The sequence below is a fragment of the Amphiura filiformis genome, chromosome 14, assembly GCF_039555335.1.
Source record: "Amphiura filiformis chromosome 14, Afil_fr2py, whole genome shotgun sequence".
NCBI lineage: Eukaryota > Metazoa > Echinodermata > Ophiuroidea > Amphilepidida > Amphiuridae > Amphiura > Amphiura filiformis.
The window spans coordinates 24,562,594-24,634,682 of record NC_092641.1 but is presented as its reverse complement, the minus strand read 5'-3'; the positions used below and the strand labels follow the sequence as shown (position 1 = coordinate 24,634,682).

Sequence of the window (72,089 nt, the reverse complement as noted above, 5' to 3'; positions counted from 1 at the left end):
AATCACAAAAGCAGGCGGTTGCGAAAGCAGGCGAGACTCGTGGTTCGAGAACCGCCTTGTTTCACAGACAAAATAGTTCAGTGGTTTTCAATAGTTGTAGGCCTACTTAATATTACGAGTCCTGCTGCACGCTGTTTTCATAAAATAAAAAAAGTTGTGCATTGGCCTATATCGCGATAAATATTAGGTCTATCAATTCAACTGTATTTCTTTAATCATTGAATGGCAGAAAGTCGGGGGAAAAATAAAATATATGTGATTTGCAACAACTTCATGTCAGAATTTCGACACGGACGACTCTTGAAAAATTTTATTTTTCCAAAAGTGGCATAAATTTTTTTTTTTTGCGGCACCAAAAAAGAGGGACGGGCGGGTTACCGGAAACCGAATTTTATTTTAGTAGGCCTAACACTTGGCCATAATAATACTTTTAGTTTTGACAGTCTTTAGTCTTGATTCTTGAATCATCACTCATCATTCAGCCATTTTTCTTCAGCCGTGTTGTGTTGGCCAAATTTGGCTGCTGTCTGTTACTGAAATCTGTTTATTAGTCAAGCTAACTGGCAGTCAAGAAGTGAAAAGTCTGAATGTTTGCACTTTTGCAATGACAAATTGAAATGTTTATTAAAACTTGTTTTTAACAAATAACAATATTTTAATCAGTATCTTTAATAAGTGATTATAAGTCACAACAATCATTTAACATAATAATACATAACATTATAAAAGTAAATTTGCTACACAAAACATATTTTGCATAGCAGTTTTTGCAATTTAAAAAATGCTATGTAAAACATCTTTTGCATAGCAGTTTAAACTGCTATACAAAATTTTGGAACTGCTATGCAAGATAAAACTTGCATAGCAGTTTTTGCTATGCAAAAAAACCCCACGAATTCGAACCCTGATTATAGGCCTACATATAATGTGATGTTGTTTTCTTAAAATGCCTCACTAATTGGCCTGAAGAGAATAAGTTTTGCTAAGAGCAGAATGGATTTAGAAAGAACTGAGCTTGTCTCAAATATTTGCCAACAAATTATACATATGTAAAAAAGATGATTTGCTTATTTTGTAGATGCTAAAAGTTTTTTTGCCTCACTTGTAGTTTTTAAGTGAATCTATGTTTGCTTTTGACACAGCTCAGTATGTGAATACTAAAATGTAACAGAAAGACTTTAACCCTATCAGGTCTGGTTGTCAACACACTTGTTAATAAACAAGAAGTGTCTTTAAAAAAGACAAAGTTCACGGATGGATAGGATTCATAAACATGTTTCATCTACTTTATGATATCTAAGCTAATCCAAGTTATTGTTACCTTTAAAATTGTGATGTTGCAAAGTCAGAGCTAACAATGCATACGGGGTAAAGTACACTCATAAATTTCCACTCAGCAACAGCAAATCGCCTCAGCAGCCAATCATAGACAGTGCCTTTCAATCAGTACAATTAATATGCAATGCACACTTATCGCTTAAAATACGCTCATGTCAAAAGTTAACAGGAAAAGATGTTAGGACCCAATAGTTTTTGTGATGTGAAATTCTGTGCTGCACTGGAAATTGGCCTCTAAGCAATGTGGATTTTACCCCTAATGTACTTATGTCATGCCACATTTCAACAAAATTTGTTATTTTACTGCTTTTTATTTTTGCTTTTTTTAAATTTAACTGAAGTGAATCTTTTTTGGTTCCTGTATTCCCATGATGATTTTAATCAGAATTATTCAGTGGCGTACCGTGGTCGCCCCAACCCTGGGGGCTGAAGAAAATTCAATTTTGCCGCCCTTCCTCAAAAAAAAAAAAAAAAAGAAAGAAGGGTTTCAGGCGCTAGCGCCCTAAAAGCAGCACATTTTGATGTATAGTACCATTTTTTCAAAATTTTTTATGCTTTATCAAATTTTTCCACCCTTTTTTATCTACTAATTCTTTTTACCGCCCCTTCGTTTTTGCCGCCCCTTCTTCTTCCGCCGCCCCTTCATTTTGGCCGCCCCCTGCTTCTACTCCAGGGGGATGGTGCCTACAAAGCCCCCCAAAAAATACGCATATGTTATTTGATTTAAAAATTGAACTGACAGATGTAACAATTTCTACCATTGGGCTGTTCCAGTTGAAACCCATACTCCGTAAGGAAGACATGATTTTAATCTTCCACACAGGGAGTGTGAATATCAAATGGGCTTACCTGATGAGTGACTCCATTTGAAATCTATAACCCCTGCATGGGAGATTACAGTCATATCTTCCATAGGGGGTGTATGGATTTCAACTGGAATAGCCCAATTCATCCCCTGAATCTGCCATTTATTCTTAACCAATGTGCCTAATTTTCTTTCTTGTTTTGCCCAAATCTTTGGAACCTGATAGTATGTAACAATTTTTATTCATTCATTGCCATTTCTCTCCCCCTCCACAAAAAAAACGGCTTTCACTGTTCACACAAATTATTGGACCCTGACGATATGTCCTGCTTATAACATGATACAAAGCTCAAAATAAACCAAAATCTCAAGAATCAAGCCCTTGGTTTTAAAATCTCAGGCCCTCAACAATTTAGGAAACTTTGTTACACTGGTCCACATTTTGTGACACTTTGTAAGACTCAAATCAACAACAGGTAATGCCATGGATGAATTTCTACTGATTCATTCCCATTTTCCCCACCGATGTACTAATTTTCAAAACATTTTCTTTCTTTTTTTCACCAAATCATTGGACTATAAGCCAAAATCTACAGGAACTAGGCCCTTGGTTTCGAAATCTCAGGCCCTCATTAATTTTCAAAAATTTGTTACACTGGTCCACATTTTGTGACACTTTATAAGACTCTACTAATCCACACCAGGCAATGCCATGGATGCTGCTGAAGTGAGCACTTTTGTCTTGCATTCAATTTACATTATTATGTTTTCATACACTCCTATATCAAAGCAGCAAATCAGAAAAGCGGTTAGAAAAATACGAAACATGCATTGATTGTGTATATTGTGCACTCTGCTTATTACGCGCAGTGTTTCGCGGGGGTTCGTGTCGCGTAGGATCAATTAATTTTTCGGGCGGGTTGATACATTTATATTTGCTTCTATTTTCCAACATTATAAGAACAGAAAAAATAACATTTTTTTCTTCTTCTCATGTATGAGTAAGTTAATGAAGGTGTATTTACTTGTTGCTGGGAAAATTTGACAAAATAATGCACTTGCCCTGATGTTGTTCTGTCTAATGCACTCCCCCCCTTTGGGGGCTCTTGCATTAGACGCATCAACATCAGTGCGCGTGCATTATTTTGTCCAATTTCTCTCCCAACAAGTAATATGCGTTCATTAACCATTCTCCAAGTTCTCCATTCTCCATAAACCAAGTTTTGTTTTTCAGCTATGATTTTATGCTCACATGATTAACTTATTTTAAAATTTTTAGGGCTTTGTACAAGCGCAGAGCTCTTTTAAAGTTTTCATACATAATTTTTTTATTATTACTACTATTGTATCTTTAGTATAGGCCTATGTGTATATTTTCAATTTTGATGTAATCACTGTAATATGCATTGTTTTCTAATACTGTACATTTGTTATGTGACTATTAAAAAGATTACACTATATCTAAGAATTCAACAATTCGAACATCCTAAAAAAGAAAAGGAAAAAATAAGCCCAGAACAATAATAAAATAAGCCCAACAAGGTTGAATTTTGTTTTTAAAAAGACTGTTTTTGGAGGTGAATTTGGCATAGGATTGCTGTAAGGATCAGCCAAAGAGTGGTTCTGCCCTTCCTGTGAGATATCTTGCCCCTCCCCAATATTCCCTTTAAGATGAGTACATTGCAGACTATATTAAAATGATTGTTACCCAACAGTTTCCATATTATATTTTACAATTCATCAAATTGCAACACAAGCTATAAGATCCAAATAATTTACAATTTCTGAACCATTTTTCATACAATAAGTATGTCTCTGCATAAGATGTGGTTATTACTTTAAATAATCCTTTCTATTACAATACGCTGGCGAAGTTACGTAATAATTGGATTAACTACCATAGCAATAAGTGAAAACAATTTTTGAATATTCCGCGCTGCACTGATACGTTTACGCGGTATATCTGCATTGAACCATCACTTGCACCTGTAAGATTAGTATCTTTGAAAAGACCAGTATTGTATTCAATCTATGATTGCAGACATACACAGGTGATGAGTGTAACCTGTTTGTAGGGAGGGCGAGTTAGCGCAGCGGTAGTTCCCTCGCTTTGCACCACTGAGGTCCCGGGTTCAAGCCCGGCGCGCCCAAGGACTCATGTGCACTTGGTTTATCCCGATTCCATGCTCGCTCTCGCAGGTTTTCTCCGGGATCTCCGTTTTCCTCCTGTATCACAAAAATCGGTGATTAGTTGTTTGGTTATCAAAAACTTCCTTCACCCAATGGAATTTGGGGAGCTGCACAGATAATTGGTGTATGTTACAATCTAAATGCAGATAAGTGTGCGCCGTTCGGCAGCAACCTAGTTGATGCGATCTGATTGTGATGATTCACCATTGCAGCGAAATTACAGCGCAGCCTTTGAGTCCTCTAAGATCTGGAGAAAGGCGCTTTATAAATCCAAAATTTATTATATTATTTATAGTGCAGCGCGATATGTTCAAAATTGTTTTCACCTATTGCTATGGTAATTAATCCGATTAATTACGTAACTTCGCCAGCGTATAATCAATGGTAAAAATTGTATAATTAATATTAGCAAAACAAGGGTGCGCGCGTGTGTGTGTGTATATTGTAACATACATGTAAGCAAACCTACAATGCAGGACTGAAATATAATTGTGTTCAAATCATTATCATAAAATGTGTATAAATTGTATCATACAACCAAGACTTCCTTTTCACTTTGAGTCAATTTGTTCCTATATCAGTTAGAGTATGAATAATTGTATCATACAACGAAGACTGTGTTTTCACTTTGTGTTGACCTGTGGGTGCCTATATATCAGTAAATGTGTATGAATTGTATCATACAACCAAGACTCAGATCCACTTTGGGTCACGGTGTGCCTACATATCAATAAATGTGTATGAATTGTATCATACAATTAAGACTGTTTCCACTTTGAGTCAGTGGGTGCCCATATATCAGTAAATGTGTACGAATGCATCATAGAACCAAAACTCTGCTTTCACTTGAGTCAGTGGGTGCCTATAATATATCAGTAAATGTGTATGAATTGTATCATACAATTCGTCGGCTGTATTCCATAGTGGCGTATAGTGATTTTTTGTCATTTTTTTGAAAATTGGCACATATGTCTTTAATGATGTTCTCTTTCATTTTTTCTAAGTCTCATCAGTCATAATTAGCTAATTAATTAGTAATTGATTAATTAAATGTGGCGTATAGTTACAAAGTGACATTTTCCGTATTCCATAGTGGCGTATCGACCATACGCCACTTTTTATATACATTTTATAATTATGAAATATCGGCAAAAATGAAAAACATCGTATGTCATAGTGGCGTACGCGTATCGGACCTATACGCCACTATGGAATACGATGTTTTTCATTTTGCCGATATTTCATAATTATAAAATGTATAAAAAGTGGCGTATGGTCGATACGCCTACTATGGAATACTGAAAAAAAGGTTAGGTATTGCGTTTTGTTCGCTTTTCCATAGTGACGTATAGTTTTATTGTCAGTTTGCCAGCAAAAGTATGTATTTATTTCTTTTGAAAATATATAACAATAAAATCTATTTAGTTTACTACAGAAATTTCACATCATTTACAAAATATAATGAATGTCTGATTTACACAACTCGATTTTAAATTGGCATTTCTTCAAACCCGATTTTCTCGAAAAGTTGTTTATTCGCTGGCGCCCACTATACGCCACTATGGAATACGGACTGACAATTAAGACTGTTTTCCCTTTGAATCAGTGGATGCCTACATATCAGTAAATGTGTATGAATTGTACAAGACTCTGTTTTCACTTTGAGTCAGTGGTGCCTATATAGGCCTACCAGTAAATGTGTATGAATTGTATCATACAACCAAGACTCTAGTTCACTTTGGGTCATGGGTGTGCCTACACTGATATCAGTAAATGTGTATGAATTGTATCATACAACCAAGACTCGGGTCCACTTTGGGTCCCGGTGTGCCTACATATCAATAAATGTGTATGAATTGTATCATACAATTAAGACTGTTTCCACTTTGAGTCAGTGGGTGCCCATATATCAGTAAATGTGTATGAATGTATCATAGAGCCAAAACTCTGCTTTCACTTGAGTCAGTGGGTGCCTATAATATATCAGTAAATGTGTATGAATTGTATCATACAACCAAGACTGTTTTTCCTTTGAACCAGTGGATGCCTTCATATCAGTAAATGTGTATGAATTGTACAAGACTCTGTTTTCACTTTGAGTCAGTGGTGCCTATATAGGCCTACCAGTAAATGTGTATGAATTGTATCATACAACCAAGACTCTAGTTCACTTTGGGTCATGGGTGTGCCTACACTGATATCAGTAAATGTGTATGAATTGTATCATACAACCAAGACTCGGGTCCACTTTGGGTCACGGTGTGCCTACATATCAGTAAATGTGTATGAATTGTATCATACAATTAAGACTGTTTCCACTTTGAGTCAGTGGGTGCCCATATATCAGTAAATGTGTATGAATTGTATCATACAACCAAGACTCAGGTCCACTTAGGGTCCCGGTGTGCCTACATATCAGTAAATGTGTATGAATTGTATCATACAATTAAGACTGTTTCCACTTTGAGTCAGTGGGTGCCCATATATCAGTAAATGTGTACGAATGTATCATAGAACCAAAACTCTGCTTTCATTTGAGTCAGTGGGTGCCTATAATATATCAGTAAATGTGTATGAATTGTATCATACAACCAAGACTGTTTTTCCTTTGAACCAGTGGATGCCTACATATCAGTAAATGTGTATGAATTGTACAAGACACCGTTTTCACTTTGAGTCAGTGGTGCCTATATAGGCCTACCAGTAAATGTGTATGAATTGTATCATATAACCAAGACTCTGGTTCACTTTGGGTCAGGTGTGTGCCTACATATCAGTAAATGTGTATGAATTGTATCATACAATGAAGACTGTGGTTTCACTTTGAGTTGACCAGTGGGTGCCTATATATCAGTAAATGTGTATGAATTGTATCATACAACCAAGACTCACTTTGGGTCAGGGTGTGCCTACATATCAGTAAATGTGTACGAATTCATGAATTGTATCATACAACCAAGACTCACTTTGGGTCAGTGTGTGCCTACATATCAGTAAATGTGTACGAATTCATGAATTGTATCATACAATGAAGACTCTGTTTTACTTTGAGTAAAAGTGCACTGAAACTATAAATTGGTCAGTATGACTAACTTTACGTTAGTCCAGATGGTCCCCATTTGGTTCACTTTGGGTCGGAGTGTGCCTACATAGCAGTAAATGTGTATGAATTGTATCATAACCTAAGGCTAGTCAAGCCGGCTTGACTAATCTAAAGCTACATAAGCTGGCTTGACTAACCTAAAGCTACATGTAGTCAAGCCTGCATGATTAGTTTGTCCGTTAGATATTGTAAACTAGTCGGGCACAACATATATCGGTGGTCAAACAGGCTTGACTAGCTTTAGGTTAGTCAAGCCAAATTTTAAAGTTCGAATTGCAGGTTTGACTAATCTATATAAAAGCTAGTCAAGCCAGCTTGACTAGCCAGTCTGACTAGTTTAAAGCTAGTCAAGCAGCTGCCTGACTAGTTTATGTTTTCAGTGTGGGTGCTTTATATCAGTTAATATTAGTAGTATCCATTTGTAGCAAATAGTTATGTAAATCAAAGAAGCAATTCAATTGAATCATACAATTGGCTATTCTATTTGAAATACATGCACCCCCTATGGAAGTCATGACTTAATTTAATCCTTCACACAGGGAGGGAGTGTGGATTTCAAATAGTGTTACCTGACTGGGTGAATCCATTTGAAATTCACACTCCCTGTGTGAAAGATTAAAGCCATGTCTTCCATATAGGGTGTATGGATTTCAACTGGAATAGCCTAATATGAGCCAAATTGGTCTCATAACCAGTAGCGCAGTTCATTAACCACCATGTAACAGCTCAAAATTTGACCTCAAGTTGTGGATTATGAGTTTTTGTACCCAACACTTTCAAAGTCCATGTTATCAATGTAAAAACATATTGGGGTTAAAGAACTGTGTCCTGACTATGATCATGTATGAGATCCTGGTGTTATCAGCAAACAAGGGACTGGTCAAATAAACCCCTGACATATGAACATGTATGAGATCCTGGTGTTACCACTAGCAAACAAGGGACTGCAGAACAAATAAAACTTTGACTTTGTAATTTCCTCATTTTTGATTCGCTTGTTTATTTAGTCTGCCGACTTGGTATATTAATTAAATAAACAATATTTGCATACAATAATATTGTGCAAAATACTATTTTCCAAATATCATGGTGTCAATATTTTGGGTATATGATTAAAGGGAACTTCCCATTTTAAAATTCAAAGAATACTCTCAAACAAATCGTTCCTTCAGGTCAGTGTCTTAGCTAGCCAACCTGCCCATCATTATGGAAGGGCAGTTTCTAATTACAACAGTTGAGAAAGATGTGCTTTTCAGTACATCAGGTTTAGAAAACAAGGTCATAGCAACACTCCATTTGAATTCTTTGAATCTCCAATAAGCTGTAGAAGTCTGGATAAAGCTTTAAAGGTAAAAATTGGGACAGGCAATTGTATTGAAATGATTGAAATGATGGGCAAACCTCCATTTCTAGCTAAGACACTGCTTCAGGTGACACCAAATGGTGAACTAACTACATACCTCAAAGACCGCATTAAGGCATCATCCAAGGACTCAAAGTCTCCTTCAAATATCCTGAAGTTGTAGATTCATATGAGGCTGATTACGAGATCTCTGGTATCAATGAATCCCATAAGACGCCATAACTGAAACGAGATAAAGGAACAATTTTAAACTGTTAAAGCTACCATTTTCAAGGTAATCGTCGCACTTGTTAGATATCATATGCCCAATTAAGGGTGTAGCCAAAGGGTCCATCCATACACAAACAAATGACCCATATTGTGGACATGTCATCAAAATTTTACCCCAAATAGCCAGTATCGGGGGTAATAGATTTTCTTTCCCTGATCTTATTTTCAATCTTAAAAAAAAACTATCTTTTCCCTTTAAGGCCTATTTGTTAATTCGGAAAATCATAAAAATCATCAAAATGCAGCTTTTTGCACCTTTGCTATTAACAGAGAATGTGCTAAATTAACATACAGTAAGCCAAATAATTAAGGTATGAGTTACGTTCACCCCCTGTATATCCTAAACAAAGGCAGATATGTCATAATTGGAACCAACAGCCAATAGCTGCATCGTTTAATTCGAATTTAAGACCTTATTCGTTGAAATGGTACAAGAAATAAAGACACAACAATCAAAAAACCCAAGAAAGATTCAAATTTACAAGTTGCAGTCTGTCACATTGCATGATTTGTACACAACACGTTCGCGAAAAAGAGAACTAGCACTGCGCTTTCATTGATTAGCAAGAAAAACTAGCGTCGTGCTTTCATTGATTTGAACACAAAAGCGCAACTTTTTGTTTGATATCTTCATTAGGTTTTGGATTACCGTTTCTTTAATTTTCAACAAAATGCAACAAATAAGGTCTTAAATCAGAGCTTAAGAGTACAGGCATTGGCTGCTTGTTTTAATTTTGACACATTTGGCTTTATTTAGGATATACAGGGGTGAACATAACTGCCACCTTAATTCTTTTATCTCTACTAAAACAGGGAAATCAGCTACACATAATGGGGCTTCAACTTTTTCAATACTGTAGTGTATATTCCTTGTTTTTACCAAATTTGTCATTGCAAAAATACCTAATGACAATTTTAATGACTTATCCTTCCCTTTTAAACATTTTATACACGATAGCAACTTTTTAAACATTCGCTGGGATCACTGAATAGACCTTTAATTTGCCATACATGTTTACAAACATTTAAAAGCAAGCAATGAGGGCAGTAGACACAAATGCAACAGTCCCAAGCAAACAAACAAGCAAACAAACAAACAAGGTAAACAAACTTGTCAAAGATTTAACTCATGTATACAGGCACTTCAACGATGAGGGCAGTAGACAGACACAAATTCAACAGTGCTCAGAAAAACAGTGGCGTAACCAGGGGGACGGGGGAAAGCTGAGGAAAGGGGAAAGAAGAAGAGAAAAGGAAAAAAAAGAGGGACGAAGAAAAAGGGAAATTTGTGCTCTGAAAAAATTATTTTTTAGCTTCTAATAATTATGCAAAAAACCAGGAGCTTCCAGGAGCTCCGCCCATGGGCCCCCGCCGGGGCTTTGACCCTGGACCCCACCAGGGGCCCTAAGGCAGGCCCCTGGACCAGACAAATTTTTAAAACGCTTCGCGGCAAGCCACTCGCACATAAATACTACAACTTTTTCACAGAAATTGGGAAATTTTAAATCTTTCCCCCGGTACACCTTTGTTTCATAACCACTAAGGTATAGGACATTTTTTGTTTTAGCTATAGCCCCCTCTCCAGAAGTATTTAATTATATTTGTACTTGCTCAAGTAGCATTTGATGCGAATTTGGTTACACAATTTGATGCGGTTCTGTTTTATGAGCATTTAAGTGTCTAAAACGGCCTAAAATGAGGCTATAGCGCCCTTTCCAGCCTTCTCCAATATTAATCTCCATAGACTTTACATGTAAAATGAAAAGGCCCATAAAAAAACGCATCTAATTATATAATATTTACACAAAATGCTAATTGAGCAAGTACGTATGTAATGCACTAGTTTTCGAGAGGGGGCTATACGAAATATTTTTTTATGTATTGTATGTATGGTCTTTTCAAAAATAAAATGTCCATCTGAAACATAGGTGGGTAGGACAGGTCTGGTTACGCCCCTGCAGAAGAATCTTACTGATAGGTGTTTTATCTGACACCAATGCAACAGTCCAAACAAGCAAGCAAGCAAGCAAGCAAGCAAGCAAGCAAGCAAGCAAGCAAGCAAGCAAGCAAACAAACAAACAAACAAGGTAAACATATCCTGTAAACAAACCTGCAACTTGTTAAAGATTTACTTGGGTGAGTTGATAAAACAGCTTCTGTACACAGGTACAACAACGAGGGCAGTAAACACAAATTCAACAGTCCTCAGGTGATGCTGGCTGCGTTTTATCTGAAAAAGAAAATCAAAATACAATGATTTAGACCATTGATTATCTCAGCAATTACACATAATTATGGTCGTTAAAAGTTATATCATGCCATGAAAATAAATACAGGGGGTGTAGATTTCAAATGGAGTCACCCATTCAGGTAACCCCATTTAAAATTCACACTCCTTGTGTAGGAGACTAAAGTCAGTCCATTGTGGGTGTATGGATATCAACTGGACTAGCCCAAATTGTCAAATACTGTAAAAGTGTACATTTTTGTGATTAATTATTTGCACTTTGCCACTTTTGAATGGTTTAACTGTTTTCTTACATTGATCTATTTACACTATATATTTGTGTGTTGTTATTTTCACAGTAACCAGGCCCGTAACTAGGGGTGCTAGGAGCGGATTGAGTTTTTGACTCAAAAAGTGCCATTTGGGAGCGCAACGAGCAAAAAAAATAGGGGTTTTTATGATTTTTTTGTCAAAAAAGGTCCAAATTTTGACAAAAAATTTCACTTTTTCAACATCCGCCCCCTCATTAATCCAACAATGTCCAAACTTTGAAAAAAGGTCCACTTTTTCAAAATCAGCCTCCAAATAAATCCTGGTTATGGGCCTGACAGTAACTGACTTGAATGCAAAAATAAATGTAGCACAAACATCTATATGGAGGGTTCTTAGTTGGTTGTATGATACAAATATGCAAAGTTGTGTGATCTGATCAAGAAAAGTGAGGACTGTGTCACAAATTTATTACTTATTAATGACATAACAAGCAGATATATAACAAATTGTTATAACAAAGTCACAAAATGCAATATTTAAGTTTTAAACTATGTCCTCAGTTTGCTTCTTGGGTCACAAATACAAAACAAAATATATAAACAAGAGCAAATTTGAATCATTCTCTTTAACTTCTATGATGTCAGTATGTCACTTCTTATCAATTCCAAATATGGAATAGAAAAACAAGTTTTCTATTTTGAAGAATTCTAATTGTTTTCAATCCATCAACTGCCCTGGAAGATTGCCTTAAAGGAGGATGGTCTGATTATACCATGCTGTTTACACTTTTTCTTGGTAGAATGACATTGTCCCCCATTCCCTACCTATGCAGCAATTGCAGACTATGCAAAGCAATAGAACAATATAGATTGAAAGGAACTTAACAAATAACATGAATAAAGATATGCTTAATCAAGTTCAGTACCCTGTCATGTTTATGCATTGTTCATTGGTTTGATTTTGGCAACCCGTTATTAGTACATGTAGTAATACATAATAATATTTTACATGTAATTTACAGTGTACTGAGCTGTAGCCCTACTTCCTCATTTAGCTTCATTTAGAGCCCTGGTTATATCCATGTTTTCCCTTGGCTCAAGCGTACCCCAGGAGCATATACACACCCCTATACTGTGCATATTAAAGATCTACGACAGCCTTCATGTTTGAGCAACTTTTTCTTGGGGTAAGTTATATTATCATAAAATACATATAGTTCCTAATTCTTTTTACTATACTTTAAAATCCATGCATGTTTAAATACTGATCATTGCTGATAGTGTCCGCAAGTTTGTAATGTCAAACAATTTAGTTCATGCACATTTATATATTAGTTTAATATGACATGTGAGTTCAGGGAATAAAAAGAATAAAAGTAATTACAAGTGCCATTACTATTACACCAAGGACCTATTGTACCCCCGGTATTGTACCCAATGAAAGTTAAGCAGTATACAGACTTTTTATTGTACGTACAATATTGTATGAAGCTACAATTCAAGATGCTCAGTGTTTATTTTCACTCCTAAATATGATTTCCACACTTTTGGTCGCAAAACCTTAGTCAAACGTCAAATCATATCATATTTCATTTAATGCAACATGATGCGTAAAAACAATTATGAAAAAAGTATGCGTTTTGACAATTTTTTTTACTATATTCATGGAAAGAATTGCTGTGGGCATAATCGATTCAAGTATGTGGGATTCTCCATTTTCTTTGTGTGGCTGTTGGAAGTGGCCGATTTGGTCGAAAATTTAGAACTGGGAACCGTAAAAAATATTTCAAAAAAATACCTAGTTTACCAAAAGTTAATCCCATACTGATTCAATTTTCAGGTCTGTAGCTCTTTTTGTTCTCCTGTTCACTCATTTTTTGTAAATTCAGGGATTTTTTACACACGCCAGAAAATTAAGGGGGTACTACACCCCTGTGGTAAATTTGTGACTATTTTTGCATTTTTCTCAAAAAATAATAACACACTGGTAATAAAAGTTATGTATATTATTTGGGCAAGGAAACCAATTACTACACTGAAATTGCAGCGACTCAAGACAAGCGGTTCAGTATGATAGGAAATGCGGTACATCCTAGCGGTACCTTATTTCTTATCATAAATAACTAACCGCTTGCCTTGGGTCACTGAAATTCCAGTGTAGTAATTAGATTCCTTGCCCCTATGATATACACAACTTTTGTTACCACTGTCTTATTAGTTTTTGAGAAAATGCAAAAATAGACATAAATTTATCGAGGGGTGTAGTACCCCCTTAAGGGGTAAGGGTAACATTTTTTATTTTTTATTTGTTGACTCTAGAAATTATACAAAATTGGTATTGACTTGTTTCGTATTAAATTCTGCATAAAATGAGTGGTAACTGAAGCTTCTATGCCCTTCCAGTAAAATGATATCATGGTTTAAAGTTCAATTGATGTCCAAAACAGCAATTTTTTGCGTAACTTTTGTCACATTTATCTTCATGTTTGAATATGTCCTTTGTGCAAACTATGCAATATATCATGGAGAAACCTGTTGAATTCATATTTTATGACTAGAACCTATTGAATTAATGCTGTACAGGCCCATGTATTTTAGGGGTCCGTGGGTGCAAAATCTGACAGTGAAAAATTGTGTCACCTAAAAATGGTCATTTTGGGGCAAAATTGGCCAAAAAATGTTATGTTTCCGCTCAATGATACAAACAGCTTTTTATCTGCCAAAATCATAAAATACAGACAGTTTTACACTAAAAATGTTTCAATCCAAGATTGTCCATGTTTATTTTCACCCATAAAATTTTCTTTTCTCTCCTCAGTCTAGTTCTATTTATACCCGCATGCAGAGCATGCAGGGTATCTTCCCATCCTGTGGTTTCTTATACCCGCATGCAATAGCATGCAGGGTATCTTCCCATCCTGTGGTTTCTTATACCCGCATGCAATAGCATGCAGGGTATCTTCCCATCCAGTGGTTTCTTCTCCATCTCCTTCTCCTTCTCCATCTCCTTCTCCTATCAAACACATCATTCTGTCAAGGCTAGCGCTAAAACTACAAGGGCCCCAGGACCCATATGTGGTACACTTATGGGCCCTACCCCGTAGAAGTGCCTTTTGCCCATCTTGGCCCTAGAGGTCCAAAGGACACGGGCCCCAGGGACCCAAAAGTAAAAAAACAAAGCACGCCATTTCTCATCGAATGAAGCAGCCTCAGAGCCCTGAGTTGGTACACTGATAGCCCTAGGGGTGCTCTATATTTACAAATATACAAGCGCCCCATATTTTATATATTATGGGCCCCAGGGGCCCAAATGTTAAAATATGGTGCAACAGATTGACAAGCCTAGCTCTAAGAGTACAAGATCACTAGGGCTCATATGTGGCATATGTATGGGCCCTAAGTTGTAGATGTGCCTTTTGCCCATTTTGGCCCCAGGTGTACAATGCTGGGGCCCCAGGGGCCCAAATGTTAAAACAAAGGGCCGGCCGTTTCTCAGCAAATAAAGTAGCTACAGGGTTCAGATTTGGTACACAGATATGTCTTTAGTATTATATTGTCATATGTATATATAACCTCCATATGTCACATAATATGGGCCCCAGGGCCCCAAACGCTAAAACATAGGGCCGGCAGTTACTCAGTAAATAAAGCAGCTACAATGTCCAGCTTGAGTCTACTGATAGCACTTGAGAATCATACTTTAACATATGTACATGAGCCCCATAAGTCATATATATTGGGCCCCAGGGCCCCAAATGTTAAAACAAAGGGCCGGCCGTTTCTCATCATATAAACCAGCTTTATGGCTCAGAGTTTGTACACAGATTGCACCTGAGAATTACATTGTTATATGTACATATGAGCCCCATATATCACAAAATATTGACCCCAGGGCCCCAAACGCTAAAACATAGGGCCGGTCGTTACTCAGTAAATAAAGTAGCTACAATGGCCAGCTTGAGTCTACTGAAAAAATTATACTTCAACATAATTATGTACATGGGCCTCATAAGTCAAATATTATGGGCCCCAAATGTTAAAACAAAGGGCGGGCCGTTTCTCATCAAAGAAAGCGGCTTCCGGGCTCAGAATTTGTACACAGATAGCACCTGAGAATTATATTGTTACTAACACCCACACCCATCCACCCACACCCATCCACCCACACCCATCCACCCACACCCGTAGGACTAAACAGACAGATCGTATTATATCATAATTGGAAATACCAGCGTGAAGCGTTAAGGCTGTTCCAGTTAAATTACATACCCATTGGCTGTTCCATTTAATTTACATACTCCCTCTGAAATGGCCCAAAAAAGGCTGTTCCGTTTAATTTACATACTCCCTCTGAAATGGCTGTTCCATTTAATTTACATACTCCCTCTGGAATAGTTTTCCCGTAATCATATTGCATAGCCTCACTGTGAGTAAGAGAGACTCCCCTGGGAGGGGACTTTTTACAATTTCTTTATTTCAAGTGCTACGACAGTGCAACCTACATTCAATTAAAGCTTGTGACTTGGACTTTCACCGTTGACACATTTTCTGCCCAATTGGGCGGTTTTTTACAATTTTTAAAGTCCTCAGCAAAGAAGGACTGTAAGTTTGGGTACACCGATAACATGCGGGTATAGCCGTATTTGTGTACAAATATATAGCCTTCTAGTTCTCCATCTCCTTCTTCTTCTCCATCAAACACATCATTCTGTCAAGGCTAGCGCTAAAACTACAACGGCCCTGGGGCCCATATGTGGTACACTTATGGGCCCTACCCCATAGAAGTGCCTTTTGCCCATCTTGGCCCCAGAGGTCAAAGGTCACGGGCCCCAGGGGCCTAAATGTGAAAATACAAATCACGCCATTTCTCATCAAATGAAGCAGCCTCAGGGCCCTGAGTTGGTACACTGATAGCCCTAGGGGTACTCTATATTTACAAATATACAAGAGCCCCATATGTTATATATTATGGGCCCTAGGGGCCCAAATGTTAAAATATGGTGCAACAGATTGAAAAGCCTAGCTCTAAAAGTACAAGATCACTAGGGCTCATATGTGGCATATGTATGGGCCCTAAGTTGTAGATGTGCCTTTTGCCCATTTTGGCCCCAGATGTACAAGGTTAATTCTAGGGCCCAAATGTTAAAACAAAGGGCCGGCCGTTTTTCAGCAAATAAAGTAGCTACAGGGTTCAGATTTGGTACACTAAACCGTCTTCATTATTATATTGTTACATTTATATATGAGTCCCATGTATCACACAATATGGGCCTCAGGGCCCCAAACCCTAAAACATAAGGCCGGCCGTTACTCAGTAAATAAAGGAGCTACAATGCCCAGCTTTAGTCTACTGATAGAACTAGAGAATTATACTTGAACATATGTACATGAGCCTCATAAGTCAAATACAATGGGCTCCAGGGCCCCAAATGTTAAAACAAAGGGCCAGCCGTTTCTCATCATATAAAGCATCGTTAGGGATCAGAGTTTGTACACAGATTGCACCTGAGAATTACATTGTTATATGTACATATGAGCCCCATATATCACATAATATGGGCCCCAGGGCCCCAAACGCTAAAACATAGGGCCTGCCATTACTCAGTAAATAAAGGTGCTACAGTGCCCAGCTTGACTCGCCTGATAACACTAGAGAATTATAATGCAACATATGTACATGGACCTCATAAGTCAAATATAATGGGCCCAGGGCCTAAATATTAAAACAAAGTGCCGGCCGTTTCTCATCAAATAAAGCAGCTTCCGGGCTCAGAATTTGTACACAGATAGCACTTGAGAATTATATTGTTACTAACACCCACACACCCCCACCCCACACACATAGGACTAAACAGACAGATCCGTATGATAATATAATAATTGGAAATACCAGTGTGAAGCGTTAAGGCTGTTCCATTTAATTTACCTACTCCCTCTGAAATGGCCCCAAAATAGGCTGTTCCGTTTAAGTTACATACTACTTCTGAAATGGCTGTTCCATTTAATTGACATACTCCCTCTGGAATAGTTTTCAGTGCAACCTACATTCAATTAAAGCTTGTGACTTGGACTTCCACTTTTTACACATTTTCTGCCCAATTGGGCGACTTTTTTACAATTTCTTTATTTTAAGTCATCAGCAAATAAGGACTGTAAGTTTGGGTAGACCGATAACATGCGGGTATAGCCGTATTTGTGTACAAATATATAGCCTTCTAGTTCTTCATCTCCTTCTCCTCAAACACATCATTCTGTCAAGGCTAGAGCTAAAACTACAAGGGCCCCAGGGCCCATATGTGGTACACTTATGGGCCCTACCCGTAGATGTGCCTTTTGCCCATCTCGACCCCATAGATCAAAGGCCACGGGCCCCAGATGTAAAAAAACACAAACCATGCTGTTTCTCATCAGATGAAGCAGCCTCAGGGCCCTGAGTTGGTACACTGATAGCCCCAGGGTTACTCTATAAATACAAGTAGACATGAGCCCCATATGTTATATATTATGGGCCCCAGGGCCCCAAATGTTAAAATAAAGGGCAACAGATTGACAAGGCTAGCTCTAAAGCTACAAGGACACGAGGGCTCATATATGGCACATGTATGAGCCCTAAATTGTAGATGTGCCTTTTGCCCATTTTGGCCCTAGATGTTCAAGGCTAGGGGCCCCAGAGGCTCAAATGTTAAAACAAAGGGCCGGCCGTTTCTCAGCAAATAAAGCAGCTACAGGGTTCAGATTTGGTACAGTAAATGGTCTTCAGCATTATATTGTTATATGTATATATGAGCCCCATGTGTCACACAATATGGGCCCCAGGGCCCCAAACGCTAAAAACCATAGGGCCGGCCGGGTCTCAGTAAATGAAACAGCTACAGTGCCCATCTTGAGTCTACTGATAGCACTTGAGAATTAAACTTCAACATAATTATGTACATGGGCCTCATAAGCCAAATGTTATGGGCCCCAGGGCCCCAATGTTAAAACAAAGGGCCAGCCGTTTCTCATCAAATAAAGCAGCTTCCGGGCTCAGAATTGGTACACAAATAGCACCTGAGAATTATATTGTTACTAACACCCACATACCCTCCCACCCCAACACGTAGGACTAAACAGACAGATCCGTATTATATCATAATTGGAAATACCAGCATAAAGCGTTAAGGCTGTTCCAGTTAAATTACATACCCATTGGCTGTTCCATTTAACTTACATACTCCCTCTGAAATGGCCCCAAAAGGCTGTTCCGTTTAATTTACATACTCCCTCTGAAATGGCTGTTCCATTTAATTTACATACTCCCTCTGGAATAGTTTCCCCTAATCATATTGCATAGCCTCACTGTGAGTAAGAGATACTGACAACAGCAACCTATGGAGAGTAAGAGAGACAACTCCCCTGGGAGGGACTTTTTACAATTTCTTTATTTTAAGTGCTACGACAGTGCAACCTACATTCAATTAAAGCTTGTGACTTGGACTTTCACTTTTTACACATTTTCTGCCCAATTGGGCGACTTTTTACAATCTCTTTATTTTAAGTCCTCAGCAAAAAAAGGACTGTAAGTTTGGGTACACCGATAACATTATTTTGAAATTATCTATATTATAATACGCTATTCTCTGTCTGCGGATCTGTCTGTGACTGCTAATGTGAGGCCGCCGTAGGTCATACGGGGCTCAAACTTCGTGGGTGGGTGCAGCTTGATATGAGAAAGAACGAGTTTATATTTTTTAAGGTCAAAGGTCAAGGACGGGGTCAAGTTATATCAAGTTCAATTGAAGTCTAATTTCAAATACTTTAAATGGCAAATCTAGCCATGCCATTGTGTTGACCTTGGACTATTAAACAAAAGTTTCCACAGTGACCTTTTCGTCAGACCAACGGTTAAGAGGTCAAAGGTCAAGAAAGGTAAAAATTTTAAACTGCCCCTATGAAGCTCAAACTTGGTGGGTGGATGGAACTTGGAATAACAAATAAAAGTTTCCACAATGACCTTTTGTCAGACCCTACGGTTAAGAGGTCATAGGTCAAGAAAGGTAACAATTTCAAATTGCCCCTATGGAGCTCAAACTTGGTGGGTGGGTGGACCTTGGACTAACAAAAGTTTCCACGGTGACCTTTTCGTCATACCTACGGTTAAGAGGTCACAGGTCAAGAAAGGTAACAAATTCAAATTGCTCCTATGGAGCTCAAACTTGGTGGGTGGGTGGACCTTGGACTAACAAACAAAAGTTTCCACGGTGACCTTTTTATCAGACCTACGGTTAAGAGGTCATAGGTCAAGAAAGGTAACAAATTCAAATTGCCCCTACGGAGCTCAAACTTGGTGGGTGGGTGGACCTTTGACAAACAAACAAAAGTTTCCACGGTGACCTTTTCATCATACCTACGGTTAAGAGGTCATAGGTCAAGAAAGGTAAAAATTTAAAATTGCCAATATGGAGCTGAAACATCGTGGGTGGGTGGACCTTGGACTAAAAAACAAAAGTTTCCACGGTGACCTTTTCATCATACCTATGGTTAAGAGGTCATAGGTCAAGAAAGGTAACAATTTCAAATTGCTCCTATGGAGCTCAAACTTGGTGGGTGGGTGGACCTGGGACTAACAAGCAAAAGTTTCCACGGTGACCTTTTCATCATACCTACGGTTAAGAGGTCATAGGTCAAGAAAGGTAACAATTTCAAATTGCTCCCATTGAGCTCAAACTTGGTGGGTGGTTGGACCTTGGACTATTAACAAACAAAAGTGTCCACGGTGATCTTTTCGTCAGACCTACGGTTAAGAGGTCATAGGTCAAGAAATGTCAAAATTTTCAATTGTCCCTATGGATCTCACACTTGGTAGGTGGGTGAACCTTGACTAACAAACAAAAGTTTCCACGGTGACCTTTTTCAGTCAGACCTACGGTTAAGAGGTCATAGGTCAAGAAAGGTCAAAATTTCAAATTGCCCCTCCAACTTGGTGGGTATGTGGAAATTGGACTAACAATTACAAAAGTTCCATTGTGACCTTTTTGTCAGACCTACGGTTGAGAGGTCATAGGTCAAAAAACAAAGATTTCATTGAAGCTACCTACGGTTGAGAGGTCATAGGTCAAAAAACAATGATTTCATTGGAGCTCAAACTTGGTCGGTGGGTGTAACTTTGGCCAAGGAAGCCCAGGTTTGAGATCTGCAAAAGCCAATAATTATGACAGCCGAGAACCGCGAAATACGGGTAACCGCCTAGTCTATATTATAATACGCTATTCTCTGTAGATCTGTGGGTCTGTAGATTTGTTTGTTTGTCTACTTGTTTGTCTGTGACTGCTAATATGAGGCCGTCGTAGGTCGTACAGGGCTCAAACTCGGTGGGTGGGTGTAGTTCTGTCCTGGCAAGAAGAAGTTTATGTTTGTTAAGTCATCTGACCCCGGGGCTCCCTCCCAGGGGTCATCTGAAGTCAAATTACTCAAAACTGTCGTATGGGCATGAAACTTGGTCATACGGGGCTCAAGCTCGGTAGGTGGGTGTAGTTCTGCCCTGGCAAGAAGAGGTTTATGTTTGTTAATTCATCTGACCCCGGGCCTCCTCTCAGGGGTCATCTGAGGTCAAATTACTAAAAACCGTCGTATGGGCATGAAACTTGGTAGGTACAGTCAACATTTGGAGTCAAATTCTTTAAGGTCATCTTGGGGTCATCCGAGGTCACCCAGGAGTCATCTGAGGTCAAATTACTAAAAACTGTCATATGGGCATGAAACTTGGTGGGTACAGACACAGGTCATCTGAGGTCAAATTAGTAAAAACTGTCCTATGGGCATGAAACTTGGTGGGTACAGACAACATTTAGAGCCAAAATTTTGGAAGGTCATTTTGGGGTCATCCAAGGTCACCCACGGGTCATCTGAGGTCAAATTTGTAAAAACTGTTGTATGGGCATGAAACTTGGTGGATACAGTCAACATTTAGGGCCAAATTTTTGGAAGGTCATTTTGGGGTCACCAGGGGTCATCTGAGGTCAAATTACTACAAACTGTCATATGGGCATGAAACTTGGTGGCTTGGTGGATACAGTCAACATTTAGAGCCAAATTTTTGGAAGGTCATTTTGGGGTCACCAGGGTCATCTGAGGTTAAATTACTACAAACTGTCATATGGGCATGAAACTTGGTGGGTAGTCACCATCAGCCAGGTAATCACGCCCAGCCGAGAACCGCCAAAAATGGGTAACCGCCTAGTTATAAATAATATACTTTGTGTAAAGGGTCAGTGGCTTTTAGCTCTTCATGAGTTTTTATCACAGCCCCTAGCTCTATCTGAAATTATATACTATTTTTCTTGATTGCATTCATTTAGCTGAAATAAAGTTGTGTAACTCGTGTAAGTTTTAGTCTATGCCTTTAATGATTTAAACTAAAAAATCCAAAGTTCATCCAAATTAAAAAAACAATATTGTAGTATCAATTTTATTATTGTGTAACACTTAAACACTGTCAGTATAATCATTTTGCTGCCTTGATAATTTACCACTTTGCATTGTTACTGCTCAAAATTAACCGAAAAACAAAATTTCCCTCATTTCAGATCTACATTTGAGCCAACAATGTCACAGAATTTGACATATCATGAGTATCTTGGAGGAGGAGCAAGTGGTAGTGTCTACCACGTCACATGGAAATCCAAACAATTTGGGACCATTGAAGCTGCTGCTAAGAAGATTCGAATTGATTCTGAAATCACAACACAGCTTAAACGTGAGATTGAATTCCTCAAGCGACTCAATCACAAGAATATCATCAAGTATTATGATACAGTTCTGGAGAAGGAACATGTAGTCATTGTAACTGAATATGCTGCAAAAGGATCCCTCTATGCTTATCTCAAAGATAAGGACAAACTTCCAAAACATCTTCTTCACCGATGGATCTTTCACTTAGCTCGCGGAGTTAACTACCTCAAGAAAAATGATCTGGCGCATCGCGATTTGAAATCGCCAAATTGCGTTTTAACAGCTGATGATGTCTTAAAGATTTGTGACTTTGGTATCGCAAAAGACCTTACTAGTACCAAAACAACAGAAAATGTCATAGGAAGCTTTAGATGGATGGCACCAGAGCTTATAACTGAATCGCAACTGTCACCGAAAGGTGATATATTTGCTTTTGGAATCATTGTCTGGGAAATGGTATCATGTGAAATACCATACAAAGGCATGCGCAATGAATATGTGATGTTCCAAGTTAGTGTGAACCGCCTTCGTCCCAAGATTCCAGATGATTGCCCCCAATTTCTGAAACAGCTGATGACGAGATGCTGGCATCAAGATCGCACCCAGAGACCAGAGAGTTTGGAAATTCTGAGAAGTGTGTCCCGTGAATACAGACCCACATTGGTGGGAGAAAATCTTGCAGAAGATGGTAAGTAGATAAAACTTAAAATATATAAAATACAGGGTGTCCCAAAAGTAACTTAACATTGTGAATTGGCCATAACTTGCGTTGTGTTAATAGTGTTGTTACAAAAATTGCACAGTATGTAGATAATTCTTTTAGAAATGTTATGATACCAAACATGCCTATGTGGTCATGACCCTCTGGCATGAAATTAACGGATATCTACCGTACCGTAAAACCCACTTTAACGCAAAATAAGTCTTGTCATTTGAGACGTGATAACACGAAATAACGTGTTATCCTTTTCAAATCTGTTTTGTTTAATTTTGCTATGTTTGTTTGATTGTTTGTTTGTTTTCAATGCGTAATCTTCATTTTCTGTTTTATCTGGATTTTATATGGAAACTGCTTAAGATCTTTTCTGAGGATTCGATGAACAGTTGTACGCGGTACGTTGTTAACTGCATTGAAAGTCGACGTACTGGTCGTCTTGGGCTTTTCGGCACCACTCTTCGTATGACATCAATGTTTGTAGCTGATCTTCCTGTTCTTCCACGTCCTGCCCGAGGTAGATCATGAACAGATCCAGTTAATAGGACTTTCTGCACTAGTTGCTGGATTGTATTTCAGCTGGGTGCATAATTTACATTAAAATATTTCCTGAACTTTGCTTGAGTGAGTTTGTCCGACTTTGTCTCGGCAAAGAATCTGAATCTGTTGATCTATAGGGAATTCATCTTCACTTCAACTGTTTTAAAGTAAAGTTTAATATTGCCAACAATTCCTAATTATAATCTAAAACAGCAGTTACGCTTACGCTAGGCCATGTAATCCATGAATGTTCATACCTAAATGTAGCGTGTGCAGTGAATGAACCAACTCTTATGTTGAGGGAAGCACATCGTTCATGTGCTTGAACAAAGAACATATGAGCTTGCTTTTGTGGGTTTGATACACACATATGTACAGTCGCACAGTAAGGTCAAGGGGTCATCAATAATGTTGTTTTTGGTATCAGAATAATTCTAAAAGATCAATCTATGTGAATATGTTCTCCATTTTCGTATGAAGTAGGAAATATTTGAGATATGGCAAATTCACAATGTTAAGTTACTTTTGGGACACGCTGTATAAACTTGAACCTCCTTTAAAGTAGGATGGTCCAATTAACAATCTTATCCACACATCAGATTCACTTTTTCTTTGAAAAATGATGTATCAGTCAGTACCCCATGAAATAGAGATGAAAGATTTTTGTAAGATAAAACATGTCTAAAATGGATTAATTAAACCATTTATTCATCACATAGAATTCTGGGGCCTTCAAAATCTCATGTAACTTCTGGATCATAAAAGTGATTGAAATACCATCACAAACTATAGGTTTTTTGTGGGACACATCAGCTCAGATACACCAAATTGTATTCTGAATATTTTCACACAGAATTCTGTATAATTTCTAGATCATATAAAAAGTGAAAATATCTCAATATATTTTTATTTCAACACTCCAGGTTGGTCAGCCCCAGGCCCATAGCCAGGAGGGGGTGGTTGCAATTAGGCCTCCTACCAAAAGGTCCAATTATTTTGTTAAAAAGTTCCCAAAAGTTGAAAAGAAAAATTAACAGAGGATCTACTTAAAAAAAGAAAACATAAGTTCACTTTTTTGATGCAAGTTGATTTTTTCCTGATATTAAAGCTCCACATTTTCATTGTCCAGTAAAATAAATCCTGGCTATGGGTCAGCCCCTTGCCATGATTCCTGGTCAGGTTAGCACTTGTTCAGTGTGTAGGGGACCATGACAGGTCCTATCTGACATTACAAAATACACCAGTCCTCATGTGCGCAGGGATGCCAGTGGCCTGATGTAACCATTTGCAGGAAAAGCCAGAAAATGCACGCAAATTTGAACTATAAAGCCTCAAAACGGACTGAAAATAAATAAAAGTGCAGAAATTTGGAGCTACAAAAAGTAGGAAATCAGGCATTTGCCTGAAAACTGGCATCCATGTCATCACGTCAGTGCAAACGTAGGGGGACCATGAATGTCCTATCTTGCCCTCGATGGCCATGTGTGCTCACGCACCCCTCAAGGAACTGGAACCAGTTCTAGGTCAGGTCTGCACTTTGCCAGGTCTGATATAAAGAGTGATGATCCTTGCACACACTTGCTTGGGGGGCTCAAGTCCTGGCTCAGGTGTTCACAGCCTGCAGGCCTCGCAATAAGGAGGCCCCCCCCCCCAAATCAGTGAGGGCCCGCAAAAGATACATCCGGCTCACTTTTTTTGCGGGATTCATAGGTTAAAACCAAGGGCCCAAATTCGGGCCCACAAAAAATTGTGAGGGCCCTCAAATATTTAAGATCAAGGGCCCAAATGGCCCTCAGAAATTCTGGCTTATTTCGAGGCCTGTTCACAGCTCAGCTGAGTCAATTCAGGTAAAGCAAGACACATGCACCTTTCCCAAATAGTATTAACAACAACAAATAAAAACAGAAAATGCAAGTGAGTCTTAAAGCATGTTTGGTGTCAATGTATTATGGGCTCATAAATGACATGTTTCCTAAATTGTAATCAAAGAAATGAGATTTCATGAGTCCAGACTCCATCATATTTGCATCATATATTCCCCACTCCATTTCTGAGTGGACTTGGAATGGAAAAAAGAGAAAAAAGTAGAGAGAGAAAGGAAAAAAGGGAGGAGAGAGGGATAGGAGGGGAAAAGAGATGAGGAATAGGGAATCCATACGATATACAATACCATACGATTAGTGGTGAGAAAACAAAATGTGTTGCTTTTAGGGCGCTATCGCCTATAACCATATTTTTTTTGCTCTTCACTTTTTCAAACCCCCGAAAAAAATATTGGGTCAACCTTTTCGGGCTGATGAGGAAGGGGCGGCAAAATTTTTGTTTGGTGGATTTAGGCCTTGGGCCCCCGCCCCCTGGCTTGCCCCCCCCCCCCCTGGAAAAATTCCCAGCTACGCCACTGGAATGGAGGGGTGACATCCAGATTATTTTCCGATGTGCCCAGTGAACTTTGATTATTTAAACAATGTGTGCTTGTTTGTGCAGTGTATTGTGTCACCAACACGTTTCATGCCCAAACCCTCAATCGTCAAGACATGAATAATTATTTGCCAGATTTTAGTTAAGTAGCTAAAACTCATACGGCTCTTACATGTACCACCCCACTCGCCTAAAAAACACCAACTTTTAGAAGATATCTTTATTGTTTTGCGAATTTTTTTCAGGGAAAAATACCTTTTCTTAGCAATTTCACTTATTTTTTGCCCTTCAACAATACCTATTTTGCTCAAATGGGAATGATATTTCTAATAATAGGCCTACCTTTTCAGAGACAGATATGTGACTGTACACGACGAATGAGCCGTAAATTCCTCCCTGGTCAATTTTGTTTTATTTCGTGTTTAGAATATATATATATATCATAACTTCATAAGCTTCAAAATGGTATATCATTTGACTTCATACGATATCCAGAAACGGGGTTATGGTTTGTTGAACTTCAACAAAATGGTAGCTTTTTTCGTTTCTACATGTGTCTCTTTTTCCACATTGCTGTAATAAATTCAAACAGTCATAATTGGTGGTCATTTCAAATCATCCCCAAGTCAACGAGTTCCTCTCTTGTTAATTGTTGGTTATACATACCTAGACAAAATACAATGCTTTGTAATTCACCACTTGAACAGGATTTAGGCAAATCAAACAAAGACCAGAGCTATTTGAAAATTCTATAGAAATAGGTAGAAGCTTATTATCCTCTTCAGCAATAGGATTATTGATTGGTTTAAAAGATGTTTGACTAACACTATTAAAATCAGATACTTGTCACACCAACTTGAGGTACCTATATATACGCCCTTCATACGCCACTGTAACTCAGAATACAATTTAGGACATTTACGGCTCATCGTGTACAGTCACATGCTGCGACCATGACTGAAAATGTTATGCACAATAAGGCCTAAAAAATTGTTTGATTGGCTTAACATTAAAAAAAATTAGGGTACATGTAGGTAGGTCGGATTTTTTTAACTTTTAAAGCTGTAAATTGTGTTTGGAAGTCCTTGGAACTTTTTCTTCTTCTTTTTTTATTTTTTTAATTCAATTTTTCATTTATTTATTTATTCATTTAAAAAAAACTCTAGGGTCGGGCCTAATTTTAATCGGTCAGGTACGCCAATCAAACAATTGGGTTTTTTTATTAGGCCTGATTATGTTTATTGCTTCTTTGGCTAACACAGTGGAGTAGCCGGGGGAAGCTTCCCCCACCTGTCTTGACCCCCTGGGATATTTTACAGCACACTTTTTAACCTATTCTGTCACATTTTGTCAATTTTTGGTACTTTAAAAGTTACCTTGCCCCTCCCCCCTTGGCCCTTCATCTGAAAAATCCTGGCTGACTGGCTCACACCAGATTGGTAATATGCTGATGGACTTCAAGCGGCTCATTAAAACAAAATAATGAAGATTTCATGATTTATGCATGTGTTTGGTAAATGAAAAACATCTTTCTTTTTCAATTTCGGGAATGTGTGGTTAGAAAAGTCCTCCTTTTTGTGGAAAATATTTTGCCAAATATCCAATGAGCATGCCTACAGAGTGTAGGAGCCAATGATTTAGACTATGTGTGCTTGCTTGCTTTATGTGTGCAGTTAGCAGTGGTCTTTGTGTGGGTGGGTGGGGATTAAGGGGGTCGAAACCCTAAATGAGTTGGTTTGCTATGCTTGCTAACTCAACCACCAAACGAAAATTTCAACCCCCCTAAAACCAACCCCAAAAAGATAATTTCAACTCCCTACCCTCATAAATGTTAAATTGAAAACTTGCCCAGAAAACACAAAATTGTACATTTATTTTGGGCAAAAATAGTGTATTGAAAATCAGCCTGGTAAACACAAAATTTCAGCATAATTTTGGGCTAATATTGTACAATTGAAAAAAATGTCATGCTTCGCACATAATTATCACAGTAACACAGGACCAAAATGATATGCACCAGGATTTGTTTATGCCTCCACTGGAGGTATTATGTTTTCCAGTTGTCTGTCCTTCCATCTGTCATTCTGTCCGTCCCAGATTGTGAGTGCAATTTCTCCGAACTGGTAAGATATATAGTGATACACGTTTTGGTGGAGAGGGGTCAGGGTTGGATTTACCTTTTGGGGGCCATGGGCCAGGCCCAAATTTGGAGGCCCCAAGCTCACTGTGAGGAAGGCTTGTACACTCAAGTGGCCCAGTTGTGGTTTACAAATAGGGGACCTACAATAAGATTGACAGTGGCAGCAGAAGCATTACAATTTAGAGGTAGACGGTCATATATTATTCCGGTCAGAAATTTAAATTTCAGACAATTTTAGCCCAAAATGAAGGTGATTTTTGCTATGTAAAAGGCCAGTGGGTGCGTAGCACACAAAAATTTGCAATTTTACCAGATTTTGGTCCAAACACATGCACAGGGCAGTATGGGTTAATTTCACTGACATTTCATAAATTCTTCTCTGCATTTGCACTTTATGCAATATCATTTCCATTGAAAAAAGATTTCTTCAAAATGTTAGATTCTACTGTCAGATATGTCCCCTTTTATTAATTTTGAGCCGATCAAATGGGGTAAAAAATCATTATAATTTCAGTGCATACATGTATATTGCCAATGAGTGTATCAGTCTGTGTGACTGACATCAATTGGCATGATGTGTTAGGATGAACATTCAGTACACCACCATGCGCGTACAGTGTTATGAATATGTTGATCAGAATTTTGAAAAAAGTTGAGCACATCCTCTGCAGCCAATGTAACAATATTAATATAAGTTTGTTGCTTTTCTAATGTTATATTATTTATCATTATTAAGTTGTATATATAATCGCGATTGACATGCTTTTGCTTACGAATTATACACATAGTCATATATCTTCATGTTTCTTTGTATTGAATCAATGATCATTCTGATTTCATTCATGCATCCATCCAATCATTCATTCACTTAAAATTCACAAATGTAAACAACTTATTTATTCCCATTATCTTTCCACATTTCAGGGCTGGAGTGGAAGTTGAAACATAAGATTGGCTTTAGTGGAGGATTGTGTTTTGTGGCTAGTGATCGCCTGGCTATCTGTAGAGTAGACAGGGTAGAGGTATATCATGTGAGCAGGGAAGAGACACATCTACTGTACACCCTCAGATCTGATGAGTGGAGACATGATGTGTGGCCACGTGGTGCAGCAGTGAGTGAGTCTGTACCTGATGGCATATTGGTAGTATGCAGGAATAAATCTTATGTGTATCAGTTCCCAATGCAGGAAGCATCAAACCATGTAGAGAAATATCAGATTCATAATGGGAATGGGGATCCATTGTGTATTGCAGCTAATGCCAATAATGCTGTGATAGGTTTAGATGGGAATGCATTGGTGGTTTGTAATCTGCCAGGGTTCACACAGCAAAGGATTGTATCCATTAGTTTCAGTCCATGTCATCTTAGTATCAGTACAGAATACCTGGTGGTAATGAGATGGGATAAGATGATAATCAAAGCATTGGGTGATGTAGGTCAGGATCTGTGTAGTATACAACCACCTGATAGTTGTGTATTCAGGGCTGTATCCTACAGGGAAGATGCAAGGCAATTATATGCTGCATGTTATCATACGGGGGATAGGAAGGGGCAGGTGTACAAATACATATGGCATGGCAATGGCACACCTAGCTATCACAACACTGGATGTGTCATTGAGGATGTGGGTTATAATGTGCGTGATGGAGCGTTGTCTGTCACATCAGATGGGATGCTTGCAGTTAGTACTTACTCAGGAGTGACCAAAATATTCAGTTTAGAATAATTAAGACCCAAAGCAGTTAGTCTCAAAGCTCACACAGATGTAAAAATATCTCAACATGCTCCTATGTTTTTGATAATTTACTTCCAAAAATTACAGCAAAATGTAATATTTTCTATCAACCATACTCACTGTTAACAAGCACCACTGTCCATTGGAATGCCAATTGACTGCTTTTCTTCCCTTTCTCACATTGAGAATCAAATAAAAACCTATAATCATGATAATAGCTTAGAAACAAACTTATTATTATTATTATTATTTTGTTCCAATAGACACCACTGAAAACAGGAATTTTTGAATACTGTGGGCATTTTAAATAAACTTGTCTGCGACTTTAAAACTTTATTAATAAAAAATAAAATCCAACCTACCTACCCTATGTTTTTGTTTCGCCATTCAGACAGATTTGTGCCTTATTGTTAACATTTCCCTTTCTCACATTGAGAATCAGATAAAATTCTTTGTAGAGGTCTCAATTGCTTAGAACATAGAATATTATTATTATTATTAAATTCAAGTATCACCAATTAAGATACTTGGTTGCAAAGTTGTGAGCTAGTTTTTACAATGCCAATCGTATGTATTTTCTTGTTTCACACTATTTGTGAAAGAAAGTTTTTGTACACAGCATCCCTATTAACTTAAAGACAGTGGGATTAGGCCTGTATATATGTCAGTAATTCATGAAGTCCTATTGAACACAGAGATAGGGAAGATATCATGTCTCACTATGTGTGGACCCTAACTTCGAGGGGGGGGGAGGAGGAGGAGGCAGTCAGGGGTGGTGGTCTTGGATTTTGGTTGGGTATCCATGCTTATGAAGTAAAATACAGAACAAGGCATGATTACCGCTACCACCACTATACAGAATAAATTAATTTCATTGCTTGTATGTTGTAGTTCCATGGCATCAACTATGTATTGATGGAATTGTTAAAGAATTGCATAAAAGAGAGCCATGCTCTATTTAGTAAGGGTTTTGCATGTGGAATTTGGTACAGACTCACTCACTGCTACACCACATCGCCACGCACATCTAGATGGAAAATACCATGAAGATCTCATCAATTCTGTTCCTAAATTGGGTAAAAATGATGAGATCCAATGAGTTATGGATGTAAAAACACTGAGTGGTGTAATATGTATATAAATTATGTGACATTGTTTGTAAATACCTCACTGACTGGCTTTCAGTCATAATGTTATTAATGTAGAGCAGAATGGATTTAGACAGAGCTGAGCTTGTCTTCAATTCCTTTTCCTGTATTGTACAGAGCAGAAATATGTGTAAAATAAAAGATTTGTTTGTTTTATACTATAGATGCTAAAAATGCATTTCACCCTGTTGACAGATATTGTTTTGTTACGCAAAAGTAATGTCAATGTATCCACATTTGAGGATTCTAGGTACTACAACAGATAATGCATGCATGAATTTCTACTGATTCATCCCCATTCCCCTCTCCCCATGTGCTATTTTTCAAAACATTTCTAATAATTGGACCCTGATGGACTAATTGGACTAATCAAAGTCAACAAGAATCAGGCCCTTGGTTTTGAAATCTCAGGCTCTCAACAATTTTGCAAACTTTGTTACACTGGTCCACATTTTGTGACACTTTGTAAGACTCAAATCAACAACAGGTAATGCCATGGATAAATTTCTACTGATTCATCCCCATTGCCCAAGTGCTATTTTTCAAAACATGTTGTTTCTTTTTTCACACAAAATGTTGTGGACCCTGAAGACATGTCCTGCCTATAATGTGATACAGTGTCCAAAATAAACAAAAATCTGTAATATGCATTGATTTGTAATCTTCAGTGCAGTGAATAGCTTGTTTTGCAATACTGTACATTTGTTCTATTATAACATGTATAAAGATTACACAAACACTATTTCTAGGATTTCAACAATTTGAACATCCTAAACAAGAAGAAAAATAAAGTCCAGAACAATAAAAAGCTCTAAAAGGTTGAATTTTTGTTTTTATAAGATTGTTTTTGGAGGTGAATTTAGCAAAAGATTGCTGGAATCAGCCAAAGATTCGTTCTACACTTCCTGTGAGATATCTTGCCAGACCGTCGTGCCAGATATTTTACAAGACCGTCTCATCAAATTGCATCACAAGCTTTAAGATTTAATTGACAATTTCTGAACCGTTTTTCCTACGATAAGTATGTCTCTGTATAAGGCCTAAAAAATTGTTTGATTGGCATAACATGAAAATAAAATAGGGTAGGAAGGTGGGGATTTTTTAAAGTATATTCAAGGACATTCTCTGTGATAAAAATATTTATATTATATAAAATATTTATTACGTTTGATAAAGGCCTTGGATCTTTTTTTCCTTCTTTTTTTTTGTGTGTAATGTTTAGAATGTGCGCTCTTGTAGCAGCGAAGTCCCTGATTTGTTGTTAGCTGGTTTATGGAATGATGTGGGGCCGTAGTGGTCAGCGACAACCTGTAAAGTGTGCTGAGGCTTGTGGATCAATGTCTAGGCGTAAGTGCACTATAAATTAGAATTTTTTTAAATCTATTTTTTATTTATTATAAATTTTTTTATTTATTTAAAAAAAGAAAGAAAAGTCTAGGGTCGGGCCTAATTTTAGGGTAGGTCGCGTTACGTCAATCAAATTTTTTTTAGGCCTAAGATGTGGTTGTTAGTTTAAGCTTATGCCTTATGATCTTTAGTGCATAGTCAATCAAAAAAACAAAAATAAATCGTTTCTATTGGAATAATCAATGGTACAAATTGTATAATAGTAGCAAAACAAGTAAGTGTGTGTATTGTAACATACATGTAAGCAAACCTACAATGCAGGAGTGAAATATAATTGTGTTCAAATTGTATCATAAAGTAAATGTGTATGAATTGTATCATACAACCAAGACTCATTTTTCACTTTAAGTCAATGGGTGCCTATATATCAGTAAATGTATGAATAATTGTATCATACAACAAAGACTGTGTTTTCACTTTGTGTTGACCTGTGGGTGCCTATATATCAGTAAATGTGTATGAATTGTATCATACAACCAAGACTCGGGTCCACTTTGGGTCCCGGTGTGCCTACATATCAATAAATGTGTATAAATTGTATCATACAACAAAGACTCTGTTTCACTTTGGATCGGGTGTGCCTACATATCAGTAAATGTATGAATTGTATCATACAACCAAGACTGTTTCACTTTGAGTCAGTGGGTGCTTTATATCAGTAAATGTTAGTAGTCTCCATTTGTAGCAAATAATTATGTAAATCATAGAAGCAATTAAATTGAATCATGGGCTATTCTATTTGAAATACATGTACCCCTATGGAAGACATGACTTTAATCCTTCACATAGGGAGGGAGTGTGGATTTCAAATAGGGTTACCTAACTGTGTGACTCCATTTGAAATTCACACTCCCTGTGTGAAAGATTAAACTTAGCCATGTCTTCCATACAGGGTGTATGGATTTCAAATGGAATAGCCCAATATGAGCCAAATTGGTCTCATAACCAGTAGTGCAGTTCATTAACCACCATTTAACAGTACAGACTCAAAATTTGACCTCAAGTTGTGGAGTATGAGTTTTTGTACCCAAGACATTCAGAGGTCATTCTATGAATGTACAAACATATTGGGACTAAAGAACCGTGTCCTGATTATGATCATGTATCCTAGTGATACCAGCAAATAATGGATTGAACAAATAAACCTTTGACATTGTAAATTTATCATTTTTGATTTGTTAATTTGTTTATTTAGTCTACCAACACTTGTTATATTAATTAAATAAACAATATTTGCATACAATAATATTGTGCAAATTACTATTTACCAAAGATCATGGTGTCAATATTAAGGGTATATGATTAGAAGGGAACTTCCCATAATTAAAACTCAAAGAATACTCTCAATCCAAAGCTTTCCTTCAGGTCAGTGGCTTAGCTAGCCACATGTCTGCCTGCCATTTTGGAAGGGCAGTTTCTAATTAAAGCAGTTGAGAAAGTCATCTTGTGCTTTTCAATATAATCGTCACCCTCATAACCAAAGTGCCTAAATCATTATTACATGTTTCTCATTTGCAATTTTGATTTTCTGAGTAATAAACCCATAATTAATAAAAATTTCCAGCTGCATTCTTCATTAACTTGTGGAATTCATCAAAAGAGATGAATTCCACAAGATAATGAAGAATGTGGCTGGAAATTTTATTAGTTATGGGTTTATTACTCAGAAAATCAAAATTGCACATGAGAAACATGTAAGGCACTTTGGTTATGAGGGTGGCAATATCAGGTTTACAAAACAAGGTTATAGCAAAACATTATTTGAACTCTTTGAACCACCAATAGGCTGTAGAAGTCTGGATAAAGTTTAAAGGTCCAATTGGGACAGGCAACTGTATTGAAATGATTGAAATGCTGGGCAAACTTCCATATCTAGCTAATACACTGCTTCAGGTGACACCAAATGGTGAATAACCACATACCTCAAAGACCGCATTAAGGCATCATCCAAGGACTCAAAGTCTCCTTCAAATATCCTGAAGTTGTAGATTCATATGAGGCTGATTATAAGATCTCTGGTATCAATGAATCCCATAAGACGCCATAACTGAAACGAGATAAAGGAACAATTTTAAACTGTTAAAGCTACCATTTTCAAGGTAATCCTAGCACTTTACATTCATATTGTTAGATATTATATGCCCAATTAAGGGTGTAGCTAAGGGGGTCCATCCATACACTAACAAATGGTCCCTAATGTGGACATGTTGGACTGTTGAAAATTTACACCTGAATAGCCAGTATCGGGGGTAATAGATTTTCTTTCCCTGATCTTATTTTCAATCTTAAAAAAAACCCATATCTTTTCCCTTTAAGGCCTATTCAGCGATTTGTTAATTCAGAAAATCATAAAAATCATCAAAATTCAGCTTTTTGCACCTTTGCTATTAACCGAGAATGTGCTAAATTAACATACAGTAAGACAAATAATTAAGGTACCGGTTACGCTCACCCCCTGTATATCCTAAACAAAGGCAGATATGTCATAATAACGTTTTCAATCCCATCAATTGAAAACCAATTTAACCCCTGCAGAATAAATGCTGTGGTCCCCTGGTAAGGCCTATTGTGAATTTGTGTACTGTTGCCAAGTCACGTGGTACACAGGCGATGTTTTGCATTCCGATCATTTCTTGTTTCGTCATTATTTTGTCAGATTCAACAAGACTAGGTTGTGTTTAAAAATTTTCTTTTAAAAACTTTCTTTCGGAAGTTTTTGCATATTTTACAATTTAACTATCGTTCATAAGTAGTAATCCCAGTAGCTATATATATTAATTTGGAAGTGTATTTACAACAATATTTCGTGGCGTGGACCATGTTTTCATTGATGGTTTTCGGCCGGAAAAATACAACAAAATATGTGCGGCGGTTTGGAATTTCATGAACTTTGAGTGGAACATTGGGAGAAAAGGAGCCTATACCACCAGCTGGATCGAATTTTATGTCTATTTGCGCTATCACCGAGAGCATCTCGCCAGGTGCATGGCTGATAATTCATCAGTTATGAAAGTACAAGTGCGATAATAGGCTAATGATATAGTTCCAGTTTGGTTCCCTTACGATTCCAAAGTCTTTTTTTACATGAACGGAAAATCGTTGTTGAATTTACGCACGAAACAACTAGCTGCAGCAATCAAGTAAAGTCGTCAATATTATCATAGTGATGGTACTGCGGCAAGTGGAAATTGTGACATTGTCTGGGATTCTCTTAATAAAATAATACAAATAGTTGGACAAAACTAACCCGAGTGATAGACAGGCGAAGTGGCTGGTATTTTAAATGCGGAATGTGACAATTTTACGTGAACGGGTCACCCCGCCGGGCGTTATCCGCAGCGGTGTTGAGAGCAGTCAAGATGATGAGTTGATTCGGTGAGAAATTTGCTTTTATAATCAATGGCGGGTTTTAGAAGCAGGCCTAGGCCTAAAGCCTAAAGGTAGAACACATTTGTAAAAAATGGGCATTGGAAGTATAAATAACATTGGGTCGAGTGCGATTTATTTTATAATTTCACTTGACACGGTTTTAAGTTTTTCAAACTGTGATATTCACACAAGCAGAACGCAAAACCAGGTTGCCAAAACATTTCTGCTTGAATTGCTGGCCAAATAATCAAAAAGTCTCCAAAAATGTTTTAAATTGGTTTAACTTTATGGGAGCCAAATGTTAAAAAGTCGAAAAAATGTTCCTTAATGATTGGTTTTTTGAGGCCAGGAAATTGTCAAAAGTCGCAAAAAAATAAATAAATAAAAATCGAAATTCGCCCAATTGGGCGACCAAATCGCGGATTTGGCAATACTAAATGGCGGTCTCGATGATTGCGTAAATTGTTTACAGTCAATCAGTCCTGGGGATTTTGCAAATAGCCCATTTCTATGGTGTGCTATCAACAATATTGATCAACCCATTTACGAGAAATTACATAAGTTATTTATTAATGGAATGACGTCATTCGAACATGTATCACATAAACAAAGATATTTACATTGTTGAACTTGCGATATCAAGTTGTGTCCGAAACGAAATTTGAGTGCCAATAAGGAGCAGTTATGATTAAAATGTTTATTATTTAGTTTAATTATGGGTTTTCACATATAATTTGCATCGTTCACATAATGTATCAACTTAATTGAGAGAAAAACATCGGACTTCTGCAGGATGAAATAGGCGCGTGGTATAGGTTGCAGAATTCGGCATGCTTGATTTTATCGAATCCATGGACGGGAAAGATCAATGCCTGGTTAAAAACACATGGATCAGAAACAGCAACCATGGGATATGGGTCAACCCTTTATATAATCATGCTGATGCACCGTGCCTGGTTTTTAGTTAAAACAAACTGTATTATTGTTGCTGCAATAATTCCAGGGCATTGCAGGGATTATAAAATAATCCCAGGGTTTCAGTCCTGAAAAGGTGAAGAGGCGGAGCCATGCGAGGTGTGCTGTAACTCCTGCTTTGCATAATGCCCCTGCTTTGTCCAATCGTGGGACAGGAGTCATTCTCAGGCCGCGCTTTTGGGGCTTTGGCGTATTTTCGGTAATTAGTGTCGGGAAAATTTACAAGCAGTTTGTATTCCCATAGAAGATGTATCATCAGGAAAGCAAAATTGTAGAGTCATCTGATGTAAAAACAAGTTTGGTGGATCTTGGTACGATTCCTTTTACTTGCCCAAATTAACTTTCGGCATAGTTTTTACTAGATTTGGTTTTACTCTACTTGGCAGCATCTTTGTGAAGTTCGCCTAGATAGTGGGAACAGAGCACACTGCCTTTCCACTTGGACCTTCTGGCATATTAAAAAAGTTGAAAAGTAAATAAAGAGGTAAATAAATAAACAAAATAAATGGAAAAAATAATCATGTTCAAGATCAATTCAATTTTCAACTCCTTAGTGTATAGTAAGGTAGTTTTATTAATAATCAGGCTTGTATATATGCAAAAGCCTTTGCTTGCACAATTTGCTTCCCTTTTCTCTCTTCTTCATTGCAGATTATGTCAGGTAACAGGAGGGAAGACGCGTTGCTTGTCGTGAGACTGGAGATTTGTTTATGACCACAATAATATTTGACGGTGATCTCATCATCAAGCATTTACCTATAATGGGTTTACTTCAGTTAGACAATAGACATGGAGCCACGTAACAGCTACATTGCAGCAATCAATGACATATATTTGCACATTTTGAATTAACATTGAATGTTGCACGTTGCTTTATCTACAAACTACGTACAATGGAAGAATCATGTCAAGTGCTTTTAAAAAACATAAAATGGTGTACAATCTGGTAAGAATCACAAATCACGAACAATTGTACGTCGTCGTTGTCTTGTGGGTCATAAGTAATATGACTGACCTGGTATTGTGATTTTAAGAGTGTTGTTTCAACTCTGCCTGTACAATCTAAAATGTTGCATGTTGAGCATTCACACGGGACAGTCTATTTGGTTTTTGAATGTCATCTGACCAATAGACCTCTGTTCCCAAAGTCCTGCAGTTCCTGCAATCAATCTTCTGACATTCTGAACATTTGACAGGTATGTACACTTGTACAGCATCATCTATTATTATACTTTCAGTTGTTAGGTACTCAAAAATGTTTAATGAAAGTATATGCATAACATTTGGAATGCACACTGAATATGTGCACATGATATAGTGGATTAAGGAGATGTAAATTTAAGGCTAAATACAAGAACACTTAAGAATTCAATTGTCAGATTGGTATAAGTTAGTAAGCAAGGAACGTGTCAAGTTGCTGCTTCAGAAGCATGAATGTTTGTTTTGTTTTTGTTTTTGTTTTTGTTTTGTATTGTTTTAAACGATCATCTTGTTCAGAACCATGAATTGCCCTATTGTATTTTACTTAATAAATATTTATTGAAAGCCGGTCTAGCATGTGGGATTTGATCGATTAAGTTTATTAATACTAAGGAAGGAATCAACTCCAGGTTGGCATGGGATAGCCTAGGCAGGGGCCAAGTACTATGCCCTCAAATTTTTCTTGTTCAACAAAATTCAAAATCAAAAAATTTTGTTCAAGTTTTTTCGTGAGGTTGCGCAGCCGCCTAGTTATCACGTTGATTCAAGAAGTATGTTGACCTATTGTATTATAGAATGGGCATATTATCCTAGTTCTCTGTACACTTTTATAGCATGGCACACTCCTCGTTTGATGATAAAAAACATGGTGCGGGGCTTAGATGTACCAGAAATATAAACAAATGGCACACAAAATTGGTAGAGCAGAGTTAACGTGTCATTACCCACAGATATAGTTCATCCAGATATGCGTAATATTGACAAAACCACTATGGGTAGGGGATTGCACTCGCAGTCACCGTTTGGTCTCCTTTATATCAGGCAAAAGAACATCCAGAGAGCTTCCCATATCCCCCAGGCTTAACTGATGAAAATTAAAGAATAAATAGAATATGTTTAAAAAATCTGGGGGGGGGGGATTGGGAAGTTTATTCCTCATTCAGTTCTTGCATGATCCATTAACTTCTTTGGCAGAGATTTTCTAATTTGAAACATATATCTATTTAAGTATGGATAAGAAATGCACACAAATTAAAGTATGTAGACATTTTAGTATGGATCAAGTATCCAATTTAACCTGTCAGGATTTCCCTATATGAATGTGCGATTCCTGGAAACCATCTTACAGGAATATATATTATATATTTTGCATGCACAAATATTGTTAAAGGTTTCAGCCCATATCATTTTATATTACTGGCTGTGCTCTTTGTTTGGATATTTATAATCTCCCTTTTTGTAGTTCACTGGGGATGTGATTTCAGATAGGTCATCTGGGGTGCTATATTAAATATTCCTTATTTTATATTTATATTTTATATTAACAAGATATTATTCAGCTCCCTCTGTAGGGGTCACGAGGGTGGTGACTTAAGATAGGTTTCATCTAGGTCCTCTAAAATATTCTTGTTTATTTTAAGATATTTATAAGCCCTTACTGTGTAGGTCACTGGGGTGGTGACTTTTGATAGTTCATCAGGGTCCTTTGTAAATCTAAATATCGTTTTGCTAATAAGTCCAGGTTTAAGGTGCTGATTCCTTATATGCATGCTATATATTTGTGTTACATACTTATTGCAAATAAATCATATATGTCTGTTGAACGTCTGACAAAGACGCAAATCATTGCTTCCAATTTCATTATTTTGTCTGGGGTTAATAACGTTTTCAATCCCATCAATTGAAAACCAATTTAACCCCTGCAGAATAAATGCTGTGGTCCCCGTTGGTAAGGCCTATTGTGTGAATTTGTGTACTGTTGCCAAGTCACGTGGTACACAGGCGATGTTTTGCATTCCGATCATTTCTTGTTTCGTCATTATTTTGTCAGATTCAACAAGACTAGGTTGTGTTTAAAAAATTTTCTTTCCCACCCACCACTCCCTTTGCAATTTTTCATATTGAGAGTATGGTAGTGGTGGTGCGGGAAAATTTATAAAGAAAATTTTAAGTTTCTATGTTAAAGTTAAAGAAGCAATTCTAACGTAATTGATAGAGCAAAGATTGGGTCACGATTCGTGATTTGATGTTTGGTTTGGTGCAGTCGTCTAATTCCTTTTGAGAGCGGTAAATTGCTCAAATCATGAAACTCTTGATAGGTGCCTTCCTTTGCTATATCAATCAAGAACTTCCTGCTGATAGTTGAACTTCATCGTGTAAAATGTACATCTCGTGAATATCTCTCCTTGGGCTAATAAGCATATAGTTAAATGTTATCTCATATGTTACAGCTTTTCAAACAAAAAATTAAAAGAAAAGGATGAGATAGCTGTAGTTGATTAAAAATATACACATGTCTAACCATGTCATTTAAAGTGAGCAATGCTAAAGCATTAGCATCAACTTAAAGAAATTTAAAATCCGCTGGCAGAGATTTTCTAATTTGAAACATATATCTATTTAAGTATGGATAAGAAATGCACACAAATTAAAGTATGTAGACATTTTAGTATGGATCAAGTATCCAATTTAACCTGTCAGGGATTTCCCCTATATGAATGTGCGATTCCTGGAAACCATCTTACAGGAATATATATTATATATTTTGCATGCACAAATATTGTTAAAGGTTTCAGCCCATATCATTTTATATTACTGGCTGTGCTCTTTGTTTGGATATTTATAATCTCCCTTTTTGTAGTTCACTGGGGATGTGATTTCAGATAGGTCATCTGGGGTGCTATATTAAATATTCCTTATTTTATATTTATATTTTATATTAACAAGATATTATTCAGCTCCCTCTGTAGGGGTCACGAGGGTGGTGACTTAAGATAGGTTTCATCTAGGTCCTCTAAAATATTCTTGTTTATTTTAAGATATTTATAAGCCCTTACTGTGTAGGTCACTGGGGTGGTGACTTTTGATAGTTCATCAGGGTCCTTTGTAAATCTAAATATCGTTTTGCTAATAAGTCCAGGTTTAAGGTGCTGATTCCTTATATGCATGCTATATATTTGTGTTACATACTTATTGCAAATAAATCATATATGTCTGTTGAACGTCTGACAAAGACGCAAATCATTGCTTCCAATTTCATTATTTTGTCTGGGGTTAATTGGAACCAACAGCCAATAGCTGTTGATTCATTGAAATTGTTCATGAAATAAAGACACAGAGATCTAAAAACCCAGATTCAAATTTAAAATGTTGCAGTCTGCCACATTGCATGCCCTATTGATTTGTACACAACACGTTTGCGAACAAGAGAACTAACGCTGTGCTTTCATTGATTAGCACGAAAAACTAGCGTCGTACTTTCATTGATTTGAACACAAAAGCGCAACTTTTTATTTGATATCTTCATTTTGGATCACTGTTTCTTTAATTCTCAACAAATTTCAACAAATAAAGTCTTAAATCAGAACTAAAGATACAGGCATCGGCTGCTTGTTTTAGTTTAGACACATTTGTCTTTATTTAGGATATACACGGGTGAACACAACTGCTACCTTAATTGCTACCTTACTGTAGTAATATCTCTACTTAAACAGGGAAATCAGCAACACATAACGGGGCTTCAACTTTGTCAATACTGTATATTCCTTGTTTTTGCAACTTTTTAAACATTCGCTGGGATCACTGAATGGACCTTTAAATTGCCATGCATGTTTACAATTATTTACTAGCAAACACACAAGCTAACACACCTGTAACAGAGCCTAGCTTTTGTACTTTAAGCAAAAATGAGGGTAGACCCAGATCAAATGGGCAAAAGAACAAACAAACCTGCAACTTGTCAAAGATTGACTTGGGTGAGTAAATAAAATAGCTTTCGTACGCAGGCCCTAGACCTACTTTTTTTTACAATGAGTGCAGTAGACACAGATGCACGAGTCCCAAATGAGTAAAGAAAGAAAGAAACAAACAAACAAAGCTGTGCAACTTTTCAAATTATTAATTCTGGATTTTTGGTAAATAGATAAAATAGCTTGTACACAGACACAGTGTGGTCTTTGCAAGGACCCCTGTAATTTGGTTGTCAACCCCCAAAAGAACATTCAACTCCCCTAAAATCAATTCCCAGAACATTTCAAACACTCACAAAAATGTCACCTTTATTTTTGACTAAAATAGCCTAGTAAACAACAAATTTCGAAGTGTTTTTGTGCACTTTGCATGCAATTGTGGTGGTGACACAGGTCCAAAATGATGCCCACTGGGATTTTTAAAAACTTCAACAACTGACCCCGATATGCCCCAAGATGTAAAATTCTTGGACCCCTAAAGGATTTTTACAAGGACCACACTGTACAGTTACTTCAACAATAAGGGCAGTAGACACAAATGCAACGGTCCCAACCTAAACAAACAAGCAAGCAAACAAGGTAAACTAGTGGCAAATGGTGGTCATAGACCACAAACCTAGCTGGGGCATGTTGGTGTTTTAGAGGTATCTGACCCCTGCAAAATGTTCCAAAAATGTTCCCTGGTCATGAGGTTTAAGGCGTCACCGAGTTTGAGTCCCATACTCCTTACAGACTTCAGAAAATTAAATTATAAGATTTGACCCAGATAACCTTTGACCTGACCCCTGCACAGCGCTCCAAAGTGTTCCCCTGGTCAGTAAGTTTCTTGTCACAAGAGTTTGAGCCCCGTATCCCTTACAGATGTCCAGAAAATGCATTTCGAAAATTTGACCTCTGCATGACCTTTGACCTGACCCCTATAAAAAGTTCCCCTGATCATGAGATTTGTTGTCACTGATTTTGAGCCCCACACCCCTTACAGATGTTGAGATAAGGCAATTGTAAGATTTTACCCCCTTAATGACCTTTGACCCCAATTCTGAGTGCAAGGTATGGGCACTGGGTAAAGCTGATGCACATGTGTAAGTGACGTCATTGTGCTATGTAATATGTGGCAGAAGAAGCATTTTGAAGGTATTTGGTTATATACCGAAAATGCCCCTTTAATGACCTTTGATCTCAATTCTGTTTGCACCATATGGGCACTGGATATAGCCGATACATATGTGCAAGTTACGTAATTGTAGGGTGTAACATGTAGGAGGAGAAGCATTTTGAAATTTTTGTTGCCAGAAGAAGAAAGAAAGAAGAATCGGAGAGCATTACAGTACCTAGCTGGGGAGTGTAAACCCCCCAGCTAGGTAACAAACCTGCAACTTGTCAAAAGGCGTGTTTCTATTGGGACCGTTTACCGGTAAAAAGACGGTAAAGGGATTATTTCTGCTCAACAGTTTAAACTGACCTTCCCGTTATTAACCGGTAAACAGGGGCGAGTTTTTACCGGTAACGTTTTCCTTCTCGAGGAAGGAAAATAGCGGGACGCTTACCGTAAGCGTCAATAGAAACTCACTCCGTTCCGATTGAATGCGCATACAGGGAAGAAAAGCGGAAGTTGAGTCGCTGAAATTGACCTCTGCATCATCAATGAGCTAGCTTGTTTATGTATACCATTTCGTTCGCAAAAATTCTTAGGCCTAATCACATACAAATATTTGACTCACTTGCTATAAATAAAGTAAATGGAAGAAATATTCATAATGCATTATCCCTGCATTATACATATTATGCTAAATATTTAACCTGAGTTATGATTTATGACCCTAGTAAAAGCCATGAAACAAAACAACAACAACATCAGCGGATGAATCCAGCTGGGCATGCGAAAACAAAATAGAAATCAACTCGGATCCGCGGCGGTGTGTGCTTCAGAAAATTAGAAAGATTTCATGAATTTAATATTATGTTGTTGATGTTAAATTACTATTCGCTAAAAAGAATTAATTGAAATTAAACTGTGAAAGATTAAATTCTAAGACCTATTTTTTTTTTGCGCGCAACAATACTGAGTACTCACGTCGATATCACTGAGGGGGATTTCCCAATGGCGTAAAAAAACATTATTCTTCAGTCTTCTTTTCTCATGTTTGCTACCTCATTTTTAGCCAAAGAAAATACTACAATATTAAAATCCACAATGCTTTGCGATTGACCCCAGTGCACGACCTTTCGCCGGCAAACTTTAAATGTGTGTCAATTGACGCTGTTCATCGAGTGTTTACCGGTAAACAGCGTGCAATGGAAACTGACCGATATCCGCCTTTCGCCGCTATTTGACGGCGAACAGTTTTACCGGTAAAATGCAGGGGACTCAATAGAAACACGCTAAAAGATTTACTCGGATTTGTAGTAGATAATACAGCTTCAGTACACAGGCACTTCAACAATGAGGGCAGTAGACACAAATTCAACAGTCATCAGGAGAAGCTGGTTCTGAAAATGGAAATGAAAATAAAATGATTTAGACCATTATTGATTATCTCAGAAATTGTACATGCCAGTATGGTCGTAAAATATTATATTATGCAACAAAAATAAATACAGGGGGTGTAGATTTCAAATGGAATCACTCATTCAGGTAATCCCATTTAAAATTCACACCCCTTTCCTTGTGTATATAGGAGACTAAAGTTATGTCTTCCATAGGGGGTGTATGGATTTCAACTGGAATAGCACATATTGTCAAATACTGTAAATGTGGACAATTTTTGTGATTAATATTTTGCACTTTGCCACTTTTGAATGGTTTAACTGTTTTCTTACATTGATCTATTTACACTATATATATTTTTGTGTTGTTATTTTTACAGTAACTGCCTTGAATGCAAAAATAAATGTAGCACAAAAATCTCTACTTTTAGAGAATGCTTGTGTGATTTGATCAAGAAAAGTGAGGACGGTGTCACAAATTTATTACTTATTAATAACGTAACAAGCAGATATATAAGCTTATATCACAAATCCTTTTTCCGATATTTCTCTTGATAAAATATAGCTAAATATTCAATATTTAAAAGTTTTTAAGCCTGTCCTCATGTAATTTGCTTGTTTGGGTCACAAATAGAAAACAAAATATATAAACAAGAGCGAACTTGAATCCTTCTCTTTGACTTCTATGATGTCAGCATGTCACTTCTTGCAATTCCAAATATGGAATAGAAAAATAAGTTTTCTATTTTGAAGAATTCTAATTGTTTTCAATCCAGGATGGTCTGATTCCTGGGGGTGACCGTGACTCTGACCTCCATTCTATACCTTCAATGTAGCAATTGTAGACTTTACATAAAGCAAAAGAACAATATAGATTGAAAAAAACTAAACAAATAACTAGAATAAAGAAATACCTTATGCTCGATCAAGTTCAGTATCACATACTGTCATGTTTATGCATGGTTCATTGGTTTGACTTTGGCAACCCGTTATTTGTACATGTAATACTTATATACATATAAATATTTACATGCAATGTGTAGCTGTACCCTACTTCCTCATTTAGTACTCTGGTCAAGTTCATGTTTACCCCTGGCTCAAACATACATATGCACACCCCTATATTCTGCATATCAAATATCTACAGCAGCCTTCATGTTTGACCAACTTTTTCTTGGGGTAAGTCATATTAATTATCATAAAATATATAGTTCCTAATTCTTTTTACTGTGCTTTTACTGTGATTACTAAATTTATGCATAATATAGTTTTAAAGGGAAATATCAAACTGTTCATGCACACATTGATATGACTTTAATATGGCATATCAGTTTTCATTCATGGAATAAAAACTTGAAGAATGGTTCAAAATAATGACAAGTGCCATAACTATAAAATCAAGGACCCATTGTACCCATTAATAGTTACTGCTTTCAAATAGATGTTATTTCATATACAATCTTACTGGGCTAAATTTTGGGGAAAAAAGTCCACTTTTTCAAAATCCCCCCCTAGTCCAAAAATGTTATTTTTGCTGAACCATGAAATGGTATCAGCCTATATGAGTAAATGTTACTAGCTTACTAGTTTGGTCCGAAATGGACATATCGCTAAATACCACGAAGGTATAACCCCATGAGTGGTGTCATATGAAAGAGAAAGACATAAAGAATATAATAAAAATATTTCCAAACGTCAGAGGTCGTCCAGGGGTCACAGGGGTCAAAAAAAGGTCATTTTAACCAAAAATGCTCCGATTGAGCAAATTTAAATGCAATGATCCTTATAACATTCTAAACATGGTTAAAATATTTTAAAAATCATTTAAGGTCATTAAGGGGTCATAAAGGGGTCAAAGGTCAAGTTTTTCAAAATGCTCCAATTGAGCTGAAATTTATATGCAATGATCCTTATGACATTCTAAACATAAAAACATTTAAAGATTTATTTAAGGTCATTAAGTGGTCATAAAGGGGTCAAAGGTCAAGGTCATTACATACTCCGGGTGACAGTGGTATATGCCTACCACAATATACTGCCAAAGCCACATGGTTCAGCTATGGTGCGGTTATCACTCTAGTTTTTTTTATAAATCAGTCCCATATATCCAACTTACAGTATAGAGGCCATGCAACCAAAAGTGCTCTATTTAACAGTTTTGTAGGACAGATGTTTCAAATGGACAAATCATATACCAAAATGTTCAAAAGAGTCTGGAGAAACTTTTCTGCCATGTTGTGTAACCTGCGCAAGTGACATTCTGTTTCCATGGCACAAAAGAAGAGGAAGCCTGAGATGTAAAAGTCATAGAATATAGACTTTCATTTAAATTTAAAAAGTATAAACCAAGTATAAAACGCAATATTTAAAAAATTAAATTAAATGAAAAATAATAAATTATGGATTTATAAAGTACCTTTCTCCAGATCTTAGAGGACTCAAAGCGCTGTAACTTCGCTGCAATGGTGAATCATCACAATCAGATCGCATCAACTAGGTTGCTGCCGAACGGCGCACACCTATCCGCATTTAGATTGTAACATCCACCAATTATCTGTGCAGCTCCCCAAATTCCATTGGGTGAAGGAAGTTTTTGATAACCAAACAACTAATCACCAATATTTGCGATACAGGAGGAATCCGGAGATCCCGGAGAAAACCTGCGAGAGCGAGCATGGAATCGGGATAAACCAAGTGCACATGAGTCCTTGGGCGCGCCGGGCTTGAACCGGGGCCTCAGTGGTGCAAAGCGAGGAATTACCGCTGCGCTAACTCGCATTTAACCCTTAATGCTGACAGTATTAGTAATTCAGGTATGGTAATAATCGCCATATCATATTAAATTATGTCATCACAGCTAACAGGGGGCCCGTGTGCAGACCATGGGCATCCTGCTAGTATTAATAAATTTGCAGACAGCACTGCATATTTTTGAGATATTGGATGCAGCACCGAAGACTACAGCTTTTCCAAACACTGCCACGTACACTGTATTTAGAGGTCAAATTTGATGTTGTTACGCTATAATCAAAGTAATTTTATCTTTAAAAGACCTGAGGAATACGACATTTGTGCTGAACCAAACTGCAGTCTGTTGTTTGCAAAAGTCGACCATCAGGCATAAATTATTAAGAACATCTCCAGATATCAGAGTTAATTAAATCGCCAAAATGCAGTCACAAAATGTATATATTAGTAAATCACCAAAATGAATGGTAACGTAGGTATGTGGAAAAGAGCTGTATGAAAAATAACAAAGTTAAAGGGGGGTAACCCTATTGGTTTTGGATATGGATTGTCTTTAAACTTACATAATAATATCAAATATCACCCCCTTTATGCTGCTTTGTGAAAAAACGAGAGCATTTTCAGCGTAAATGTGAATAAATAGCCAAATTTGCAATCCAATACCTTGGTATACGTGAATTGCATTAGGGCAGGCAAGCAACAACAACAATTCCCGTTTGTATGACGAATGCTGACATGCTGTACAATGCCCGGCCCGTATTGAACGGAAAATATTTGTTTGTTTTTTCGTACCGTTTCAGAAAAAAGGAAACAAAATGTATTTCCCCTTGCGATACGTACATTTCAAATGAATATAAAAAAGTTTGAGGTAAAAATGGAGATGGAAAAAAACCCTTCCGATACCGGGTTTTGAACCCGGTACCTCTCGGGTTAAGCATGATGCGCTAACCAATTGAGCTATTTAGCCCGCCACGTCCATCGTGGAATTTTTATAACTTCATACGGCACACCGTCTCCTCAGCAGTTCGTGTGGTTCGCTTTTTTCACAGAATGTGTATGACGCGAAACCAAAGTAGCTGTTGAGGAGACTGATGATTCGCAATTAATTCCCTGCCCAGAAATCCGAAGTAAATTTTAGTGTTTACAAAATGGTAGCCTGTAAGAACCACTGTATTTCATGATTTCTCCGGAAATACATAAACTTGGAGCGTCAAATTTCAGGATAGTAATGAGAAAAATAGTATCTATTATGTGATACCAAAACCTCATCAACAATGAAAAAAATCGGGATGATGCTGTCGATTGGGTTAAGTGCCCAAAGATTTGTCTTTGGCATAGCATGTCGCTTTCTTGAAATATCACCAAAAATATCAAATTTGAGAAAAACACCCTAAAATTTAAAATAAACATGAGCCTTCAAAAATAAATACACATTCGTACTAAGTGGCCTGGCCATTACTTGGTGCTGTGATTTGGGGTATATCGAATTTCCCCTCTCCATGTAGCTGTACTGTTAGTTTGCTCCTATGCCAGCCCTTAACACAAACCAAGTTGTATACATGTCTATTATGTTCAAGTAATGTGTTGCTTTTGACCACTATCACTCAGTATCTTATGATAATTTGCAAACTTTTCAAATTTACTATTATTTATCAGTCATGTCTCAAAAGTCTCAAAATGCACTTTCCTTTCCTTTCAGAAATACATTTGAGTTCCATATGGGTGCAAATTTAACCTATCATGAGCGCCTAGGTAGCGGAGCCAGTGGGGAAGTCTTTAGGGTTACTTGGAAATCCAAAGAATTTGGAACAATAGAAGCAGCTGCAAAGAAGATTAGATTAGATGAAGAACCTACAGCTCAGCAAAAAAGTGAGATTGAATTCCTCAAGAGACTAGATCACAAGAATATTGTCAAGTATTATGATACAGTCCTGGAGACAGACCATGTAGTTATTGTAACTGAGTATGCTGCCAAAGGATCCCTCTATGATTATCTCAAAGATAAAGACAAACTTCCAGAACATCTTCTTCATCGATGGATCTTTCACTTAGCTCGCGGAGTTAACTACCTTAAGAAACATGATGTGGCACATCGCGATTTGAAATCGCACAATTGCATTTAACAGCTGATGATGTCTTAAAGATTTGTGACTTTGGTATCGCAAAAGAACTTACTAGTACAAAGACGACAGAAAGCACAAAAGGAAGTGCAAGATGGATGGCGCCAGAGAGGTTTACTGATTTGCAACTGTCACCAAAAGCTGATATATTTGCTTTTGGAGTCATTGTTTGGGAAATGGTATCATGTGAAATACCATACAAAGGCATGCAAGCTGAGACTGTGATCTTCCAAGTTAGTGTAAACGGCCTGCGTCCCAAGATTCCTGATGATTGCCCCCAATTCCTGAAACAGCTGATGACGAGATGCTGGCATCAAGATCGCACCCAGAGACCAGAGAGTTTGGAAATTCTGAGAAGCGTGTCCCATGAATACAGAACCACATTGGTGGGAGAAAATCTTGCAGAAGATGGTAAGTAGATAAAATTTTAAAGATTTTAAAGATTTTAAAATATATAAAATATAAACTTGAACCTCCTTTAAAGTAGGATGGTCCAATTAACAATCTTATCCACACATCAGATTCACTTTTTCCTTGAAAATTGATGACCAGTTAGTACCCTGTGAAATAGTAGAGATGAAAGATGATTCGCTTGAATTTTGTAAGACAAAACATGTCTAAAATGGATTAATTAACCATTTATTCATCACATAGAATTCTGGGGCCTTCAAAATCTCATGTAACTTCTGGATCATAAAAGTGATTGAAATACCATCACAAACTATAGGTTGGAATACATCATGTGATGTACCATACTCCTTTAAGGGATTGGACACCCCACCTTTGCACAGTATTTTTTGTGGGACACATCAGCTCAGATACACCAAATTGCATTCTGAAGATTTTCACATAAAATTCTGTATAATTTCTAGATCATATAAAAAGTGAAAATATCTCAATATATATTTTTGTTTCAACACTCCAGGTTGGTCAGCCCCAGGCCCATAGCCAGGAGGGGGTGGTTGCAATTAGGCCTGCTACCAAAAGGTCCAATGTTTTTGTTAAAAAGTTCCCAAAAGTTGAAAAGAAAAATTAACAGAGGATCTACTTTAAAAAAAAAAGAAAACATAAGTTCACTTTTTTGATGCAAGTGGATTTTTTTCATGATATTAAAGGTCCACATGTTCATTGTCCAGCACTCCAAAATAAATCCTGGCTGCGGGACAGCCCCTTGCCAGGATTCCTGGTCAGATAAGCAATTGTTCAGTGCATAGGGGACCATGACAGGCCCTCTCTGACATTACAAAATACACCAGTCCTGTGCATATGTAGGGGACCATGACAGCCCTATCTCGACGCAAGTGTCTCAATGGACCACTTTGCGGCACCCCTCGAGGAACCACTCCTGATATAAAGATTGATCCTTGCACACACTTGCTTGGGGAGGACAAGTATTAGCTGAGGAATTCATGGCTCAGCTGAGTCAATTCAGGAAACCATGCAGACACATGCACCTTTCCCAAATAGTACCGTATTAACAACAAATAAAACTAGAGCGGTTCTCGGCTTTCGCGGTTCTCAGCATTCGCGGTTCTCGGTGGGTTTGTGGTATAGGATAGGGGAACCTTGTGTGATCCTGGATGGTGTGTTTTATTGATTGGTTTATGTCTTTGTGCTGTTTTGGCCCGTATGTGTTGTTTCTGTTCAGAACCATGTGTGATCCGAATGTATATTGTTTTCTTTGTGGTATTTGATGTGTTTTAAATCTATAGGCCCTGTTTGTCTGCCGGTGTGTCATGATCAATCCAATTGACCTTTTCGGTAAATCCCATAACCCTTTGCGAGTACACCTGAGAACTCGTCATTTTACATCACGCCGACTTGCAATGCGCCGTAGTAATGATGTTCGATAAACGATGTGCGCATCGGCGCAGAGCGGCGTGACGCAGAATGACGAGTTCTTAGGTGTACTCGCAAAGGCTTATGGGATTTACCGAAAAGGTCAATTGATCAATAGCTCCGCTTATCTAGCGTTTTTAATCGCGCCATTTGTTGCGTGGTCTTTCAGCGTCCAGCGTGTCTAAGCAAGCGAGACGCGACTGGAATAAATTCTAATTGTTTTGAGGGAAAGAAAAAGGAGCATTCTTTGATTCGGGTTTAAAGAGAGCAGTCACGTATTTATAAACAGCTATTAGCTGAAGTGAACATTGAAGATTCACGTATACTCACATCGAATATTAAGATGTTTATGCATTGATATTATTTATGAACTATGAAGATAATTATGGAAATCTACACGATGTGTCTTGACTCTTTATGGTAATTGCTAATTCGTAATTGGATAATGACACCTCATTGACTGCCTCTCCAAGCCTAAACCTCGAACCAAATTATCACACTGTGCAATTGGACTAACCAATGCAAGAAACATCATATAAATTTAGTTTGATTTGAAGATGACAGTAACGGTAAAAAGGATTTGCGCGCAGCTAAACACATGGTTCGAATCGGATGCTAAAAAATCTGTTTTTTAGGCCTATGTGAAATGAATTATTTTTAATAATATATTGATTTGCAGCTTAATAAGCCCTCTGTGATCTTGAAGCAATGGTTTTGAAGTTATCTTAATCCTATAATTTTACTGCCTTCGAGGTCATAGCATATAGCAGTCAATATTTTGTGCTTAAAATTGTCACAAAAAGGGGAAATGTTCGTATTTTGGGGTTTTTACTGGAGACAACAGGGGAAAGAGTTCAAACCAGAAAGGGGGTGCATCCCCCCATGCCCCCTACCGCGCCTCCACTGATTATAACGTTGTAAAAAAACGTTTGTTTTAACGAATCAGATGTTAAAAAATCTGTTTTTTAGGCCTATATGAAATGAATTATTTTTAATAATATATTGATTTGCAGCTTAATAAGCCCTCTGTGATCTTGAAGCAATGGTTTTGAAGTAATCTTAATCCTACAATTTTACTGCCTTCGAGGTCATAGCATATAGCATGTCAATATTTGATATTTTGGGGGCGCCGATGTTACAGAGGATGTATAGATGTGTCGAGGATGTTACGTTTATGAACAAAACGTTACGTTTGTATTTTCAACATCGTTAATCATTGCTACGTGTACATGTTTAAATGAAAGTTCTGTAATTTTTTTAAAAATTCTTCAATGCTAAATATAACTTGGTATTCTTTTGGATATCATCAAATTGTACATTTCTAGACGTTACGTTCATGTACAAAACATTAACGTTCTTATCTTGTAGTTGTACACATTGTATCGGCCTACCCATTATATTTATGATGAAGAATGAATGTTCTGTTATTGTTTTTTATCCTTCATCTCTATTTGATTTTCAGTGTATTCGCATATGAATCACAGGCGTTATACATTTATAAAAAAAATAACGTTTTCTTTTGATCAACATAGGCGTAGATCCCGGGTCGGGGGATAACCCCACCCCCCAATATTTTGACGGGGGAGCTTACTTATTTGTGTCTTCTATACTATCCATCATATACCCCTGCATAACGAAATTCAACAATATTCAATATCCAAAGCAATATCCTCACTACAATAGGCCCCCAAAACAGAACTCCCCCACCCCACATAATCGCAAATTGACACGAAAACTGCATTCCCATTTATTTCATCCAACACGGTCCTGTCATACACCTTCCCCAATCAAACACATTTCTCTTGCAATTGATCATCTTCTACTCTTCCCTAGAAAAATCATTATAATACCAAATCTAAACACCATGGAATTCACCATATCACGTCCAAGCTCACATTGGGCGCCCCATTCCTTTTTTAAAGAAATTTTTATTTATTCCTCTATAACTTTGACAAGAGTTTGAAGTACCAAATTATAACTCTTGGTATACCCTCTAATGATCACAGAACCTTCAAGAAATGTTTTCAAAATTTAAAAAAAATAGAAATTACGGTAATAAAGTTAAGACTCAATTTAAAAATAATACAAATTAACTAATTAATAGAAAATATCTCAGCTTCCTCGACATCTTTTTTCAAAATTTTAATAAACAGAAATAAAGTTATAACTGAATTTTATTAAAAAAAAAAAAAAAAAAGGAAGCGGACGGGGACCAGTAACATGTTTTATTTTTTTTATTCAGCCTTATCATTACCGATGCTATTAACAACAGCGTGAGACATGCAATTGTTCGGATTTGTGAATAGACAAAATATTTTTAAGGGTAGGCCTGCATAGCTGTTGCATCAATTGACACTTCTATCGCGGGTTGCCTTTCCAGATTTTCTGTTTGTTTGTGTAAAACACAACCATTAACATTCATGCACCCTTAACCCAGCGCAAACATTGTAAACTTTATCAAGTGGTAATTGTGTTTACTTTTAGAGCCAGCACTAGTAGTTACTAGTCTCCTACAAAGCCAAACAAACATGTTTGTTCGGGATAGCCACACACAGTCTGGCACGAGACTAAGCCATCACAAGGAATGATAAATTGCCTAAACGATAAATAAGCAAATAGCCTAAACCCTTCCAATTTCGATTTGTGAAGTCGTGTTTTGATAACCAAATAATGATGCGTAAAAATCCACTCGTGTCATGACTGATCTGGTTCTCTTTTTCGGCGTTTTTCTCATTAAATTAGGGTCCCGTTTAAATTCAAAATAAACTGGTGTTTAGATGTAATCACAGTTAACACACCAGGAAAATTATAGAATATACAACCACCTAGTTACGCCTGTTCAGCGCGAACAAGCATGACCTGGTCGTATCACTTAGATGTGATTTTCCTCACGGATCACACCAACAAACAGAAAATGCAAGTGAGTCTTAAAGCATGTTTGGTGTAAATGGGTCACAAATTACATGTTTCCTAAATTTTAATCACAGAGATTAGAATTCAAGAGTCCAGATTCCATCATGTTTGTATCCACTCCGAATGGAGGGGTTGAATAGTGTACATCCAGAAATATTGTCCGATGTACCCAGTGAACTTTGATTTAAACTATTTTTGTGCAGTGTATATGCCCAAACCCTCAAGCTTCAAGAAATCAATAATTATTTGCCAGTTTTTGTTCACGCCAGTGAATGTTAATACCACTTGCACCCACATCTCATATGCACAGTTTATCCCTTAGATACCCTGTGTCTTGAATAGCTATTGTAAGCCACCAACTATGTGGTTTAAGAGGCTAAGAAATAATTCCTAATATCTCATACCCTCGTTTGTGTACCTTTATCTAATCCTGCTACCCATGTCAATTACTATTTAGCACATTTAATCCTGAGTGAGACTGCTCATGTGTAGGAATTTTTTAGCCTTTTTATTAAACATGTTTGCAATTGGCTTACAGTCATCACATGCTGATAATACACATAACTGATTGGTCAGTATAATTAGCTATAATTTATTTACTTAGTGATTAGGCATATCTGTATAGAAACCTATTCATAGGTGACTTACTTCAGAAAATAACTACACTGCACAAAATTAAGTCCATTCTCTATAGTTCATTGAATGTTTATTGACTCTTGTAATAATGAAGCAATGTGTGTATAAACATATCCAATGTATATTATCTTTTACAAACTAATTAAATTGGTGTTCATAAAGCTGGGATATGAGACAAATATCTGTGACAAAATCTAGCAAGACCACAACGTAGTGTAATTTGTTTACTTTAGAGATCATCAGGTCTAGCATCTGTATAGAAAACTATTCAACACAAATTTGACATGCAGTGTTCCTGAAACACATTAGGCGATTTACTTCCAAATAAAACTTCTTTTAAAAGGAATGGGAATCCAACGGAAATAGCATCTGATGCATGATGGGCTGATATTTTCATGTAATTTTCTTCTTATAATAGCCAAATTTGTTTCCTGCAGGTAGCTTAAAAACCTGAAAATTATTTTCCAGAGTCAAGATGCAAGTATCATTTATACCTCAAATCACTTATTTATTGTCAAATCAGTTAGACCAAAGTAGCTCAAAGTACTATACACCTGTTCCGTGAACTTTGTCTTTTTAAAGACAAATTCTTGTTAGTTAAATAGCTGAAACTCAAAAATTTTACGGCTCCTACATGTACCACCCCACTCGCCTTAAAAACACCAACTTTTAGACATCTTGTTTTGCGATTTTTTTTCAGGGGAAAAATACATTTTTTAGCAATTTCACTTATTTTTTGCCCTTCAATAATACCAGTTTTCCTAAAATGGGAATGATAAGGAATGATATTTCTAATAATAGGCCTACCTTTCCAGAGACAGATATATGCTGCGACCATGACTGAAAATGCTAAGCACAATAAGGCCTAAAAATGGTTTGATTGCCTTAACATTAAAAAAAATTACGGTAGGTAGGTCGGATTTTTTTTTTTACTTTTAAAGCTGTAAATTGCGTTTGATAAAGGCCTTGGAACTTTTTTTCTTCTTTTTTTTTTAATTCAATTTTTCATTTATTTTTTTGCAAAAAAAACCAACAAAAAACTCTAGTAGGGTCGGGCCTAAATTTAATCAGTCGGGTTACGCCAATCAAACAATTGATTGTTTGTTTTTTGCCCAATTATGTTTATTACTTCTTTGGCTAACACAATGGAGTAGCTGGGGGAAGCTTCCCCCACCTGACTTGATCCTCTGTGATATTTTACGGCATGTTTTGTACTTTTTAGCCTATTCTGTCACATTTTGTCAATTTTTTCTACTTTGAAAGTTACCTTGCCCCTCCCCCTTCCATCTGAAACATCCTGGCTGACTGGCTCACAGTTCAGATTGGTAATATGCTGATGGAATTCAAGTGGCTCATTAAAACAAAATAATGACGATTTCATGATTATGCATGTGTTTGGTAAATGAAAAACATCTTTTTTCAATTTTGGGAATGTGTGGTAAGCCGAAGTCACTCCCATTGTGGCCTGTACACCATCCGCGATAATCAACTTTTGAAAAGCACCCTCAACAAGGATTTAACCCTTGGCTAAAACAATACCCTAAACAGGGATTTTATTCCTTGCATCAAATTTCATACCCTAAATTTCATTTCCGCGTATTAGCAATTGCAATTTTGCTACCCTTTTCCCCAATATTTCATGTTTTTGACACCCTAAACGCGTTACGCGCGTATCGTGCTTACCCACGAAAAACTACCCTTTTTACGCGTTTTCATTATCGCGGATGCTGTACAGGCCACAATGGGAGTGACCCCCCGGGGTGGTAAGAACATTTCCTGCGTTTTGTGCAAAATATTTTGCCAAATATCCAATGAGCATGCTTACCAGTGGAAAAAAGAGTGTAGGAGCCAAAGATTTAGACAATGTGTGCTTGTTTGCTTTATGTGTGCAGTCAGCAGTGGTCTTTGCAGGGTGGGGATTAATGGGTCGAAACCCTAAATGAAAATTTCAACCCCCTACCCTCATAAATGTAAAATTGAAAACTTGCTCAGAAAACACAAAATTGTACATTTATTTTTGGCAAAAATAGTGTATTGAAAATCAGCCTGGTAAACACAAAATTTCAGCATAATTTTGGGCTAATATTGTACAATTGAAAAAAATGTCATGCTTCACACATAAATATCACAGTAACACAGGACCAAAATTTTATTTATTTTATTTTATTTTATTTTACAAATTCGGCTAAAATGCATCAAAAAGCAAAGTAAAATTACGCAATACATACAAAAGGAAACAAAAGTAAAATAGACCCAATGGGCTAGCCAGGAAGAGTCAGAAGCATCAAGACACTATCACCAAAAGGTGTGACTCCTCCAACCCATTGGGGCAATTACATAAAAAGATATACTATTTAAACCCATTGTGTGTACATCCACATCACAAGGATGCACCTGCCAGCCACCAAATGCGCCTCCCCCCACCTACCAGCCAGGAACAAAAACCAGACCCATGCCACGTGGAGGCCACTCCAAATCATCCCCAAGCCACATTGCCTACATGAAGGAACACAGAAAACATTCCCAAACCAGGCAACCCGGGGACGACCCTAAGCGACCGGGACCCGGGACGAGTCCGGCATCCACCCAAGGACAACAAATGAAAAGAGACACATGCAGCAGCCGACAACCCCACCCTCCCGATATGGATGTACACATTACTACATTATTACAAGATGGAAATCTGCTCAGTGACCCCTACCTATCAGACACATGGAGTTACCCCCCCCCCTCCTCCCCGGCCCACCTGAACCCAACCAACCCACCCAGCAACACCATACTCCCACCCACCAGACCAACACAGGCCATGAAGACGGATAAAGTAGGTCACTGAGCAGAAAACCGAGACAACAAAATTTAAGAGTCCTGCTCTTCAGTACTATTATTTACTAAATAAGTTTTCAGATGTTTTTAAAAGACTTTGTACCCATGTACAAGATAAAATGATCCTTTACAGAATTTGGCAAACCAGCCCACAGGGGAGGGAAATTTACAGCAATGGTAAATTTGAAACTGTCAGTTTTCTGAGTGGGGTGTGTTTACAGACCAATTGCTGAAACCAAAAGCGTTACAATTTAATATACAAGTACAGGCAAAACAGATAGACAAATATTTCCTTCTGTTGTTAAGATCCATGATGTGTCTTTTCTGCATTTGCACTTTATGCAATATCATTTCCATTCAAATAAATTTCTTCAAAATGTTAGATTTTACTGTCAGATATGTCCCCTTTTAAGTTTGAGCCGATCAGATGGGGTAAAAAAAATTACTATAAACAAAATTTTTTTTCATATTAGACTTTAAAAATCTTTTTTTTTTTTCAATTGAGCACAATCTGGCAGTTGATGTTGTTGTTGCAAACTGTGCGGCATGAGTAATAAAACAATAATTTGTTTTAAATATTTTGTTTTTCTGATGACTTGCAGTTAATGTAAGATTTCTATTTGTGTGGCTATAGTGTAAATGATGATGATGACGACGACGATGATGCTGATGATGATGATGATGATGATGATGATGATGATGATGATGATGATGATGATGATGATGGTGATGATGATGGTGTAGATGATGATGATGATGATGATTATGATGATGGTGTTGTTGTTGTTGTTGTTGTTGTTGTTGTTGTTGATGATGATGATGGTGATGTTGTTGTTGATGTTGATGTTGTTGTTGTTGATGATGATGATGATGATGATGGTGATGTTGTTGTTGATGTTGATGATGATGATGATGATGATGATGATGATGGTGATGGTGATGTTGTTGTTGTTGATGATGATGATGATGATGATGATGATGATGATGATGATGATGATGAGTCGTGATGGTGACGATGATGGCAGTGATGAAGGATTTAATTTAGTAATAAATTTTCAACCCCCCTCCCGCACCCACCCAGTCAATGTTGTTTTGATACTGAGACAGGAGCGGACAATTGGTCTAGTATTGGCTCCAACATTGCTTTGGGGGGTTGCAAGCAATATGAAACATTAATGTTTGCCTCTCATGTTACTTGCAATGTTTAAACAAAGAGCACGTTTCTATGGCATCAGTCACAGCAGAGAAGATGTAACCTGTTTACTTCTCATGTATATGTTTTTGCTTAACACGTGTGCTATGACGTGACCCAAAAAATACATCATCTCCAAATACACAGTTCAGTGACCTCGAGGCCTCCATTCAACAAGAAAGTTAACCTGTTGTTATAGAAGATCATGCATTTATACCAAATACACTCAGAGGTCAATATATGAGTGCACAAACATTATAGGGTCAACAAACTGTGTCTTTATAATCCGAACAACATGTGACATATTTTTTTAAGGCCAAATCGACTTTTACAATGTTTATTGAAGAGATAACATATGCATAATCTCAGTTTGCGAGTAGATAAGAGGTCAAATTTTTCCATGTTAAAAATAGAATTACATGCTAGGCATGTTTGTTCCTCTTTTTCGTTTGTGTATTAATCATCATCATCATCATCATCATCATCGTCATCATTATCATCTTTGATTTAATTTGTTCATCATCATCATTATCATCATCATCATCATCATCATCATCATCATCATCATCATCATCATCGTCATCATTATCATCATCATCATCGTCGTCGTCATCACCATCATATCATCATCATTACCGGACTATCATCATCATCATCATCATCATCATCGTCATCGCCATCATCATCATCATCATCATCATCGTCGTCGTCATCACCATCATATCATCATCATTACCGGACTACTAGCCACAAACCCATACCAAGGAAAATAAAATATCAATTTTGCTGCAAGCCCTCAGAGAAAATTAATATACAAATATTTAAAATCATGTTTTATTACAACGTATCTAATAGTAATAGGAATTTACACACAACCATGACAACTGCTAAATTAAGCTGAAATGAAGAAAATATAGACTATAAAAAGTCTATAATGAAAATAAATGTTGTTGACACAGTTTGCATATCTGAAGTCAGATGATTGCACATACTAAGCTAGCTTAATATTAAGTATGGTTTCATATTTATCAAAAGGCTTATGATCACCATGCCCGAGTAAGTATAAGTTCATACTTATAGCAGAAGACATCATTGACTAAACACATTAATATTGCTATCTTCAGTAGCGAAAGTTCATACTAAGCAGGGAGGGATACGTTCAGTTGTATATGATCGATCATAGAGTAAAGTGCCATGACCTGTACCCACTTGAAGTAGCGATCAAAAGTGGCGAGCCCCGCTTAGCGTCCTCGTTGGGTTCAGTGGCGGAGGCGCTTCACACGCTCTAGGCGCTTCCCTGGGGTGGGGGGATCAAACAATTTTGGTGGGTATGTTATCCCGAATTTTGAGGTGGTGGGTCTTTGGGAGTTGATGGCGTGCGGTAAAAAAGCAAGTTAAGCACTGTTTAAACTTGCCTCATCCTTCCACCAGAATAAGTTCTAAAAGATGACTAGAAATCAAATCGGAAAGGAGATGAAAAAAAGACCAACGTACACCAAGATTTAAAAAATAGAATAAAACCATGCCATGAATAAAATAACGGCATGAAAAATACCCATACTGGTGGTTATTAAATTAAAACGCATTTCCCTTACGATGGAAATAAAATAAAATAAAATACAACCCCCCTAAAAAATTTGACAGTGATTGAACCAGGGACCTCTAGATTACTAGCCCGGCGACTTACTGACTGAGCTATCAAGCAATACGATAATTATAGGCACACTTTTACAAATGATGAACTCAAGGTGGTTAGTTCAAGTGCAGATGATAAAGGAGTGTCATCTTCATTATATCTATCCTTATTCTTGGGTTTCACCTGCAGGTGTATGAAATGGTTCCCCTACTCATGTCAACATGGCGCTTTGAACACACGACATGATAAAATCTACTACTATTACTACTACAAGGGCCGAAGCAATGGTTAACCGTGTTGGTGAACCCTCATATAACTATACACACTTGATCGATTCACGCTGAATAGAATAAAGAAATTATATATATATTTCTTTTATTGGTGGTAAATCAATTTAACCACATGTGCTGCAATGGGGTTAACCGTACACGCAGTTCACCATCTCTGAAATTATAAGCACGGAGGGCATTATCAAGTTAAGTTAAATTAAGTTTGGACAACAAAAAGTGCTAATATATGGATGATCTCTGTCAGTTTATTTTAAACAGCGATTGCAAATGATCACGTGGTAGTTTCAACATTCATATTCTGCGCACTAATCCAACATATTTATGGTATGCCTACAACGATATAACTTCATACTTATAGCAGAAGACCTCATTGACCAATGTCCCACGCATTACTCCCACACTTACTGCTATCTTCAGTAGACGAAAGTTCATACTAAGCAGGGAGGATTAGTTCAGTGTGCATATATCTGTAGGGGATGTACGCGTATGTGAGCTTTCATATAGAGTTAAGTGCCCTAACCTGCCCCAAGCACTAAGTATGATATCATACTTATCGAAAGGACGATACACACACCATTTCCCTAACAAGTATGTTTTCATATTTATAGCAGAAAACCTACTTGGCGCATGCCTATATTAAATCATACTTATTTTATCACACAGTTTGCATATCTGAAGTCAGATGATTGCACATACATTCCAGTGCATATCAGTCTGTCAATGCGTGTGTGTACCAGTCAGTCAGTTATGACTGATATCAATTGGCTTGATGTGTTTTGAACATCCAGTACACCATGTGTGTAAAGTACAGTGTATGAATATTTTGACCAGAAGAAAAAAAGGATGTCCACCTCTACAAATATGACAATATTGCTATAAGCATGTTGATTTTTGAATGTTATATTATTTATCATATTTATTAAGTTGTATCAAAGTTGTATCATTGTAAGTTACTTTTTTTATAGCTAATTCAGTAATTGACTACACATTGACATTATTTTGTTTGCAAATATTTCTTGATGTTTGTATTGAATTGATGATTATTCTGATTTCATTCATGCATTCATCCAGTCATTCATTTAAATTTCATAAATGTAAAAACTTTTTATTATTCCCATTATCTTTCCACATTACAGGGCTGGAGTGGAAGTTAAAACATGCGATTGACTCAAAGGGAGAATTGTCTTTTGTGACTAGTGATCATCTGGCTATTTGTGGAAATGACAGTGTAGAGGTACATCATGTGAGCAGGGAAGAGACACATCTACTATACACCCTCAGATCTGATGAGTGGGGACATGGTGTGCACCCATGTGGTGCAGCAGTGAGTGAGTCTGTACCTGATGGCATATTGGTAGTATGCAGTAATAAATCTTATGTGTATCAGTTCCCAATGCATGACGCATCAAACTATGTACAGAAATATCAGATTCATAATGGGAATGGGAATCCATGGTGTATTGCAGCTAATGCCAATACAGCTGTGATAGGTTTATATGGTTTAGGTGGGTCTGCATTGGTGGTTTGTAACTTGCCAGGGTTCACACACCAAAGGATTATATCCATAAGTTTCATTCCATATCATCTTAGTATCAGTACAGAATACCTGGTGGTAATGGGACGTAATAAGATGGTAATCAAAGCATTGGGTGATGTAGATCAGGATCTGTGTAGTATACAACCACCTGATGGTTGTAGATTCAGGGCTGTATCCTATAAGGATGATGCAAGTCAATTATATGCTGCATGTTATCATCAGGGGGATAATAAGTGCCATGTGTACAAATACATATGGGAAGGGAATGGCACACCTAGCTATCACAACACTGGATGTGTCATTGAAGATGTTGGTGATGTGTGGGATAGAGGGTTGTCTGTCACATCAGATGGGATACTTGCAGTGAACACATCAAGAAAAACCAGAATATTCAGTTTAGAATAAGAAAAAAAATAGTTTGCCTTATTAAACTTAAAGTTCCCACAAATATCTCAATATTTCATGCTTTTCATAACACTAATTTCTGAAACATATTCTATTAAGCATATACTTACTGTTGTTAACATGACAAGTACCACTGAGCATAGGAAAGCCAGTTGACTGATTTTCTTCACTTTCTCACATTGAGAATCAAATAAGACTTCTAGATCTCTATAGCTTGGAAACAAACTGTTTATTTTTATTATTATTGTGACCCAATGGACAGCATTGAAAGCAGGAAGTACAGTGGCAAATCATTAACATGAACTTTTTAAAACTAATTTTTTTGGCATATTTGTAATGTTTACACATGTCCCAACTTACACCTAAATGGAATCGGCCTTCGGGGCCTCGGTGTATTTCAGTGATTCAAGAAGTCCTGTTGCATGGGCAGGGAAGATATCCCTATACCACCAAGTGTTGACCCCTAACATGCCTAACCTCAACCCAGGAGGGAGAGGGTGAAGGGGAGGAGGGGGAGGAGGCAGCCAGGGGCAGTGGCCTTTGATTTTGGTTGGATTTCCATGCCAAGGAATTAATCACTATTAACATTGTAGTTCAACATTATCAAATTTATCTAGATGGAATTATTACGGAATTGCTTTAAACAAATCAACAGTGCCATGCTTTATTCAGTAAGGGTTTTTGTGTGGTATTTGGTATAGACTCACTCACTGATACACCACATCGTCACGCCGATCATCTAGATGGAAAATACCTGCGAATCTTATCAATCCTATATCTGGCAGCAATAATGGGATCCAATGAGTTGTACAGGTAGAACACTGATTTCAGTAATGTGTAATTTAAAGCCATAATGTACGATCTTATAATATGAAATTGGTTAATTTTTTCAAACTCTTTTTTTTTTTTTGGCATACTAGTATTTGTAATGTTTACACATGTCCAAATTTACACCTGAATATGCTATATTGGCTATTCAGTTGAAATCCACACTATCCCTGTTGAAGATTTTGGAAATATCTTCCTCAGGGGGAGTATGTTTTTCAAATGTAATTGGTCAGAGTTAATCTTTTTGAAACCCATACTCCACCTGTATTGCTTTACATATCTCTTCCACAACTGGAGTGAGTATTTCAAATGGAAGTTACCCAATTGTCTATTCTATTCAATATGTATACTCCCTCTGTATACTCAAGACTTAATCTTCCACCTGCGTATTGTGCATTTTAAATGTAATAGCCCAATGGAATTAGTCTTCGGGGCCTGGGTATATTTCAGTGATCAGAAGTCCTCTTGCATGGACAGGGAAGATATCCCTATACCACCAAGTGTTGACCCCTAACATGCCTAACCTCAACCCAGGAGGGAGAGGGTGAAGGGGAGGAGGGCGGGGGGAGCCAGGGGCAGTCTTTGATTTTGGTTGGATTTACATGCCAATGAAAAATAATGCAGGACTAGCCATGATTACCACTACCAAATAAAATAAAATTAATCTCTAATACATTGTTGCTTCAAAAATAAAGCAACAAAAAGAGCCATGCTCTATATTTAGTAAGGGTTTTGTAAGTGGTATTTGGTATAGACTCACTCACTCACTGCTTCACCACGTCTCCATGCACATCTAGATGGAAAATACCATGAGGATAGGCTCATTAATCCTATTCCTAAATCGGTCAAAAGGATGAGATTCAATGAGTTATAGAGGTATGAGGTTTATTATACTGTGATGTTGTTAGTAAATGCCTCACTGATTGGCTTTCAGTCATAGTGTTAGGGATTCAATCACGTTTCTCCGTTGTTCATCGCCGATTAACAACGATGTGTCAGTTTCACAGATTCCAGACATGACGAATTTTACGCGCTCACGCGTAACACGGATGTGCGCTGGCGTTCGCGTATACGCTTACTGCAAATGTGGATTCATCATGGATGAACAATGGTTGGCTCCTGTACAAAAGTATAGGAAGAGTTGTTGAATTATTAATGAAGAGTAAAACTTTATTCACTACTTGCATGGTTCTGCCATTATGCACTATGTGCAGGGAAAGCCTCGAACTGGCAGAATACATGAATGGGAATTGAACCAGTTATATAACATTCTGTGTAAGGTTATGCAATTCTTCCTTTCACATTATCATGATTATGCTGCCAGTTCGAGGCTCTCCCTGCACATAGTGCATAATGGCAGAACTATGCAAGTAGCGAATAGAAAGAACTGAGCTTATCTCAATTTTTCTTTTCCTCTATCGTACAAAGCAGAAATACTGTTTGACAGATTTTTTTTTTTGTTGTATAAATTAATGTATATGCGTTCATAGTACTTATTGTATTTAAAAGTATATAAAATATGCTGTTTTAGTAAATGAACATTTTCATACGTTTTTTGATGCACCTCACGTAGAACAACCATACAAACTTTTTGTAGTTTAAAGTGGAAGTATGTTTGTTTTTGGCTCAGCTCAGTATTATCAATACTTAAATATGGAAAAAGTAACAGAAGGACTTTAACCCTATCACTGGTCTGGCAGTGACATAATATTTGAAAAGATAAATACTCATACATGCTAATGAAAGAAATTGTATGTGATAGAAATTTTAATGAGAAAATGTTTCATCTACTTTGTGATGCAGGCCCAACTGATGATTTTGTGATGCGAAATGCTGTTTGGCTTTTCTCTCAGCAGTTTAATTTACTTATTTCATAGCCCAATTCATCCTCTGAATCTGCCATTTTCCCCACCCAATGTGCCTATTTTTTTTTCTTGTTTTGCCCAAATCATTGGAACCTGATGATATATAACAATTTCTATTAAGGCAATAGAAATAAATTAGTTTGATCTTTCGATCGAACGTCGATGCTTAGTCGATCCTTATTATTTATGAAATCAATTAATAACATGTTGTTAATTGTGATAGCATATGAATCTTTGCCTGTATTGATATTAACCAATATAAATTTAGCATTAATTCTGGTTAATTAGTTGTTATTTCATTAATAACAGCATCGAAGCAGCATCGACGGTCGATCTAAAGATCGAACAAATTTGTTTCTGGTGCCTAATTCATTGCCATTTTCCCCACAAAATGTCTCTCTTTGTTCACACAAATCGTAAATGCTTATAATGTGATACAGAGCTCAAAATAAACCAAAATCTTCAAGAATGGGGTCCTTGGTTTTGAAACCTCAGGCCCTCAACAATTTTGAAAACTTTTTTAAAAGTTATACTGGTTCACATTTTGTGACACTTGTAAGACTTCAGACTCACAAATCAACAAAAGATAATGCAATATTATTTTTAAGCATAATGTGCCTATATCATTATATTGTCAAAACATATTCTCCTTTTTGGCCCAAATCATTGGACCCTGCTGATATGTCCTGCTTATAATGTGATACAGTGCTCAAAATAAATCAAAATCTTAAAGAATCAGGCCCTTAGTTTTTTTAAAAAATCTCAGGGATTTCGTCAATATGGAAAACTTTGTGATACTGGTCCACATTTTGTGACACTTTGTAAGACTCAAATCAACAACAGGTAATGCCATGGATGAATTTCTATTGATTCATTCCCATTTTCCCCACCGATGTACTAATTTTCAAAACATTTTCTTTCTTTTTTTCACCAAATCATTGGACCATAAGCCAAAATCTACAGGAACCGGGCCCTTGGTTTTCGAAATCTCAGGCCCTCATCAATTTTGAAAACTTTGTTACACTGGTCCACATTTTGTGACACTTTATAAGACTCTGCTAATCCACACCAGCCAATGCCATGGATGATGCTGAAGTGAGCAATTTTGTCTTGCATTCAATTTACATTTTTATGTTTTCATACACTCCTATATCAAAGCAGCCAATCAGAAAAGCGGTTAGAAAAATATGAAACATGCATTGATTGTGTATATTGTGCACTCAGCGTACTACGCGCAGTGTTTTCATGAGCGTTCAGCGTCAGCGTAGGATTGACTCATTTTTGAGGCGGGTTGATGCATTTATATTTGCTTCTATTTTCGAACATTTTTAGTGATAATACGTTATAAAAACAGAAAAAATAATGTTTTTTTTTCTTCTTCTCGTGTATGAAATAGGTTAATGAACACGTATTACTTGTTGTTCAAGAAATTAGACAAAATAATGCACTTGCGCTGATGTTGATGAGTCTAATGCACTCCCCCCTTTGGGGCTCGTGCATTAGATGCATCAACATCAGCGCGCGTGCATTATTTTGTCGAATTTCTCTCCCAACAAGTAATATGCATTCATTAACCTATAAACAATTTAATTTCAAATCTGACTGATATTAATAAATTAACTTTGTAATATCCGATGACAAACATTGTCTACACATGCCAAGTGTGCTAATCATGTTGTGACTTTGTGTAAAGTTGGGTTCTTGGATTTCTGCAGTGATATCCCATTCGCAGCTATGATTTCATGCTCACGTGATTAAGGGAGGTATAATGAGCGTGAACCTGGTTTGGATGCAGAGGGAGTGTGCCTGTAACAGACACAGCCACCAGAAAAGGACCAGCTCAGATCGCGCGCCAAATAAGTTTGCAGTCCAGAAATTTCATTTTTTTTCTCAGCCTTGCAAAAAAATAGGCAGAGGTGGGAATCGAACCGGGACCTCCGTGTTGAAAAACCTACTGCGTTACCACTGAGCCAACTGACAATTTGCTATGAGAAGTTTGATAGTAATCCTTGATATTGCTGAATAGAATAAATCAATACTGATAGGTCTATTTATCTAATGTACGATGCTATTCAAATTGGCCTATAAACTAGGAATATAATGTGAAATGACTATCAATCGATCAATCAATCAAGTTGTCAAGTTATCAACAATCAATAATAAACCGGCGTAGGCTTATCATGGAATATTACTAACTAATATACCAAATAAATAAAATAAATAAATAAGTCAGTAAATAAATGAATAGGCATAGGCCTAAATAAATAAATAAATACATAATGCAGAATGCAGTTAGTATTTTAGTTGCAAAATTCCAAACATTCTATTCACACATTCTATTATAATTTTCTGCTATACACGCAAAGGACCTGTGCCTTTAATATGTCCGCGCCTAATCAATAATGAGTCTTTCACCATGCTCACACACCATGTTAAACTATTGTATCCCTGTATAGTATTATCTACTGACCAAGTCCTAACAACTCAATGAAATGGATGCTATAACGTACCCAATCAAGCGAACATATCAAGGTCATATCAGGGCGTTATACAAAGAATGGTCAAAGGTCAACGTTTCCAAAGAAGTATAGTAATAGATGTAGACACAAGCTTTCGATGCGGGAAACATAAACACATAGTCGTCAGTCGTGGGTGTGGTTTTATGAGATTTGATACGGCGCTGAAGTCTATGGCTGTCCCAAAATCAGTACCAGACCCGGTTACCAGGCGGCAATGTGTGTGTTGTTACAAGGAATACAAACTCATTTTACCAATAAGTGAACCACATAGAGGAATACGACATCTATCGTGAGCCGATCTGCATTCTGTTGCCTGCAAAAGCCGGCGATCAGGTAAAAATTCTAAAAGCAAGCGTGACTAGATATTTGCGTTAATTTCATGATCGTGTAAAGCGCATTGAAAACGCCAAATTGCAGTCATAAAATATATAATATTAGTAAATCACCCAATCGAATGTTAAGCGAAGGTATGTGGAAAAGAACTGCAATAACAATAACAAACTATGTGCCCAAAGAGTTGTCTTTGGCATGTCGCTTTTGAAATATCACCAAAAATATCAAATTTTGGAAAAACGCCCAAAATTTAAAACAAACACGAACCTTCCAAAATAAATATATATTAGCACTTTCGTGCCCAGTCACTACCTGCCGCTGTGATTTGGGGTAACTCATTGCTTCCCTCTCCAGATACCGGTACTTCAAGGTCGCTCATACCCCAGCCCTTAACTTGGTTTAAAAAATTTTAGGGCTTTGTGGAGTGTAAGACCATTAAAAGTGCAGTACAATGTAATAGTTGTAAAACACTATTGTTTGCAGCACAACCCACTCATCTAACTTTTCCATCACTTATAAGTTTTCATAAATCAGTTGTTTTATATTACTGTAGTTTGTATCTTTTGTATAGGCCTATATGTGTATATTTCAAATTTTGGCATAATAGCTGTAATATGCATTGTTTTGTAATACTGATTTTGTTATTTTTATAAAGATTACACTAACACTGTTTCTAAGATTTCAACAATTTGAATATCCTAAAAAAGAAACAACAAAAAAAGCCCAGAACAATAACAAGCCCAAAAAGGTTGAATTTTTGTTTTTAAAAAGACTTTTTGGAGGTGAATTTGGCATAAGATTGCTGGAATCAGCCAAAGAGGGGTTCACCCTTCCTGTGAGATATCCTTCCCCCTCTCTGATATTACCAATATGATGAGTACATTACAGACTGTATTAAAATGATTGTTACTCAAGTTTCCATATTATATTTTACAAAACTGTCTCAAGCTTTAAGATCCAAATAATTTACAATTTCTGAACCATTTTTCATACAATAAGTATGTCTCTGCATAAGATGTGGTTATTACTTTAAATAATCCTTTCTATTACAATAATCAATGGTAAAAATTGTATAATTAATAGTAGCAAAACAAGTGTGTGTGTGTATTGTAACATACATGTGAGCAAACCTACAATGCAGGACTGAAACATAATTGTGTTCAAATCATTATCATAAAATGTGTATGATTGAGTGAATTTGTGCCTATAGACGAATCCAATTTCACGCATTCCTACACCTCAACAATGCTCAATGGCAGCCATATCTGGATCCCTGTTGCCTCAATCTCACCTAAAATGAGAAATGATGCGGCCTTGGAGGGTATTTTAAACTGCATTCTATCACCCGTGTTACACATAGACAAAAGAATGATGACAGTTTACAACACAAAAGAATCTAACATCAATTTTTAAGCGGCTTTAATCCACCCAATTGGGCAGTCACAACACCAGTTTGGTGTTGCGGGGAGTGGACCCAGTAATGGCCGACCAAATCATGGCCATGACTTGGCTTGTTGGATTCGTCTATATATCAGTTAAAGTATAAATAATTGTATCATACAACAAAGACTGTGTTTTCACTTTGTGTTGACCTGTGGGTGCCTATATATCAGTAAATGTGTATGAATTGTATACAACCAAGACTCTGGTTCACTTTGGGTCATGGGTGTGCCTACATATCAGTAAATGTGTATGAATTGTATCATACAACCAAGACTCTGGTTCACTTTGGGTTGGGGTGTGCCTACATATCAGTAAATGTGTATGAATTGTATCATACAACCAAGGCTCTGGTTAACTTTGGGTTGGGGTGTGCCTACATATATCAGTAAATGTGTATGAATTGTATCATACAACCAAGACTCTGGTTCACTTTGGGTCATGGGTGTGCCTACATATCAGTAAATGTGTATGAATTGTATCATACAACCAAGGCTCTGGTTCACTTTGGGTTGGGGTGTGCCTACATATATCAGTAAATGTGTATGAATTGTATCATACAACCAAGACTCTGGTTCACTTTGGGTCATGGGTGTGCCTACATATCAGTAAATGTGTATGAATTGTATCATACAATCAAGACTCTGGTTCACTTTGGGTCATGGGTGTGCCTACATATCAGTAAATGTGTATGAATTGTATCATATAACCAAGACTCTGGTTCACTTTGGGTCGGGTGTGCCTACATATCAGTAAATGTGTATGAATTACTGTATCATACAACCAAGACTCTGGTTCACTTTGGGTCATGGGTGTGCCTACATATCAGTAAATGTGTATGAATTGTATCATACAACCAAGACTCTGGCTTACTTTGGGTCGGGGTGTGCCTACCCAGCAAACACAAAAACGTTTTTAAAACGTTTTGAATAAGTTATATTTGGGGTTTTGGTTTAGGTAAATACGTTTTCATAACAATAAAATGTCGGGTTATATAAAGGTAGGGATGACCAATGAACCATCAACATGATTAGAACGTCCCATAGACATGCAGGGAGCTCAACTGTGCACTGCTTGCACAGACATTTCTAAATTGATCTCATTCTTTTATTTTTCAATATTTTTTTTCTGTACAAATTGGGGAAGTGAATACCAATTATATTTTGTAACTATCTTGCAAATTACAGCAACACAACTTATTTCATTTTCCTGTAAGAGCGAGTCAAAATTGTTCCATCTCCACAGTGCGTTTAATTGCCAGTGGCTAAGTTCAGCACTGCTCAAGAATGGCACAAAATATTCATGTCAATAATTTCAGGTGAAAACGTGGCCTACTGAGCTGTAATTTGGCAGAGTTGCCAGTAATACCTCTATCATACCCTCTGTAAAAAGGAAAAAAAAATGAACAAGTAGATCTCGAGTTACAAATTAAATCACCAGCTTCCCTTTGGAATTTCCATACTCCTTTCGAATCATGCTAAGAAGACACCTTTCTGAACATAAATGTGAAGTTTCGTGCTCATTCGATGTATTTTTCACCTGATTTCAACCCTAAACGTTTTCTTATATTTAGGCCTATACCATCTACAACTTGCTGCTGGCTATACCTTGTTTAGAACTTTCAAAAGAAGTACCTGAATGTGCAACCATAACTGTTTCAAAATAGCCCATGAAAGTCATGCAGGTGACTCCGAGGTCATGCATTGAATTGGTTTGAATGAAGAATACTACGGGAACCAGCACCTTTTGTTAGAAGTCACACATGAGCATGATGAGTGAAGTGGATAACCTCTATTGTTGTGAATGAGTCAATGACCTTCAATGACACTTAAGATTTTGTTTGCATACACCTACTAATTGGTCATATTAAACCCAATAACATTGACATTTTTGGTTGTGAAAAAAAAAGTTCACCTGGACTTGGTGCAATTTTGATTTTGTGCCATATCGGCCATCTTGGATGATTTTTGGCAAATGTTCTCTAAATGCATGATTTCAATGCCTCGGTTTGAAAAAATAATTTATGCCATTGACTAGTAAAGTGCCATTTCATAAGAAATCCCTTTGATACTTTCACAATATGCTTGTTTCATGTTTGTATATATGTTAAAATAAAGAAATATATAAAGGTAAATATATGCTTATGCCAATTTTGCTCCCAATTGCTATTTTTGGACCTTGTCATTTTATTTCGTTCCAATGACCGGTCAGAATGGGAAACTTTGAAAATTCATAATTGAAAAGTTTTTGACCGATTTTGACCATTTAACCACCAAAATACTTCTGTTGATGAGTTCTATCCAGAAAACAATCTTTTGTAGCAATGGGGGCAACATGAAATGTTGATGGTTATCCCTAATAAAGGTCATGAAATCATTTTAAAACGTTTTGTATGAAAACACACTACAACAATATTTTTTAAATGTTTTCAAAATGTCATTGTTAACTATTTTTGCAAACATTTTTGGCCAAATATTTTGTCAACACTATAACATTATGTTAAAATATTTGCACCCAGCAAACACAGAAATGTTCTAAAAATGTTTTTTACAAAACGTTTTAATAACATTAAATGTCGGGTTATATAAAGGTCGTGAAAACATTTTAAAAACGTTATTGTAAATATTTTGGGCAAAACATTTTTTGCAAAATATTTTTTCAACCCCATAATAACATTCTGTTTAGAATGATTTGTACTAAGTTTTCAAAAATGTTTTTGGAATGTTATTAAAACGTTTTTATACCCTTTATATAACCCGACATTTAAATGTTTTCTGTAAAACATTTGTGTTTGCTGTGCAGT

General features: G+C 37.0%; 1 protein-coding gene across 1 annotated transcript; it reads left to right on the top strand.

Moving 5' to 3' along the window:
* The first annotated feature begins 12,548 nt into the window (after positions 1-12,548).
* Positions 12,549-29,818, top strand: LOC140169298 (uncharacterized). Its single transcript, XM_072192554.1, has 3 exons — positions 12,549-12,755; positions 22,134-22,966; positions 29,016-29,818. The coding sequence occupies exons 2-3, from the start codon at positions 22,153-22,155 to the stop codon at positions 29,816-29,818; spliced, it is 1,617 nt and encodes a 538-aa protein (XP_072048655.1). The 5' UTR covers positions 12,549-12,755; positions 22,134-22,152.
* Positions 29,819-72,089: the final 42,271 nt, after the last annotated feature.

Excerpts from the sequence above, each read along its gene's own strand:
- LOC140169298 (XM_072192554.1), top strand. The coding sequence starts at position 22,153 with ATGTCACAGAATTTGACATATCATGAGTATCTTGGAGGAGGAGCAAGT. Across the intron at positions 22,967-29,015 it reads AGAAAATCTTGCAGAAGATG|GGCTGGAGTGGAAGTTGAAA; the intron begins GTAAGTAGATAA and ends TCCACATTTCAG.